This window comes from Benincasa hispida, chromosome 8 (genome assembly GCF_027475165.1).
Source record: "Benincasa hispida cultivar pf3 chromosome 8, pf3_genome.v1.1, whole genome shotgun sequence".
NCBI classification, from domain to species: Eukaryota; Viridiplantae; Streptophyta; class Magnoliopsida; order Cucurbitales; family Cucurbitaceae; genus Benincasa; species Benincasa hispida.
Window position 1 is genome coordinate 24,507,885 of NC_143485.1, and position 64,528 is coordinate 24,572,412.

General features: G+C 33.8%; 4 protein-coding genes, 1 long non-coding RNA gene and 1 other non-coding gene across 9 annotated transcripts; 2 read left to right on the forward strand and 4 right to left on the reverse strand.

Moving 5' to 3' along the window:
• The first annotated feature begins 12,627 nt into the window (after nucleotides 1–12,627).
• LOC120083985 (zinc finger protein MAGPIE-like) lies at nucleotides 12,628–13,562 on the forward strand. Its single transcript, XM_090316738.1, has 2 exons — nucleotides 12,628–12,758; nucleotides 12,842–13,562. The coding sequence occupies exons 1-2, from the start codon at nucleotides 12,628–12,630 to the stop codon at nucleotides 13,560–13,562; spliced, it is 852 nt and encodes a 283-aa protein (XP_090172864.1).
• A 460-nt stretch (nucleotides 13,563–14,022) lies between these two features.
• LOC120082430 (uncharacterized) lies at nucleotides 14,023–18,289 on the reverse strand. The gene is made up of 6 exons (XR_005483173.2): nucleotides 16,122–18,289; nucleotides 15,464–15,891; nucleotides 15,168–15,337; nucleotides 14,718–14,931; nucleotides 14,533–14,637; nucleotides 14,023–14,455 (listed from the first exon to the last, which is right to left on the reverse strand). It is a non-coding gene; the product is annotated as an uncharacterized LOC120082430 (long non-coding RNA).
• A 934-nt stretch (nucleotides 18,290–19,223) lies between these two features.
• Nucleotides 19,224–24,384, forward strand: LOC120082732 (Tetratricopeptide repeat (TPR)-like superfamily protein). 3 transcript variants are annotated; one of them, XM_039038011.2, is made up of 2 exons: nucleotides 19,224–19,780; nucleotides 22,025–24,384. In XM_039038011.2, exon 2 carries the CDS (start codon nucleotides 22,055–22,057, stop codon nucleotides 23,954–23,956), a length of 1,902 nt encoding a protein of 633 aa, XP_038893939.1. In that variant the 5' UTR covers nucleotides 19,224–19,780; nucleotides 22,025–22,054; the 3' UTR covers nucleotides 23,957–24,384. The 3 variants fall into 3 exon arrangements, with proteins under 3 accessions (XP_038893939.1, XP_038893938.1, XP_038893940.1); XM_039038010.2 differs by having other exon boundaries at nucleotides 19,229–19,780; nucleotides 21,761–24,384; XM_039038012.2 differs by having other exon boundaries at nucleotides 19,269–19,780; nucleotides 22,035–24,384.
• A 1,094-nt stretch (nucleotides 24,385–25,478) lies between these two features.
• On the reverse strand, nucleotides 25,479–30,959 carry LOC120082733 (ras-related protein RABB1c). 2 transcript variants are annotated; one of them, XM_039038013.2, is made up of 7 exons: nucleotides 30,605–30,959; nucleotides 30,210–30,349; nucleotides 29,390–29,472; nucleotides 27,354–27,380; nucleotides 26,641–26,845; nucleotides 26,416–26,484; nucleotides 25,479–25,825 (listed from the first exon to the last, which is right to left on the reverse strand). In XM_039038013.2, the coding sequence occupies exons 1-7, from the start codon at nucleotides 30,648–30,650 to the stop codon at nucleotides 25,733–25,735; spliced, it is 663 nt and encodes a 220-aa protein (XP_038893941.1). In that variant the 5' UTR covers nucleotides 30,651–30,959; the 3' UTR covers nucleotides 25,479–25,732. The 2 variants fall into 2 exon arrangements, with proteins under 2 accessions (XP_038893941.1, XP_038893942.1); XM_039038014.2 differs by lacking the exon at nucleotides 27,354–27,380.
• Nucleotides 30,960–48,769: 17,810 nt separating this feature from the next.
• Nucleotides 48,770–48,841, reverse strand: TRNAT-CGU (transfer RNA threonine (anticodon CGU)). The gene has a single exon. It is a non-coding gene; the product is annotated as a tRNA-Thr (tRNA).
• Nucleotides 48,842–50,919: 2,078 nt separating this feature from the next.
• Nucleotides 50,920–57,575, reverse strand: LOC120082575 (tRNA (guanine(9)-N1)-methyltransferase-like protein). The gene is made up of 3 exons (XM_039037811.2): nucleotides 56,818–57,575; nucleotides 53,442–53,801; nucleotides 50,920–51,394 (listed from the first exon to the last, which is right to left on the reverse strand). The coding sequence occupies exons 1-3, from the start codon at nucleotides 57,235–57,237 to the stop codon at nucleotides 51,161–51,163; spliced, it is 1,014 nt and encodes a 337-aa protein (XP_038893739.1). The 5' UTR covers nucleotides 57,238–57,575; the 3' UTR covers nucleotides 50,920–51,160.
• Nucleotides 57,576–64,528: the final 6,953 nt, after the last annotated feature.

A 64,528-nucleotide genomic window follows, 5' to 3' on the forward strand; every position in this document is an offset into this window, starting at 1 on the left:
GCATCAATGAAATTGGAATATCAGAAACTTGGCTCTGATACTAATTGAAGGAACTCTTAAACAAGAGTACCTATGATCGAAAACAGATCTTTCCGATTTCATTGTGACAGAATTACCACACATACATTATAACATACAGATATGCATTGTAAACACTAATTACTGGCATGCTTTAACAAATTAAATACAAAAGACCAAGAGACTTATCAGTTGAAGACAATCTTCATAAGAACTCGGTCCAACGCGAACGAACTCCTCTCGTTCTTACTCGTCCAACAAGCAGTCGTCTAGCAACCCCACGATCGTCTACACAATTAACAGTGCATAAACAAACAGCAACTGAGGACGATACCACCACTCGAAGCCCTCGATATTCTCGGAGTGAGAATCCAAAGGGTGGACTTTGATGGAATTGGTAGAGGGGAGGAGGAAAAATGATCGTGTAAAAAAAACAAGCAAGTGAGAGAAAGGGATGACTATCGTATAGACGGGTGCTTGTCATTTAGGTTTAACTAAGCGATCGTCTATCAAATGGTAAGCGATCGTTTAGATCCACTAGGCGCGCTAAGCGAAAATGTAGTAAACGTAAGTGATCGTTTAGAAATTGCGGGCGATCGTTTAGTACGCGGGTGTGCGATCATTTAGGAAGATGGGCGCTATCGTATAGGCTCTCAAAGCTAAGCGATCGTATACTTTCACACCATGAACGATTTTTCGGATCTCTTGCAAAAAAAAAAAAATGAAAACTATTTTCATTTTTATTCTTCAGTTACAAGAACTGAATCAAACTTTCCATCTTCGCACGAATCCAGAGAAAATCTCGGCCAATTATCACATAACTGCCCAGTTAATTAATTAATTAATATAATCATATTATATTCTTAACCTATAGTTTAATATCATATATCAACTATAGTGCTTTCTTCTTTACTTGATATAAATCATATTTATATCCAATTTCCTCTAAAATAATGTATCTCATACATTTAATCAATCATATCACATATAATTAACGAGTTCAATTATATCACCCTCTTGTCAATTTGAACATTTCAAACTGACTAAAAAATTGATTCTCAACTTTTATCCAAGCTACCAAGGGGACCTTATGGACCTAGGCTCGAAGCTACATGCAAAATAGCATGTCCTCATAGAGTTGTAAGGAAACTTAGCTCTCATAAGCAATGGTCTAGCAATTAACTACAAACATTTTATGAATGATTCTGCTAAACCATTTTATATACAAATATGAGCTATAGGATGTTCAACAAGTATCCCAATTTACACACAATAATTATCAAAAGCTTGGATGTAAATTCCTCGATATTATCAAGACGAATGGTCTTAATTGTATAATCAGGAAATTGTGCTCTTAACTTAATTATTTGAGCAAGTAATTTTACAAATGCAAGATTTCGACTTGATAATAAGCACACGTGTGACCATCTACTAGATGTGTCTAATAATACCATAAAATATCTAAATGTTCACTTGGTGGGTTAATAGGTCCACATATATCACCATGAATTCGTTCTAAAAATGCAGATGATTCGATCCCCACTTTGATTGGTGATGGTCTAATGATTAATTTGCCTTAAGAGCAAGCATCACATGATAATTCATTAGATTGAAGAATCTTCTGGCTCTTCAATGGATGTCTATTTGAATTCTCAATAATTCTTCTCATCATTATAGACCCTAGATGATCTAATTTGTGATGCCAAATTGTAAATATGTCTAGATTCATGAATTTCAGGTTCATTGTTGCATATGTTTCAATTACTCATATACGAGTATAACATATTCTGGAAGATAAAGCATGAAACTCTCCTAGTATAAATTTTTTCATATGAGACAGTAGATATGATATAAAGATACTCCATGTTATTCTTTTTACCAGTATCGGTTACCATTATAATGTATATATGTAAAACTTAGTGGATTGCTCTTTGGTTGACTAGAGTGAAGGAAACCAGAGATGTGAATTTCCATGAGTAGCGGAATGATTGTTCCAAATTAACGCAATTACAATCAAGAAACGGAAACATACAGGCTATGCACAAAATGAAATTACAGCATGCTTTACATAAGATCAAGGGAAAGCAACATACCTTTGATGACTCATCTTCAAACACTCTCAATCACGAACGCTCTATCAATCAGCAAGACTGCAACACACGAACGCTCGTACACCATGACTGCAACACAACACGATCACAGTGACCACAAACACAATGATCTCCAAGACCACGAACACAGCGAATGACCTCCAAAAAACCTCGAATTATGTCGAGTTAAGTATGACACCACTACAATGGCTACCTTGGTATTCTCGGTGTGAGAATCTAGAAGTGTGGCCTCTATGTGGACTTGGTTAGAGGAAGAGACCAGAGGAAGAACGATCGTAGAAACGATTGAGCAAGTGGGAGATGACAAAATCTATCATATAGACAATGCCCAATTGTTTAACAAATACTATGTGATCGTTTAACAAAAGCTCTGCGATCGTTTAGCTAAAGCCCAGCTGAGTGAACTATCGTATAGTTTCACTCCACGATTGTTTAGTCTCTCTTCAACTATCGTTTAGTGAATCTAATCCACTTGACAACATCTGCGTGAGATCTTTCTGAGAATGGTAATTCTCATAACCACTATTAAAATTAGGAAAATATTTTTCCTTTTTATCTCACAGTTACCACGATACCACCAATAACCTCCCACTCAATTGGTTATTAGAGAAAAAGAGATAATTATCTAATAATTAATATTATTATAAATATATATGATAACCAACTTACCATACTATATTTATAACCTATAGTTTTAATATTTCATCTCATGAAACATATAAACCATAGTTCTTTTTTCTATTTCATGGTACTTAATGTAAATCTCATTTACATTAATCCTCCACTTGATGTAGTCATACATCACACCAATTATATCATATAAAAACGAATTACCTCTTGTCAATTTGAACATTTCAAATCAAAACCAAGAACTAATTCTCAACTTGAATCTAATGAGCTACCAAGAGGATCTTACAAACCTGTAGCTCGAAGCTCCAACTGTATGTGAATAACTAACTAAATTCTTTAGTCACGGGATCCACCATTCGTTAACTGTCGAGCACTTCACTAAAGAATGATAGCTGAACTTTCCTTACTACAGAGATATTATGTATCCATATCAACTAATCAATAGTGCGATAATCCATCACAGATCGCTCATAAGTACAACTGGGCCAATAGCCATTATGCCCATGTAGTTACATCTAACTCCTTAAGTACCACTGATCCCTCTAATGAACATAAGTCATAGTCCTACTATGACTGAGTCCTCTCTTTCAAAGCGAAGTTGTGGCCACTATGTTCAAGCCCCGGAATCAGCCCTTAAGGGAGCAATCTATCAACTTACCCCTACTTCAGGGAAAGAGTGGATTCCATCTTGTGTAACTGAGTTCTCAGCTCCCAAATTAGACAAGTCCCCAAAAAGGTAGGCATGTTGAGTTGACAATCTGGCCACTCTCACCCATATTAATCAAAGGACTGCCCTCAAAGGCAGAAGTTCCCAAAACACTCAGGATTGAGATCATGTCACCTATGGTCGTTTAGGTGAGATGTAAGTCTCCAGTATCAATTGCGTTATATACAGAGACTAGTCATCTCGTGGTCTGATCTTATACAAACTCTTTGTATAGGACGCCTCCACTCGCATGTCTCCACATGAATGGTCAAGATCTACCATCTGTAGTAGTTCATAACACTTGCAAACCTCTACAAAGCGGGTCGTATTCGTAGTGTCACCAGGATAAGGTATCACTCCTTAATTCTTATATTACAGACCTATTTAGGTTATCACTTAAGGCATGATCCACTTGTATATCTCATATACATGCTTAAGTTTACATACAATAACCATGGAGTTTTGTTTATTGGATATGAGTAAATGCCAGATAAAATAAATCTTATTTTATTCATAATAATGTATATAGATTATAAACTACGAGACTCCGGGAGAATTAGGATATCATCCCAACATAGAGAACAATGTATTGTCAATTATAAATTTTTCTAGGAAAAATCATATTTTCTTTTCCAAACTTTTTAATTAAGTTTGTAGAACTTGATATTGTATTGAATCTTGCTTCCAGCATTGTCAGTTTGGAAAAATATTTTCTACTTGTAAGTATTGTATGTGCAGTTACACAGTCTGCTAGACATAGATGCTCTTTACTTGTTTTTTAGTCACCCAACATATGAAAATGATCCAGGTTTCTTCATGAAAAGAAAGTAATTACATTAAGAAACACAACATTTGGAATATACAAAGGTTAACATCTAATAAGAGGGGAAAACATGGAGATGAATAATAAAACAATGTTAAGTCTAAATATTTTCAAAGTCAAAGGAAACACTTGATGTTCCATCAATTATGCTGATTTTTCTCTTCAGGAGATTCAAAGAAGTTTACCACATCCAAATTTGTCATATGGGATGGGTCAAATATGTCATTATCTTAGTATGTAAAATTTACTTCCAAAATTTTCTCTTTTTCCTTCAGGGATGCTTGATAGAGATCAACTAAGTGTTTTCGACAGGTACATAACAATACTCAGTCATTATGCATCAGAAGCATTTATTTTCACACTTTTTGAACTCTTATCTTATGGAGCTTTTCCTTTATGATCATCATTTTGTGTGGTTCTTTTGAAATTTGAATGATTAGAACAACCACCACAAAAATAATAATTATTTCTTCCTCTGCCACGATCATGACCACGACTAAGATCATGATTATTATTAAAATTTACAGCATTCACTTCATAGAATGGTGTTGTCCCAGTTGGTCGAGATTCATGATTTTTCATTAATAACTCGTTATTTTGTTCGGCCACGAGAAGACACAAAATTAGTTCAGAATATTGTTTGAAACCTTTCTCTTGATATTCTGTTGCAGAAGCATATTCGAGACATGAATTATAGAAAATGTCATCCCTAACATATCAATATCAGTAATTTTCTTTCCAGATTACAACATTTTCGAACCGATTTTAAATAACACGGAGTTGTAATCACTTACTGATTTGAAATTTTATAACCTCAAGTGCATCCACTCATAACCAGCTTAAGAAAGAATAACTGTTTTTTGATGATCATACCTCTCATTCAAATTTTTCCACAAGATACGAGGATCTTTTATTGTAAGATACTCAATTTTCAATCCCTTCTGGAGATGACGATGAAGAAAAATCATAGCTTTTACTTTATCCTGACTGGATGTCGTATTTCATTCTTTATTATTCTCTCCAAGATTCATAGCATCTAGGTAGATTTCAGCATCAAGTACCAATGACAAATAATTACTGTTATTAATATCAAGGGTGACAAATTCTAATTTTTTGAGATTTTTCATGACAAAACTATTATTAGAAATTTGATAGATAATAAATATGCAAAATAACATTAAATTTATCAATTATAACGAAGAGGGAAAAATCGACATACCTTTAGGACCTTCCTTTAATGAGGAAAATAATAGGAGCTCGTGCTGATAACGTGTTGTGAATTTGAGGAGCACAACAACACACAACGAGAACAAGGATATGGAGAAAATATAATATATAATGAAATAAATAAATATTAAAATAAATAAATAACAAAAAGTAAATAAAATAACAAAGAAAGGATTTCTCCACTTTCTCTAATCTTTTTAAATTGATCACCAATATGTATGTGTCTTTCAAAACCCACTAAATACTACCATTTATAGACAATTTGGCAAATAGAAAGAGGATTATATGGACACTAATAATGTGTAATCTTGAGACACATGGACAATACACGAGGTAATGAATTAGTGACACATGGTCAATGGACACTAATAATAAGCATCTACATTACCTTATTTAACATATTTATAATATAAATCATTTAGTGACGTGTCAAATAACGAATAGAGATATTATATACTATCGTAGCGCTAGAAATTTTCCCATTTGACAGGCTATAGTTATAATCATATATTAAGTTTTGACTTTCATGTCTTTAAGATATATTTCATCATGACTTTTCCTATGGCTACATCACCAATTCTTTTTAGTGCATTTTTGGAATGATTTTGAAATTGTTGAAATCACTTTTGTTAGGTTCGAAAATCACTTTGAAACTACTCAAAATTAATTTAATATTTAGTGTTCGTTTGGATTGACTTTTTAAATATTTATAAACACTTTTTTTTCATCTATAAACACTTATTTAAAAACTTGAAAAGTCAATCCAAACACGTTCTTAATTTTACACCCTAAATGCAATTTTTATACCATCAAAATTGGTTTTAAAAGATTAAAAATATGTTTTAGAATGATTTTAAAATGATAAAAATCATTTTAACTCTTTAAAAATTAAAACATCCCTCAGATGAATTGTTCTTCTTAGAATAGGAATCAACCATGGATATATGACATGATGAATCATCGATACCCAAAATGTTGTCAAAATCTCCAAGATTTCAAAACAGATTTAGACAAGCGTTTGATCAATAACCATGAATAGTTTTGAGAACAGAAAACATAGGAATGAATTTAAAATCTAATTTTTTTTTTCTGTATAGGTAATTAAGATTAAAATATAATTTTGAAAGAAGATAATAGACTTTTTTTTTAAGACAATTAAATTTTCAAATCCAAATCAGAAATTTAGCTGAGATTTCACATTTAAGTTTAAAATTAGATCACAAACTATTCCATTTAGGTTTAATTTTGAAATTAAAAGCTAAGGAATCAGCTTTGTGCTTTGTAGGGGCAAAATTGGAAAAACGATTGGAATGGTATGACATGTTGATTTCACGTGCGTCTAATTTTGAGCAATTTAGTCATTTTTTCATTTTGTTTTTTTAAATAAGTTTTCCGTTAGGCTGTTTTTAAGTATAATAAAATGAAGGATCAAGTTCGAAAGTATTGTGAATTTTCAAATTATCGATGAAAATGAGGTACATCGGAAAGAATTTTTAAAAATAGAGGGGGAATGGAAAGTATTGACAAAAATATGGTAATTTTGGTATGAAGAAAAATCGTGTACGGGGTACACGATTAACATTTAATCCAGTTAGCACCACGTCGGCTCAGTTGGTGGACCGGTCGAAGAAAGACTCGTAGACTGGGTCCACAAATTTTTTTCTTTTCACTAGAAGAAATTCGGCCTTTAATGTCGGTTTAAAACCGACATTAAAGGTAGTGTTATTAAAGGCCTTTAATGTCGGTTTTAAACCGACATTAAAGGCCTTCAGTAACATCAATATTGCAGCCTTCAATGTTGGTTGCAACCGACATTGAAAGTCTCAATATTGAAAGTCTTGCAACTGACATTAAAGGTCTTTAGTGATTAAAGGTGAATGTCGGTTGTAACCGACATTAAAGCCTGTTTTTTTTCTTAACCGACATTGGAGCCCGAATCTATCCGTTTTTTTTTTAAATTTCGTTGTCGAATCAATTTTTTTGGTCAAATAAGTTAAAAACGACATTATATATCTTGTGTTGGGTCAGGAAATGTCCGTCATTGTTTTATATTAAATAGTATAAAAAAATTGCATAGTGAGCCCATCAATATTTGTCTTCCACCTATGAATTTATCCATAAACAAGAATCACAATACCAAAACCAGACTTTCATAGAATACTTACACCAAAGCCATCATTTCTCTCATTCACAAATATCTAGTACTAGTTCCATGAATAAACCAGAATCACCATAAATACAGCTTTCAATGATAAATAGATCATGTTTTCCACCTATGAATTTATCCACAAACAAGAATCACAATACTAGAACCAGACTTTCATAGATTACTTACACCAAGCCAACCAGAACCAGACTTTCAAAGAATACTTACACCAAGCTATCATTTCTCTCATTCACAAATATTTAGTACTAATTCCATGAATAAACCAGAATCACAATACCATAAATACAGCTTTCAATGATAAACAGATCATGTTTTCCACCTATGAATTTATCCACAAACAAGAATCACAATACCAAAACTAGACTTTCATAGAATACTTACACCAAAGCCATCATTTCTCTCATTCACAAATATCAAGTAGTTCTAATTCCATGAATAAACAAGAATCACAATACCAGAATACAACTTCCAATAATAAACAGATCATGTATTCCACCTATGAATTTATCCACAAATTCATTCTAAGCTAGCAATTACATTCTATTGAGACAAAAAAAAAAAAAAAAAAAAGAATTACATCCTTACACAAATCGGCCAACAAAACTTGCCCATTGGGTTCGAATTACGTCGATCTCTCCTTGTGTATATGCATCTTTTGCATTGAACTACAAAAAGGAAAAAAAATAAACTCAACATAAGTTTACGTCCATTTATTAAATTAAGGCTAGCACTATATAAAAAATAAATAATTTACGTACGAGGCTAGTAATGGGAGTAGTAGGATTATGCACTATTTCGTGTATATACTTTTGCACATAGTACCCGCATCCTACAGAATCTAATTGATGAGGGCACTGTATATAAAGTTTGAAAACAATTATTAAATTGTTATAAAGAAGTCGAATGAACATAAATTGTTAAAAAATGAATACAAATTTACCTTTACAAGTTTCCATTTTGGAGAAGACCGATAGTGTTGGAGATCATGTTTGGCTTACCATATTTTCAATCCACTAAATAGTTTAAAAACATTATTTAAACATAAATACTTCAATTAAGAGCTAAGAAAGTTCAATTACACTTACATATTTATAACTCCATGAAAATCCTCTTGAACCTTGTTTCGAAGAGAATCCAAAACATAAACACAATTTTCTTGTAGATTGATTACAATCAATATCCAATGACAACTATAATAAACAACAATTTTGAAATATTAGTACGTGTATAATGCAAATTAGCCACAACATAAACACAATTTACTTACCCTGTGTTATATGAAATGAGGACTATTTGGTCTAAATTAGCCAATTCTAGTTGATTGGCTAAATTTCTGGATCGGATATCTTGAGACTTCACGTATGGCGATATTCTTGCTTGATCAATTATAAAAAACTTCTTCGTAATATCACGACCACATTCATCCTAAAGATACCTAAACAAAGTAAAAGTTATTATTTATCAACATGAAACAAAGTATACATGAGTGATCCACAGTTGGATAAGGTCCATTAGCTATCCATCTCAAAGAAAGCGATATGGAATTTTTGGATACTTCGAGAGCTAGTGTAACCTACGATATATTTCATAATATTTTAGTAGTTGACATTTAATTATACATCAAATAGTAGGTCTCTAGAGATTACCCGTGTGGACAACCACCAACTGAATGTACGATTATGCTCTTCTTGAAGCCACTTTCTACTTTTATTTTTACCATAATTGAGCTTAGACAAAATATCCATATGTTGCCTATTATAAGTGACAAAGTTAGTAGATTATTGAATAATCAAGTAATCTAAAACAAGAATAAGATGAAGATCTACATACTCGACGTAAGGAAACGCATCATTTATATTTTGAAGGACATAAAGATGAGCTTGATCTAACTCATCCTTACTCGATCTGATAAAAGAAACAGCTGACAATGCTCTATCAATGTTTGAATTTGCTTTCTTTGTTGATGAGTTTAGCCTAATAGAATTAATATCACGAATTCAGAACAAAACTCTATAGTCTCTTCAACAATATAATTTTCTCTAACACATCCTTCTGGTCGATTTCTATTTCGTACATAAGTTTTTTCAACAATATAATTTTCTCTAACACATCCTTCTGGTCGATTTCTATTTCGTACATAAGTTTTCAACACTTTCATGTATCGTTCAAAAGGATACATCTACTCAAATAAACAGGTCCACAAAACTCAACTTCTCTTACGAGATGCACTACAAGGTGTACCATTATTGTGAAGAATGATGGAGGAAAATACTTCTCTAAGAGGCATAGAGTGACAACGATATCCTCTTGCATACCCTTTAACTGAGATGAATCGATCACCTTGCAACATATAGCATTAAATAAGAAGCATAGGCGAGTAATTGCAAGGTAATTGCAAGTCATGTTTGGGTAAAATATCACGAATAGCTACCGGTAATAATTGTTGCATAAGAACGTGATGGTCATGCGACTTAAGTCCGTAAAGTTTCAAATCTGTGAGCAACACTAAACTTTGAAGGTTCGATGAATAGCCTTCAAGTACTTTAATTTCTGATAGTAGCTTACAAAAGCTCAATTTCTCAGCTCGTGTTAATTTATAACATGCGGGAGGTAAAAATAATTTTTTCTCTCCTACTTGAGGGGGTAACTCTGATCTAATGTTCAATTCTACCAAATCTAATCGAGTCTTTATTCCATCTTTTGTTTTACTAGGAATATCAAGCAATGTGCCAATAAGATCTGTACATACATTCTTTTCAATGTACATCACGCCTAAACAATGCCGCATGTCAAGATACTTCCAATATTCTAACTCGAAAAGAATAGATTTTTTCTTCCAATAAGTTGAAGTGTTTGATACTTACTTGTTTCTACAAGAATCTCTTCCCCACTCAATGGTTCTGGACCAAATTCTATTTCTTGTGCGCCATTAAAAGCTTTCTTTTGTTTCCTATATGGATTATGGTAGGGTAGAAACTTGCGATGCACGAGATATGCCATCCTCTTCCCTTTTGGTAAATAAGTGGATGAAGTATTCTCTCCACAAATTGGACATACATGATATCCTTTAACCGTAAAACCACATAAGTTACCATACGCAGGAAAACCATTAATGGTCCATAATAAAATGGCTTTAAGCATGAAACGTTGTTCTTCATATGCACCGTAACACTCAACCCCATCATTTCAAAGTTTTTTCAAGTCATCTACTAACGGAGCTAAATAAACATCTATGTCATTTCCCGGTTGTTTAAGACTAGATATTAGTGCAGTCAACATAAAAAAATTTCACTTCATGCACAACCATGGAGGTAGATTGTACGTCACTAACATCACTAGCCAACAACTATATCTACTACTCAGATCTCCATGTAGATTTACCCCATCTGTCAAAAGAGCAAGACGAAGATTTCTAGGTTCTGACCCAAACTCTGGCCACAAATTGTCTATTTTTTTCCACGATAGGGCATCTTTGGGATGTTTTAATAAACCATCTATTTCTTTTTTTTTTAGCATGTCACGTCAATAAACTTGTTGTCTCTTTACTTCGAAACATTCTTTCAAATCTTGGAATTGGGGGGAAATACCACATGACTTTTGCTGGGATATTCTTAGCCTTTTCGTTTAAATTTTTTTGAAGCTTCCATCTTGATGTACCACAAATGGGGCATACATTTGCATTAGAGAGTTCTTTTCTAAACAAGCAACAATCATTTCTACATGCATGAATCTTCTCGTACTTCATTCCAAGAGTACCCAACATCTTTTTTGCTTCATAAGTAGAAGTTGGAATTTCATTAGGACTAGGTAATATGTCATGAATTAATTCCAACAACTCAGTGAAACTTTTATCGCTCCATCCAAATTTAACTTTTAAATTATATAATTTTACCAATGTAGATATTTTGGGAAAAGTTTTACAATTTGGGTACAATGATTTCTTCGCATCATCTAATAATTCTTCAAAATTATCGAATTTTCCACTAAAATAATTATTGTATGCAGCCTCAAACATTCCAATTGTGTCATCAACATCAACATCATCCTCATCAGCTTCGTCTCTTTCACTCGTAGACATATTTTCATTGTTTCTCTTAATCGGTAATGATTCACCATGAAAAAGTCTGATAACTTTGATCTATACCATTAAAAAATAAGTGTTCTCTTATTTTGTTCACATCTAGAGTCTTTGCATTAACACACTTCAAACATAGACAACTCATGACATTCGGTATATTTGAATGTTGTAGACCATTTTTAATAAACTTCTCGACCCCTAAACCATACTCAGTTGATATTCTATTCATTTTCATCCATGACTTATCCATGATTGTAAAATATGCAACTTAATCTACAAAAAAAATAAATAAATAAATAAAAAATAACAAGGGAAAATTTAAAAGCATAAAATTATGATTGAAAAAACTTCAACAAATTTAGAACAACTAGACTTTTAAGATAAGCATCTTATAAATATTTCCTTGTCTTTGTTATTAATGTTGTTATGAAGTCCTTTTTGTGTTGGGTGCACCTTATCCACTTGTCAACCTTCTTAAAACACATCTAATGCAATCTTCCTATCTTCCTTCCAAATCTTCAAGAATCAAAATTTAGCCTTACACGTCAAACTTGAACCTAACAAATGAAAAACTTCACTCAACACCACATAACAACTGACAGTGAATTCTAAGCTAAAGCCAATGGGAGGTAACGACTCTAAACGGTAACATATGGAGATGACAAGCATGAACCATTAACCACGTTACGTATAAATTAGAGTTTACAAGAAAAATGAAGAAAACAAGACATGAGATCTCACAAGATGTTACAATAAAATTGCTCTAATCATGATGATAGTATACTTTATTGCTCTCACCTCTCCATTCCAGTGAAAAATAACGCTATAAGGTAGCTACAATTAAAAATGAAGAACAAAAGGATGTGAATGCAACAAAAGAAGAAATGGAAGTGTGAGAAATGTTCAAAGAGATACGCTGTGCAATCTGATTGGAAAGCACACTCCAAAACTTGTGGCACTAGAGAATACAAATGTGATTGTGGAACTCTATTTTCAAGGTATATATATAAATATAACTCTAATAATTAGATGTAAATAATTAATTATGTTTTAATTAGTATGGAAATTGTGTGAAACACAGGAGAGAGAGCTTCATAACTCACAGGGCATTTTGCGATGCATTAGCAGAAGAAACAGCAAGAGTAAAAGCAGGAACAACAGTAAGCAATAATTTCAACTATAATTTAATGGGTGGAGGGTGCATAGAAGATGAAACAGGGTTATTCACGGGCCAACACTTTGGTTCAATTTTGAAGCCAATTTCAGTGAAGGAAGCAACAATGACAATAAGAAGTAATGTTCAAATGATTGGGGGGCCGATGATGATGTACGTTGAAGATGGAGTTTGGGGAAACCAATTACAAATGGGTGATTATTATATTAATCATAATCAAAATCAAGGGTTAATGATGAATAATGAAGGAGGAGTTTCTTTATTATACAGCCATCAATTACAGCAAATGAATCAAAACCAGATGGGAAATATGTCAGCTACAGCTTTGTTGCAGAAAGCTGCTGAAATTGGGCCAACTTGTACCACTACTACCACCACTAGATCAGCCCCATCACTACTACAACTACAACAGGGGTTTTTGTTTACTAATGGGAGTGAGTTTTGTAATTCTTCTAGTACTACAAGTAGACCAATTATTGTTGTTGAGAATGAGAATAATGGGAATGGGAATGAGATGTACACTGCAAAACGGCGTAACGGCGTATTTGAACTGATGCAAGATAACAATATTCAACCTAAATCAGCGGACTTGCAGCATTGTGGCTTGTGGATATTGCAAGGAAGGTAGAATAAAGGAGGCCATGAATGGATAACGCCATACAGATTTTAAACAACATATGTGAATATGGAGTTTCTCCTAATTTGAAGACATTTGAGACTATAATATGGGGATATGGAGAGGCAAAACAACCATGGAAAGCAGAAGAAATGCTTCAAATGCTTCAAATAAAAGGGCTCACCTGAAATCAGATACACAACCCACGCGACCAGCTCCGGACAACCAACGATAGCCCATCTGAAATCGGACAACGCCAAGCTCACCTGAAACCTGAAGAAAACCCGACCTGAAGGCAAACGGCCAACAAGCAGCTACTGAGAGAGGAGAGAGTTTGTTTGGGTAGGTGAGATGCCGATCCTATAACATATATTTGAGAGATCTATTGAGAGAGGAGAGAGTTTGTTCGGTTGAGTTTTGGTAAAGTGGGAGAGTTGAGAGAAATGAAATTTAGGGCCCGAGAGAGGGAAAATGAAAATTTTGATAAAATAAAAAAATGACATTATACTAAAGAATATTTACAATTAGTTCTTTAATTTGAAAATAGAAGTTTACATGAAATTTAAAGACGACCCCCTGGCCCTTACCCCACATGGGGGTTGTCTTCGTGTGCCTCTAAATTAGCTTCAGCCCGTTGTCGTTGTTGTCTGCGACGAATATGTCTTCGATCAGTGTCAGCAACATTGAGTCGTCTTGTTTGTTGAAGACAAGTCTAGTAGCCTAAAGTAAGGAATTGTTATAGCAAGCATGAGCGGCCCTTTCGCGACTCAAACAGCCGGTACGCTTTCCGGCTCGGAACGACCGACAATACTTTCTATGTTGACCAATGTTTGGTGACACATTGAACCCAACTCTGGTAAATTTTGTTGTACTGGATATTGTTGTACATCTCCGATAAAATTATTCTGTATGATGAAAAAAATAAATATTAAACAATGTTCATATCATATATTTGGAAAATGTCTGATTTTAAATCTCTTACCATGCAGTAATAGTAAGCGTCGTCAGATGTGATAAATCGCCTTGTGATTAAATCGTACCAGGGAAAGTAGTCATCTGATATAACTGGTCCATTTGTTATTTCTCCCTGTACACAACAATCATGTTATCCATGCTAGTAGGATATATATTCCGCATGAATTCGACGCTAGTCTTAGTCATGCTTACCTCTCAAATCAATCTGGTATAGTGTTGGGAGTGTAAAACACAACGAAGGTATCGTTTGTAGCAGACCGAACTGTCTCAACACACGATCTAGATGATGTCATTCTACTATATGGAAGCATATATGAGGGCTAACGGTCAACCAGATGTCTTCACCATCACGACGGTAATCAGGTAGTGATGACCAAATATCTTGTGTGTATGACGTCCAATTAATCTGATAAAAAAAAGAAGATAATTAAACACCCAAAATGTTTTAAATATTCATTTATATATACATTTGTTACCTGATTGTTCATCAGTTTGTCAAATATTTTTCGGTATACTAGCAACATATTTTCTGACTGTGCAGAGGCAGCTAATACACCACTCCATTTAAAATTATAAAAAATACAATTAATTTATATTCTTACATAAAATGATAAAGAAATAAATATATAAATGAAATAATACCTGACACTAAGTGGACGATGACCTGGGGCCTGTAACTGGACTGGTGCTATAATTGGAAATCTACCATAAGCCCATACTTGTAGTAGTATCAATGGCCCCGCTATTTCCAATACTTGTGCATTGGTAGCCCGACAAAGTTCTCTATAAAGCCATGCAAGACAGGCACCACCCTACAGTACGTACCGACATGCTCGAAATCAGACAGTAGCGGAAGAAACATGAGATGTACTAAAGTATTCGACTTGTCAGGGAACAAAAATCCTTCAATAAGCTGCATAATATATGCTCGTGCATACCTACGTATGCTGATGTTATCGATATCGGGAGGTAATTCTGAAAACTAGGATGTCAACCACGAGATACTCAATCTCGAGCCTTTCAGATCATCTGATAGAATGCCTAAGCCATCACAAACATTTGTCCAATCATATTGTAATGAACCTGTCAATGGTTCTCTGTCCACTCGTAACCAAAGCTAAATGACAATATCCTACAATGTAATTGTACATTCCTCACAAGGCAGGTGAAATGTGTAGGTTTCTAGTCTCCAACACTCAACTAAAGCAGTAATGAGGTGCCAATCAAATTGGATAAATCCAATCTGTGCAACCCCAAGAAAACCTACCTGTTCAACGTAGGGAATAATATGTTGATCAAATGAGATAGTATGTTGTGCAGATGCCTCCCTTCTCCGACAACTGAAAACTATGGTAGAAGAACTATCCTGTATCGATTGTGAACGATGCGTATTTTGTTGATATAGTTGTACAGGATTAGAAGGACCAGACTCCATTACTTAAAAAGTTCAAATTATATCATATAAAAAAATCTATTTCCTAAGAATGAATTAGATAAGATAAATTAATTACATAAAAGTTACAACTACATAAAAAATATAAGTACATAAAAGATATAATTACATAAAAAATACAAGTACATAAAAAATTTAATGACCTGAAGAGGAAGCACCTCATGTCCGTTGTGGATGAGTACGTCTATTATGTCATTCTCTCTTGCAAATTGTATATCGAACTTTTTGACTTGCCTCTCTCCAATCCATTTCATTATGAATGTACGGACTTTTTGGCCGACTCTGTTCTCTTAGTAAGTCCGCATTTGGACGAACTTCTGTAAATGATAATTCTGGCCAATAATCTGGGTGTTCTATTGGATGGAAGCGACTTTCATGACATTGCTTGAAATGGGACAATTTATAGCAGTTATCAATAAAAGGTATATATGTCAAACGGATGTAATTACAAATTGCAAGTATATGAGAACATGGAATCTTGAATGACTGCCACTTAATACAGAAACAAGTTCCTTCTTTCAAGCTCAAAACTTGTGTGTGTTGTCCTTTATAGGGAGAAATCATACGTACGCCAGCTTGTACTTCAAAATTTTAAGTTTTCTTGTCAATAGATGTCACTGTGTGTGCATATGCTCGTTTTTCCCACCTCTTAAGTTTTATTAGGGCATATTCTGTATACATGTCCCCACGGTTGGGTGCTTCACTAATCTCTTGTCTTCGATGTTCAAAATACAGTATTGTGCGATAAAATGTTAGCCTAACCAAAGAAGTAATTGGTAACATTCTAGCACCTTTGAAAACACCATTCATGTATTCAACTACATTGCTTGTCATCCACCCATAGCAATACCCCGTCATGTGATTGAGTCCATTTTTCCAAGTCAATATCAGAAAAATATTCAAGGCATTCAGGGTTCAATTGTTGTGCCTTTGGTGTTGATTTCCTACCTTAAACACCAAATCTTTTAATTGCTTTGATTTATATTTCGTATTGAAATTAATGGTAACATAGCGAAGACAATATTGATGGTACGCTCTAGGTTCACTCCAACCAATTTCCTCATTATTAATTGCAGTAAGAATGCTCTTATGTCTAATAAAGCAAATACCATCTCTTTGGGTAACATATTCACATAATGTCCACAAAAACCATGACCAACTGGACAAATTTTCACCTTCAACAATAGCAAAAGCAAGGGAAAATATATGTCTGTTTGCATCAATAGATAAGGTGGTCAATAATTTCCCCTTATACTTCTCGTAGAGATGAGTTCCATCGATATTGACTTAATGGTCTACAATATTTGAACCCTTCTCTTGTAAGACCAAAGGACCATAAAACTCAACCAAAAATAGTCGTACCTAGCATATAGATGGAAGGAAATACCAATCTGATTGTGTTCCTGGATTGTAATGAACAATAACACTCAACCAATACGAAAGCTCTGAGTATGATTTCTCCCAAACATCAAACACAACAATCAACGCTTTTCTCTTGGCTTGCCACACCTGTCTATAATTAACATTTTAGTTATATTGTTTTTTAATTTCTTTTTGGAATAGGGCCACAGGTACTCATAAAATTTTGGATTTCGATACTCATAAAATTTGAATCAAACTGTGAATAATCCAATGTCAATTATGAAAACAAACATGATTGTTCCCCTTCAAGCTTGGTGATTTTGAACATCCTATGAGTTTTATGTTGACATGCCCGTAACCTTCGATCACAACCATCCTTCCACTATTTGCATCTCACATACCAAATATCTTAATTTGATTCCACTACAATAATCTCATAGTGTTTTGTCACATAGTATTTTTTTACAGCAAGTTGTAAATCTTCTTTAGTATTAAATAACATTCATTTATGTATTAAACTAGAATTATCTACACATATATTCCTTTCCTCCAAAGTTGATCCTTGTTCACATATTGAATTAGTAATTTTTCAATCTATTTGGATGAACATATCCGACGATACCAATTCAAGATCATGTTCCCCAATTCTATCGTTTCCAAATAATTCATCAAGTTAAACATCAATATCACTGTCTCCATCATTTCCAGGTTCAAGAATGACTAAATCTTCAGGACGCATCAACATATTTATTATGATTTTTTCATATGTGATAGTTGACAAAAAAATACGTTAATATGACAAAAAAAGAATATTTCTTCCTTTTTAAGAAATCCAACAAAAAATATGTTAATACGACAAAAACAAAATCAACCAAATGTAAGATCCATAAACTGTGCATTTAAATCAGTCCAAATAAAAACAAATAGTATATCCATGAATCATACATTTAAATAAGCTCAAATGAAAACAAAATGATATATGTATATAAAGAAATTTTCATTTTTATAAACAAATACATATATTTTCTTAAATCAACCCAACAAATAGCCAACAAAATCATCAAAAAAAAAAAAAAAAAAAATAGCCCAACAAAATCAGCCACACAAAATCCAATTTCTAAGTTCAATATATTAGATCTAAAGATTATACATTTAAATCAACCCAAATCTAAGATCCATAAAATATACATTTAAATCAGCCAAAATGCAAACAAAATGATATATATATGAAGCAATCTTCATTTTTATATATATAAAAAAAACATATATTTAAAAAAATAAAGAAAAAACTTTACCTAAGGTGGGCATGACAGAGATTGGAGACAATATGTGGTAGATCGATTCATGGCGACAGCAACAAGAAAGGAGAAAAAGATAATCGTGAAGACGGCGGACGACGGTGAATTTGGCGATTGGCGGCAATGGAGAGGAAGAAATGAGAAAAAGGTCTTAGATGGGGGAAGAAGAAGGGACTGCGGTGTTTAAGGGACCACTAAGTCGTGTACCCAGTACAGGGTTGGTCAACGTTGCATGACTACCACATTCGCATGCCAGATCACACGGACTCGTGTATCGGGTACACCATTAAAACACCTATTTTTGTCAATATTATCCACCCAATCCTATGTTTGTTAATAAATATTAAAATAACATTATTAAAAAAATCTAAAATGAATCAAAATATTTAAAAATTTAATAAAATTGTATATATATATATGTATCCATAATAGATGATAAGTCTATTACTATATAAACGGTGATATTTTTACCATATAAACGATGATATTTTGTTATATTTAAAATTTTTTAAAAAAAATTATCATTTAAGACAATTTCAATTTATTATTTGGTTAAAGTTTATGCACTGTAATTTCCTAAAATAGAAAATAGAGGTCACATTAAAGAAAGAAAAAAGAGTGAGAGAGAAAGGAGGGAAAATACTCTAGCCTCCATTTTCTTCTCCTCCCTTACAGCCGCCGACCAACTTCCCCCAGCGTTAAAGACCTCTTCGCCGGCGACCACAGACCGCGAGCGACAGCCGGCGAGCCTCCGACAGTGACGACGTGTGGGCACAGCGCAAGCATTACCGTTCTTCGGTAACCTCAGACCACGCGCGAACGTCAAGCCTTGATGACCCAACTCTGCGCGACCTCACCCACGAACAGCAGCGAAGACCATAGACGTGCTCTTGCACGTTTCCTTGCTCTACGATCGACGGCGGTGGTTCGGGGTCGAAGAAATCCACTGATTTAACTTGCGACGCGAGCGCCACTCCGAACGCCTTTGCCCAGACCTTTGCTGTGTTTCTCTCCGTTTCGATGAGTTTCGGCGTTGACCCACACTCCATTTGGCCTCAAATCAGTTTTCTCACAACCAAAAGCAAGTTTGGACGTTTTCAAACAACAACCAGCAAGATTCGGAGCCTTTTCAGTATGATTTGGTAAGAATCATTGCTTTAATTTTCTTTTCATTTTGGATTTAATTGGTCGAATGGAACTCATCTGTTGTTGTGTTTGAGTCAATTTCGAAGTATTTCGATTAAGGTTCTATCAGCGTTAGCACCTGAACCTTTTTAAACTCGATTGAAGTATGTTAGACTAGTTTCTCTTTTGAAATAGCATATGTTAGATTAGTTTCTAACCTGAGGGAAACCTTCTGTAGTAGTTTTAGACTATTTCAGAGTGACCGGTTAAGTTTGGAAAAGTTCTACGAATAACCCAAAATTTGGGCCAAAATAGCAAATGACCCCAAAAGAAATGACAAATGACCTTATGCTAACACTACGTTTGGGTGAGATTACCCAAACAAACTCGGATACATGAAAAAGCCATCTCGCTCTCTCTTCCATTTCTTACTCACAAATCACTCTCGCTCTCTCCCGCGCGCTCTCTCTCTCTTATTTTTCTCACTCACAGATCACTCTCCTCTCACAGTTAAAGTTGGTGTGTGGTTTTTCACCCAAGTTGGTCACGCTAGAGAAGAAGAAGAAAAGAGAAAAAAAGAAGAAACAGTTTCACCTAAGTTACTCGCCGGATAAGATGAGGAAGAAGAAGAAAAGAAGAAGAGAGAAGGAAAAAAGTTGCTCACTGGAGAAGAAAAGGAAGAAGAGAAGAAAAGAAGAAGCTTGTCGGAGAATAAGAGGGAGAAGAGGAAAAGAAATTGATAATTTCATACATGCATGATGTCTGCAGAAGGTCAATTAGCAATAGTTTTTAAAAGTGGAGCATTTTTCATTTTGGACCTCTAAAGTGGGTCAACAGTGTAATTTTCCTGTTAAGTTTTTATGGTTGATTTTTGAGTAAGGATGTACCTCTTGAACATTCCCACTTTCGATCAAGGTTTTTGAATTGAGTTCTAAATGTCTTGATTGTTTAAACTTCGAGGAAGTTGACATATGTCCAAGAAAGTGGAATTTTGATTGAGAATTGTAGGATTTTGAGCTAAGTAGTTTTCAAATATCATCCACAATATAAATTTTGATAAAGATTTGTTTTGACTATTGTGATTTGATAAATGTTTAAAAGTATGTTTTATGTGATTTGAGGATCGATTGAAACTGAAAATGTTTTGTATATTTTTACTTAATTTTGTCAAATTTAGCATGTCACTGTTTTGACTGGTAGCTGGAACTATTTCAACTGATTTCAAATTGAAAGTATTTCTATCGTGATTTTGGTTACTCCTGAAAAGAATGATTTGATTTGATGGACTCTTGTGCTCAAATTTCTATTTAAAACTATATGTTTTGTTTCAAATGTTTATAAAATTTTGATTGAGTCGATAGAACTATTTGGATATGCCAAGTTTTTGTTTCTGGGATTGTATGCTTATTTTGAAGTTGCTAAATGTGGATTTGACGGTATATGATCGGTTTGAAACTTATTTATTGGAAGGCACTTATTAGTGATTTGGCGTTCCTTTGAAATGTAGATTTGTGTGTGTTGCACTCACATGACCTCATACTTAAGTAATTGATTGTTGTTTTGGTCGATTGCTAATTGACATATTTGACTAAATGAATGACTGGTGTTACCTTGGTAACCACATATGCTAGGCTACTTCAACTATGCATCTTTCCCATTTGATAGCTTTGTATTTGAAAGTATTGAAAGATTTTATTTTATAAAGGGTATGAAAGTTTATTTATTAAAGGTATTGAAAGTTTATTAGACTGTTTTTGTTTTGTTGAAAGACTATTTGAAAGTTTTAGCTCAGAAACCTTTAGTTTGGCAAGCTTATTTGATTGAAAGATTTTGATTTTGAAGCTACCGTTTGTAACAAAGCTTTAGATGAAGCTTTGCAAAGATCTATATTTTGTTTGTTTATGAAAGTTTCGAAAGAAAATGAATTTCAAACTTGATATGAGAGTTGCTTATTTATTATTTTTGTACTCATTTCTGTTTTTCCAAAATACTTTCAGATGAAGTATCAAGTGATAGTTCTGAGAGAAGGGGAGTTTGGCTTTCTGGTGCAGGACATCAAATGATGTTTATCTTAGGATTTGATAGTTTGACTTAGAAATTGTTTTTAATAAGTTGCTTCTGCTGGTTTGTGTAAGTTGTAAAAGTTTATAATGGTTATGTTCCCACATTGTTATTTTAAAAGTTGTATTGGAAAATACGGGCCATTACAACTTTTTCATCCTAAACTCAAACCATTAAGATTTTTCCCCATTGCTGCAAAGTATGGCACAGGTTTGACTCCTTGTGCCTTCATGGAGTCGGGTACGGCAGAAAGCCAAGATTGGAACCCCACTGTCGCCCCTTTCAATGGCATTCTCCAAGATGAAGACCTTCTTCGCAAGACCCACATTTCTTCTTCTTTTACTTCCACTAATTCTACTGGGCTCTATGTTCTGGACCTCATCAACCGTGGCTCTTTAGAACCCGAACGAACACTTTACTGTAAAATGCTAAACAAATGCACCTACTTGCGCAAACTCAAGCAGGGCAGAGCCATTCACGCCCACATCCAGGGTTCCACGTTTGAGAATGATCTGGTACTTCTGAATTGTATCTTAAACATGTATGCGAAATGTGGCAGTCTTGAGGAAGCACAGAACCTGTTTGATAAAATGCCTATAAGAGACATGGTTAGTTGGACTGTTCTGATCAGTGGCTATTCTCAAAGTGGGCGAGCGTCTGAAGCTCTTGCTTGGTTCCCCAAGATGCTTCACCTGGGCTTCCAACCCAATGAGTTCACCTTGTCTAGCCTGTTGAAGGCTTCTGGAGCTGGCCCTAGTGATGACAATGGCAGGCAACTTCATGCATTCTCCCTCAAATATGGCTATGATATGAATGTTCACGTGGGAAGTTCATTACTCGATATGTATGCTAGGTGGGGGCATATGCGAGAAGCCACAGTGATTTTTAACAGCCTGGCTGCGAAAAATGTGGTGTCTTGGAATGCTCTGATTGCTGGTTATGCTCGGAAGGGTGAAGGAGAGCATGTGATGAGGTTGTTTTGGCAGATGCTAAGACAGGATTTTGAACCTACACATTTTACATACTCTAGTGTTTTTATTGCTTGTGCGAGTTCTGGATCTTTGGAGCAAGGCAAATGGGTTCATGCCCATGTAATAAAATCTGGTGGACAGCCCATTGCTTACATTGGAAACACTCTCATTGACATGTATGCTAAATCAGGCAGCATCAAGGATGCAAAGAAGGTCTTCCAGAGGTTGGTTAAACAGGATATAGTTTCGTGGAACTCGATTATATCTGGATATGCGCATCACGGATTGGGAGTTGAAGCTTTACAGCTATTTGAGGAGATGCTGAGGGCCAAAGTTCAACCTAATGAAATTACTTTTCTTTCTGTTCTCACCGCTTGTAGCCATTCTGGGCTTCTGGATGATGGGCGATATTATTTTGAACTGATGAAAAAATACGAGATAGAGCCACAGGTTGCACATCATGTGACAGTTGTTGACCTTTTAGGTCGAGCGGGACGACTTCATGAAGCCAACAAGTTCATAGAGGAAATGCCTATTGAACCTACTGCAGCTGTCTGGGGAGCCTTGCTTGGTGCTTGCAGGATGCATAAGAATATGGATTTGGGTGTTTATGCTGCTGAACGGGTTTTCGAGCTTGACCCTCATGACTCTGGTCCTCATGTACTGTTGTCTAATATTTATGCTTCTGCTGGTAGATTGAATGATGCAGCAAATGTAAGGAAGATGATGAAAGAGAGTGGGGTAAAGAAAGAACCCGCCTGTAGTTGGGTTGAAATTGAGAATGAAGTCCATATGTTTGTGGCAAATGATGATTCCCATCCAATGAGAGAAGAAATCCGTAGGATGTGGGAGAAAATAAGTGGGAAAATTAAAGAGATCGGTTATGTGCCAGACACAAGCCATGTGCTTTTCTTCATGGACCAGCAGGATAGAGAAGTAAAGCTACAATACCATAGTGAGAAGTTAGCATTAGCATTTTCAGTCTTGAAAACTCCTCCTGGATTAACCATTAGGATTAAGAAGAACATTAGAATATGTGGTGACTGCCATTCTGCATTCAAGTTTGCTTCAAAAGTCTTGGGAAGGGAAATCATTGTAAGAGACACCAATAGATTTCACCATTTTCTTCATGGCTTGTGTTCTTGCAGGGATTATTGGTAGCCTATAAGTTCTTCAGTACTAAGATCTGTCAGTTTATATCCTCAAGAAGTGTTCTAATAAAGATTTGAGACGTTCAGATATACCTTTCAAAGGCTTGAGTTCAAACTTACCAAGAAGAAGCCCAAGACTCAAAGGCTGGTAAAAGGAAGGTACTCTTATCTAACTTCAAATTTTGAACTCACATTTTTGTCATTTTATAATGGTAGATGCTACAAGAATACAATAGAAGGAATTTCAAATAAACAAAAATATCAACAATTGATTGGTGATGTTAAATTAAGAACCAAGCACTTATACTGTATGGGGGAAATTGTATAGTAGCCTGGTTCATTTTGTAGCTTCCAATTGGAACCTTTTACGGTTATATTGATTATTGTTTCTTTGTAAATACTTACTTAGCCATAAAGTGAATATTTTTTTAGTCTCTAGTTTGTTTTGAGTTTGGATGATGCCTTGTCTCTGTTCTCCTATGAAAAAGGAATGGGTAGCTATTCAAATTCTAGTGCTTTCTTGTATTACTTTTAGATTGTCTTTTACAAGTGATTGAGCCAACTAAGATTATTACGTATCTGCTTTATCAGACTAATTTTTTGATTTCTACCTGCTGCATCCACACTATTTCCATACTTGGAACAGCAACATGGTTAAAAAAAGAGTTTGGAATCCACATTATTTTTAAAGGACCAAAATGCATTTCAGATAACTTGTTAGAAAAACATTTACTTCTCTTAAACTCTCTGGAGGGATGAGCTTAGTGAAGGAGCAATGCTGAATTGTTCAAGTAAAGAATTGACAGTCTTGATTTTGTAATTTTGACTTTTCTCAAATCATTTTGCTAATTGGGTCTTTAATTTTCTTGGGTCTCCATAACCATTTGAACATTGCTTTACTTTGTTGTGTTTCAAAAACGAAGTTTTTAAAATGTGATTTTATTTTACTTTTTTATTTTAATTTGGTTAAGGATTCAAATTTTTAGTTAAAGAAAGATGAAAACAATGGTAAAAAAGTTGTAGGAAGACCTCACTTTTCAACCACAAAAAAACTAAAGCCCTACCCTTTTATTTATTATTTTTGAAAAGTGTATTTGTTTTATCATATTTTCTTTACCATCTTCAATTTTGTCAAAGAAACATTGAAATTTTAAACTTATTTGAAATCGAAAATCATACTTGAAAGAAATAGAATTTCAAAAATAGAAAACCGAAAAGAGAACGGCATCTTGACTTTTTCTAAGCTATCTCAGGCTCCTCTTTTGTACCTCTGTATTTTCATCAACCCAAGTCTGATTTCTCAGTTAAAAAAAATAAATAAATAAAATAAAATAAAACCCAATTCTTGATGTCAAAAAGAATGTTGTGCAAAGCCTTGATATGACAAAAAGAAAAGCATTCTTTCTTCAGAACTTTTAAGCTAAACTTGGATGGATTTAAGATAAAGAAATCAATATGTGAGTTTGTTCATCTTGCTGGATATATAAAACGTCAGGTACAAATTATATACTAACCAATAAAAGTGAATGCAGTTTTGTCACAAATAACATGCACCAATATGAATTTACCTTTACAATAAAATATGATCGAGTTAACTTGTTGAAAAGAAGAAAAAAAGCATAACACATCAAATGAGATTATACAAATACCTGATAAAACTATTATGGGTTTACCTTTTTTCCCTTCTTTTTCGAGGGGGAGGGGGAGGGGGAGTTTTCTGACACTCATAATTAACAAAGGAATTTAGCGAGAACATCAAAGCTTGAACTAGATCGAGTGGCAAGATTTAACTGCAACAACCCCCAGATTGAGCTGTAGTACCATCTCTGCCTCCTGATGGCCCTGGGATTCCACCATATCCAACTTTTATCCCATATGACTGCAGATAAGATGGATTTACATTATTCTCGTCACTATTCATCCCTCGTTTAGAAAAACTAATAAAAAATTCTTACAATCGAAGCTAAAATCTAAATTCTGTCATTTAAACAGCTGAATGAATTTTGACTAAATAGTGAAGTAACCAGTTCGGTTAGCATGGTCCCTGCACAAGGATGACATGCACAAATCGAGAAATGACTAAATAGTGAAGCCAAAAGTTCAATTAACAAAAGTAAAACTGAAACCCCCTACAAAGATGAATCTCAGATCAACCTATGAGACTCAATTCAATAGAAAAAACTCAGAAACACAAAACAGAAGTAATATACCCGCAGCCTTCCGCGAGAGTTATCTCTCTCCCAAAGTCCCAGAATAGAAATTCTCCCCAAAATGTTCCACACCCTCCAAGGTGCCCAACTCCTCTTTATATAACCAAACCATCACTAGCTAACCCATAATACCCCTTACTAATATCATATTAATATTATCTGTCCCTAACTAGAACTCTCATGCAAGAGGAAATGCGATGGTAAAACTAAAATACTTCCATAAACATTTAGCAGCATGAAGTAAAAGTATACTGCATACCTCATTAGATACATCAAACACTCCATCCTGGATCTTCTTATATATGGTTGCAGCAGTTTTAATGAATGCCTGTTAAAAATTATTGATCATCACAAAAATTGCGGGACAGAGAATTGTTTACAATATATCAAAAAGATGAATGTTATATCTTATGTCATGTTCTTCGTTTAGAGATGAACATCCAATTTAAATTTTGTGAAAGGCAATTTACGTCTATTGTATCACCTCCTCAACATTTTGAGCAGTTTTAGCAGAGGCCTCCATAAAAATTAAGCCATGCTCCTTTGCAAATTGCTCCCCTTCCTCAGTGCTGACCGCCCTTCGGTGTGCAAGATCACACTTGTTACCTATCAGCATTATTGTCATGTTTGCATTAGCATGTTGTCTTGCATCTTCAAGCCAGCTAGCCAAGTGATTAAAAGTCTCCCTCCTGAAAAACATGATAGCCACAAAACTCAAATATACTCATTCACTAAAGAAATTTAAAGCATGATGATGAGTGACTGACCGGATTATTTTAACAACTACTGTCATGCTTAAGTTATCGTGCTACAAACTAACAACTATAAGACTACTAGATTTCCTCATGACTGAGCACCTACAAATATACGGTCATGCATCAGTTATCCGGTTACCCCTCTCATATAAACCATAATTAACCCAAGAAATGTCAAACATTCATATTAAACTTTGTTGAAAATTTTACTAGATTTCCTCGAGACTGAGGGATTGGCAGATTTCAAATTATCTATTTACTGTTTTGGCAATCACAATGCTCCCCGCCTCTCCACCATGCCCAAAGCTACAAATGAGCAAAATGCAAAAAGATTCCCTCCTCTCTGCATAAGCGGCCTTAATACTCCCCTCTAACAAACATTCACAACGTATAACTAACCAAAGAATCAAACACACACGCCCGCCAATCCTCACGTACTTACATCACTTGTTCCCCCTTCTTCCCTTTCCTACATGAATAGATTTGGGTGATTTAGAGTCTGTAAAACACTAAGAGTTTTGTGAGAATCAAGGCTAAATGTATTCCATTCACTAAAAAAATGTGTATATATATATACATAGAAGCGTACAAAGAGAGAGTAAAAAGATCATAAAGGAAAACAAGACTGATATATTTACAATAACATAACCATACTAATAAGCACACTTTAATACTTCACCTAAAGTTGGAACAAATATATTAATCATGCTCAACTTGTTAAAAAGATAATTTATGTGTGCTCCATGTAATGCTTTAGTGAAGATATCTACTAATCTCTTTTCATTCTCCACATATCTAGTGGATGTCAAATCTGATTGTATTCTCACTTCATAAAATGACAATCAATTTCAATGTGTTTCATTCGCTCATGAAATACTTGATTAACTACGATATGAAGACTTGTTTGATCACCACACCACAATTTAGTCGGTGTTATGCGGCGGCAATGGAAATAGGTGTAGGCCACACAGTGTCACAAACTCAAGTTGAAATACAAACGGGACGAGTCCTAAACTTCAAAATCTAAAGGTTCAAAAGTCCCCTGGTTAACAAAAAACTCTATATGACTTATCGCTCCTATACCATGTAAAATACTAAAGGGTTTGAGAGAATCAAAATAATGTATTCTATTCATTAAAGAGATATATATACATGTGTACAAGGGTAACATACAAATTCTCAGGTGAATTATATTTCATCTTCAAGATAACTGTTTAAGGATCAATAATGAATTGCAAAAGGAATAGGAGTATCCTCTCCTGGTTTCTGAAATATCTTTCTAACAATAATCCCGCATACTAAAGGCCCACTTGGAGGATGAAGTTCAAAAGTCCCCCTCACTTATTCACTAGAAAATTGGTGTCAGCTGAAGGTTCATTAAATCAGGAATGAATTGCATACTACCAAAACAATGAATTTATGTACCAATAAAGCAGCAAATTGAAGCCTAGCTAACCAACTAACTCCAGTGGCTAAAACTTTAACAGCCTTAACCAGCCAGGTTAACAACTTAACATAGCAACGATCACAACCCAATGTCTACACAAGACAACAACTCTGATACCGAAAGACTTAGAAATCTTCCAACAACTCTTATACCAATCTTGGTTATGCATGTAGCCTCAGAGAATTGAACTTTGTTTAATCAGGAATGAAGTGCATACAACCACTTGATAGGGACAAGACCCTCAAACTATCTCCACAATGATATGATATTGTCCACTTTGGGCATAAACCCTCATGGTTTTGTTTTTGGTTTCACCCCCAAAAGGCCTCATACCAATGGAGATAGTCATCCTCACTTATATACCCATGATCCTCCTCTTATCTAACCAATGTGGGACTTTGGTCGCATTCCCAGCAATTCTCCCCTCGAACAAAGGACCACCGAGCCTCCCTTCAAACAGTCATTCATCCGTCTAACTCATATCTAGGCTAACTCCTTTTCACCGAGCATACCACGGATCACACCATGACTACTTCCAAGGCTCTACTATACATCTTTGTTCGACAACGAGGGTTCTACCGAGCATGGTTAATTCAGGAGCATGGCTCTGATACCACTTGATAAGGACAAGACCCTCAAACTATCTCCACGATGGTATGATATTGTCCACTTTGGACATAAACCCTCATGGCTTTGTTTTTTGTTTCACCCCGAAAGGCCTCATACCAATGGAGATAGTCATCTTCACTTATATACCCATGATCCTCCTCTTATCTAACCAATGTGGGACTTTGGTCGCATTCCCAACAATACAACCTAAACTATGAATATTTCTTACTGAAGCGTAACCAACAGACTAATTCCAACTGCTAAAACTTAACAACCTTGATCAGCTTGGTTAAACACACCATCAGTGACAAACCATAGGCTGCATAAGGCATCAAATACAAATAACTAAAGTACAAAATCATTCGTACGTCAAAACTCAAAAGTGGTATTAAGTTAGAAGGGAAACCAAGAGGTAACAAGACCTCGTGATGTCATAGACAAGCAATGCACCAGCAGCCCCTCTATAGTAGGACCTCGTAATAGACCTGAAGGATTCTTGACCAGCCTGTAATATTTTTGGGAAAGTTCAGAATTAGAAAAACTTGATGAAATTCATATAAAATGGAAGGACAAATCTAAATCGAAAGCGTACAAGGGATGAAATTTGTACCAGTACCACTATTGATTAAAATATGTATAACCAAAAATGAGCAATACAGAACGTTGGATCAATAAAGATCATCATTACACACAGAACAAAACGTAATTTTGAATAATTGCCATTATGCTGAGTTATACATGTCTGCTCTATGTTTAAGCAGAGCACTTACGCTAAGAGCACGTATAAGTGTTGCACAATAAATTGGAGATAGTTTTCTTTTAGATTCAAACTTAGAGCACGTATAAGTGTTGCATAATAAATTGGAGAGAGTTTTCTTTTTGATTCAAAGCCATGTTACGATGATAAAATAAATCTCTAAACATCAATATACGTCACACAGTAGTATGGGCTCTATAGAGTAAGAATGAACGGAGGCTTCCTGGTTCTATCAGCTATTCTTTGCGCCTTTTATTTGAACTAAGATTTAAGCTTATAGCAGCAGATCACCCGCTTGTCTCTAGTACAATTGCAGATGATTTTCCTTTAAATGGATCCAAGATAAGGTGAAATACTATACTAATCCATAAACCAGAATAGAATTCATTCAATTCAATAGACAAGTGCACAGTTAAATATCTAGAGACTTGAAACCAGAAATTCCGAAGAAAATTACAAAGAAAGAATGAAGAGACATAACTAACCGTATCCCAAATTTGCAACTTGATTGGTTTGTTGTCGATGGTGATCATCCTCGCACCAAATTCTACACCAATAGTCAAGTCATGAACAGGCTGGAATCTCTTATCGGTAAACTGGAGAAGAAGACATGATTTTCCAACTCCTGGAGAATACAACACACAATTCAGTTCCAATCCCCGCAATCAATCGACAAAGAGCAAACAGCATCCAAATTCAAAGCTCAAACGCAGTAATTCCCAAATTAAAGAAGGAAGAAACCAAACAGAAAAGCATTCACATCATCAAATCAGACAAACAGATCGATCACGTTGATTAAGCACAAATAAAGCCATAATCTCAGCGACCCAATTGAGGAATCAGATCGAAAACGAAAAAACATGTATATACCAAGGCGTACCAGTATCACCAATGATGATGTACTTGAAAAGGTAGGCGTATGACATTCCGGTGGGACAAAGGAGATCGGGCAGGAGAGAAAATGGAAGAATTAGCGAATACAAAAGGGAATTAAGCGTCGCGGAGGATCGGCGGAAGACAAAAAGGGGGAAATGTTGAGAAACGGTAAAGAGGGAGTTTCAATTGCAGAGGTCCAACGAGGCAAGGCAAAGGGACGCCACTGCGTGTTGGATTGAATTGCGATCTCTGACTTTGAGCTGGCAATTCCTTCCTATTAATATACAGAACTTTTTTATTCGCCACTTGATCTCTTTCATCAGACCCTTCTACACTCAACTTTCTGATTTTCTTCCCTTGAAAAAAAAAAGAAAGAAAAAAGAAAAAACTTATATGATTTCCAACGGATCTTCTAGTTTTGACTTGTACAGTTCATTTTACCCCAATTTAATTAACAACCGTTGCATTATATAAAATATATATTTTTTCTCTCACAATATATAGATCAAGGAAAGGAAATTGAACTTAAGATCTCGAGATTATTGTACATACTTTATGATAGTTGAACTACACTTATTTTAACAAAAAGTTCATATATAGAATTTTTAAAACAAAATATTAATTGTCAGAGCGTGGTTCTCATGGAGCGTTTGTCCATTAATTGTCAGAGCTATTTGTGTGGTCTGCTCGCCGACTATTCAGGTCTGTTCGTGGATCTTGTCGTGAAAGGGTCTTGGAGGCATGTGGTTGTAGGGTTGATTGGAAATGTTATGCATTTGTTGATTAGTTTGGGTGGCTAGTAGGCTTCACTCTTTAGGTAAGAAGAGTTTTTGTCTTTCTAAGAGATTTTTGGTGTCGATTGGGACGTTGAGTATGTAAGAGTTAAACAACATGCAGTGGAAGTATCAATGATCCATAAGCTTTCTAATTCACTAATTTTAGCAAAAACTAAAGCATTCTTTTCTAAAAAAAGGTGGGTTTTCTGAACATACCTTTGATGAACTCTCCAAGAAAACGTATATTCAACTGCTGTCTTCACTTGTTATCAATGTGAACCACCTCAAAGTCTTTCCTGCTATGCTCTTGGAGCTTTAGGCAGAGTTGTGGGACTCAAGAACAGCTTGAAGATGTGAAAAAACTAGATAAATTCACAGCAGCCCGACTGAAGAAGACAACTTCTTCTTCAGAAAAATCTCTCGAAATTCTGTATTATCCTTCACTCCAACAACTCCGCTCTTCTTTATATATAATAGATGAACATGCAAAGAGATGGAATGCATGGCTTGCAACTCATGTTTGAAAAATTAAAGTAGAGAAGATAATGTTTTTTGTGTGAGCATAAAGATAATGATAATGGAAAAAACCCATTTTTCATTTTTGTGCAACATGCAAACGAATTTCCATTCTTTTTTTTTTTTAACCAAAAATGATTTTAAATCATTTAATTCAAAATTTGATTTTTTTAAAATTAATTTAAAATTAATTAATCTAATATCAAATATTAAATTAATTTTTACACAATAATCATTTTTATATATTTAAATATTTATTCGCTTGTTCCGTTTAATTTGAACGTTTCAAATTAATTTCTCAAGCTCCCCTAAAGCTTATCCATTTACGAGCTAGTAGGGGGACCTACAGAGCATGGGCTCCAACGATTCGAGGTTAATCGGTTAAACTCATTAGTCCGATTTAACCTCCATTCGTTAACTAATGGGACACTCCACTATAGCCCATAGTTGAACTCCCCTCACTGTAGATATATTATGTCCATCTAATAATCATAATCAGTAAGTCGATCCTTCACAAGTTGTTCGTAATCACAGCTAAGTCAAAAATACCGTTTTACCCTTGTGACTACATCTTGTTCCTTAAGTTCCTACTGATCCTCTAATGAACAGTTCTGATTTATAATCTCTATGAAACAAATCCTTTCTCTATCATGAGAAGGTGGGCCCCGATTGTTCAAGACCTGGAGTCAGTACTTGAGAACAACCTATCTGCTAACCCTAAATAGGGTAGGAGTAAATTCCATCTTGCAAGGCTATATCCCCAGCTATTCATTCAGTCTTATCCCCAAAATGGTAAGCTTATTGAGCAGTGTTGTTGGACTACTCTCACCATTTGCAAATCAAAGAATAATTCTGAACAAACAAGAGTTCATAGTTAGCTCAAGATTAAGATCGAGTTAACTTAGGTTATATAATAAATGAAATAGTCAGTTTTAACAGTAAACGGACGTTATAAAAAAAAGTGACTATTTTCGTGGTCTAGTCTATATGCAAACTCATTGCATAGGATGCCCATATTCTCATGTCTCAACATGAACGATTTGTAGATCACATCGTTTGTAGCACCTTACAAATTCTTGTAACAATTATAGAGTGGGCCACATCCAATAGTGTTACCAGGATGAGATACTCAAATTCATCCATATACTTATTAGACCATTTAGGCTATATACTGTCAACTTGATCCTGTTTATGTCACTACATAAAGTTACAACATTCAAACTATAGCCAAGGATACGTTTATTGGATTTTCATAATAAGATGCAAAATCAACATGTCATTATTATTGATAAGATAGAATGTTTAACACAAACTGTGAGTTCTAAGACATTCCCAACAGAGTAGAGACTGGAAAGAGGACTTGTTTCCTCCATTCGCATTTGTTTTTCCTCTGGTGTTTGTTAAGATGGGAGGGGAGGGGAGGGGAGGGGGGGATGGGGGGTTAATAGCTCTAAAAAAGAGTTTTTATTCCTAACTTAATTCGAGCTCGTTATTGGATTTTACGTGTTTATTTTTCTATTTTGTTGGTATCGAGCAACCAAAAGGTAGAATTGGGGATTTAAAGCTAATCAGAGTTAATTTGGAGTTAATTCGAGCATCCGGGATTCAAAGGAGTTGAAAAAACCAAAATGGCCTTGACCAGCGTCGCAACGCTCAAATCATAAGAAGCCCCAACACTCGTCCGCCGCTATAAGACAATAGCCTTGTTGCAACGGGCAGCGTTGTGATGCTCCAGGTTTGGCACAACGCCAGCATTGCAACATTTTCCTGACGCTGATGGCTTTGAGTCGAGCATTGCAACGTTGTTTCTAGCGTTGCAATGCTGCGATGATTTCTATAAATACTCCTCCTCAGCCCTAGGTCAAAGTATGCTGGACTCAGAATGCCAATTTGATGGAGACCGAAGTTAGATTTCATCTTTCTTCCTTTTCCTTCAATTTTTAGTATTTTTAGTTTAGTTTATTTATTTTTGGATTATGGATGTGTTTTGGTTTGTATCCCATTAGTTTGTCTATGAATCGATGAGGTAATCTTTTGTTTAGTTCTTAGATAAAGCGTTCTTTTATTTTGATGAGTTTTCTCTTAAATTTTGTGCTTTAAATTAGAATTATGTTAATCTTGTTTAATTTAGACTTACTTTTATGTGTTGGATTGATGCCTCTATCATGATCGCATGTCTTAGCTAGTTAAATTCAAGCTCGCATGCATATTTGTAATTGTCCATGCTTTGAATTTACCCTTGTAGCACAGATTATATGAGTATACTTAGGTTTATAGGCCGACCTTGAATCTTTGCATCACACGTTTAATCTAGATTTAAAGAATAAATTGATTATTTGAACATGGCTTTCCTGACACTTAATTAACATAGTTGAATCATTGTCCTTAATGCATATATTTCTAGTTCTTTATGGCCGTCGAGGACCCAATTGCATCTAGAAGCATGTAAGTTAGTTAGAACACGATCTTTCCAACCTTAATTACGAATTAGGATGCTCGATTGGTTTAGATTAATTGATTTCGGCCTTTGTAGAGATTAATTAATTCGCATCTATTGGGTACCTATGCATACATAGTTCGAATACATGATATTTTGGCTGAAAACAATTATTTGATTTACATTGAATGACTACTTGATCCGAGAACTAGATGAATCCATTATCGTTCCGTATATCCCTTGCATTTTCCTTTTCGTGCATGTTTTCAATTTTAAAACAAAAAACCAAACCCCCGTTTTTACTGTTTTTCTACGGTCAAATCTAACTAAAAAAGAAATTAATTCTTCGTTTCTCTGTGGTTCGACCCTGCACTTACCACTGTCACTACGTTTTAGTAGTAATAGGAGTAATTCGGTGATTTCACAAATTTTCTTGTGATTAGACTCGAAGCTTATTAACGACGTAAGTTTCGGGCCTATTGGGGGGGTTACCATTGAGGAAGATGTGGGTCTTAGTAATGCTTCGGTGTTGAGAGAGGTCCAACTAGAAACCATGTCCCTCTCAAGCTAGTGAGAGGGTAGGGCCCCATTGTTCAAGTCCCAGAGTCAGCACGAGAACCTTTTATAAATGAAAATACATAAATTAAATAGATACATAGGACATTAATAATATAAATGAATCTGAATTTTCAAATTCATTATGACTTTTGTTAGGTTTTATGTCCTAAAACTCGTGGTTTGTAAACAATGGAACTTATTCTGAAAATTCAATAAAGGTGTTATTGAATAGATTTATTGCTTGATAATCCAATAAACCTGAAAGTCCCTTGACTATTGGATAAGTACTTGAACTTTATGTGGGGACATAAAGGTGGATCAGGTTCGAGTAAATAGTCAAAATGATCTATAGTTTATGAATACAGTTGGGTACCTTATTCTGGTAACATTATTGGATGTGGTCCGCTCTGTAGTTATAGAAGTTGTAAAGTGCTACGAACGAAGTGATACTAATTCATTCATGTTGGGACATGAGAAGTGAGGGTGTCTTTGTGCAGAAGGGTTTGTACAAGATCAGACCACGAAATTAGTCACTTTTACTTTATAACGTTGTTTACTGTTTAAGACTCACTATTTCAAAGTGATGACCTAGGTAACTTGACCTTAATCCTGAGCTAACTATGAACTCCTATTTATTTGGAATTATCCTTAGATTTGCATAGGTGAGGGTTGGCTCAACAGCGCCAGCTCAATAAACCTCCCATTTCCTGGGTAAGACTAGATAGATAGTTGGGAATATAGGGTACAAGACATAATTCACTCCTACCCACTTTAGGGACAATAGAGAGGTTGTTTCCTTAAATGCTGATTCTGGGTCTTGAACAAGGGGCCTCGCCCTCTCATTGGCCCGAGAAGGACTCGGTTTTGTTGATCAGATCACAAAACAATTGTTCATTAGGAGATTACTGGGACTTAAGGAATAAGAGGTAATTTTGGGGGTAAAATAAAGATTGACCCAACCATTATTACGAACAACATGTGAAAGGTTGACTTACTAATCATGGTTATACGAATGAATATAACATATTTACAGTGAGGGGAGTTAAACTATGGGCTTCAGTGGAGTGACCCATTAGTTAATGAATGGGGGTTATATCGGTCTAATGAGTTTAACCGATTAATCTCGGATCGTTGGAGTCCATGATCTGTAGGTCCAAAAGGTCCCCCCCTACTAGCTCGAAAATGGATTAGATATAGAGTAGCGTGATAAGTTAATTTGAAACGTTCAAATTAGAATCAAACGGAATTGGAGAATATATATTTAAATATGATTTAAATATATGAATATGAATTTGTGTAAAAATTAATTTAATATTAGATATTAAATTAATTAGAATTATTTAAATTGTTTAAATAATTGTTTATTAATTTTATTAGAAAATTAATTTATGAAATTAATTTGTAAAATTAATAAATTTTGATTTTAGAAATAAAATATGATTTTAAAATCAATTTTGGATTTTGGAAATAGAAAAATACAAAATGAAAAATTAGATTTTTCATCTTCATCTTCAACTAGCTCACAAAGAACTCACTTCTTCAACCTTCATTTACTCCAAGCTTGAGCTGCATCCCATGCAGCAAATCTGTTTACATAATTGTCTTCAATATATTGAAGAGATTGGAGTGAAGTTGAAGGAAGGCAACTGAATGAATTTTTCTGAAAAATTCAGGTAGAAAAAGATGTTCTTCATTTTGGGTTGTTGCAGTGAGCTTTCTCCAAATTCCCTTTGATTCCAGCTTATTTTGAGTTCTACAACTCAATCTAGAGCACCAAGAGAATAGTAAGGAAGATCTTGTGGTGGTCTACACAAAGATTTGGAGGATTTAACAATTGAAAATCAAGATTTCAACGGTTCTTCAAAGGTATGTCTTGAAACCCATTAAACTCTGTTTGAGCATGTTTTCTTTTCTGCCAAATTAATGAATTAGAGTGCTTATCGATCCTCGTCGCTTTCGCTACGTGCTGCTACCAGTCCAACAACTTTTGAGTAACCAAATGACTCTTAAAGCTTCAATGATTGCCACTCTTCATCATTGGCTGGAAACTTATCTTCAAAGCAAGCATTTAATCCTTCTAGAAGTCTTTTAGCTCTAGCTCATCAGTGATACTTGTGACATAATGATTGCTTCATGATTGGGTTGACTTCGAGTGATCTTCCATTGAAATTTCAATATGAGTTTCATTTATGCTGGTTTGAACTTATTAAGCTTCATTTTCATCTCTAGAACCTCATCATCTCCTTCATTGGTCAGCTCTTTATGATTGCCATTTATTTTCTTATCCTTCTCTCATTCTTCGAGAAGATTCAACCTCGATCCTTAAGGATCTCTTTACGATGTAATGTTCTAGTCACTTTTTTTAAGCTCTCAGATTACACATTTTTCTCATGGTATGTGAAACTTGGATTTCAATTTCCTTAATTAAGCAGGTAATTGAGAGAATTAACTAAGTATAAGTTAAATCCTATGTTGAAGAGAAAGAAAATTTCTAAGTGTTGAAATTTGGCTAAGTATGAAGTAAAAAAGAAACCATGCGTGTGGTGTTAGGAAACATTAAACACATGAGATGAGGCTAAGTTTGTATAGGTTAAAAGGAGTTAAGCATTAAAACCAAGGACAACCATGCGTTGAGCTTGTGAGGTTTGGACGCATATTGGCCAAAGCGTTGGCAAGAGGCATTGCCCAAAGGTTGCTCATGTGTTGAGGCTACGTGAGCGAGAGCGAGAGAGCTAGACATTGAGCGTAAGGTGCTGGGCAGGCAATTGTGTAGCTACAAGCGACGCTAAACGATAGCACTACACGATAGGCAATGGCATTACACGATCAACATAAGAGCTAGACGATAGCACTGGATGATAGCGCTAAGCGATGAGCTTGGGCGCTAAACGATAAGCGTAGACGCTAGACGATGCGTTGGGCGCGAGTGCTGGGCGATAGACGTGAGCGCTACATGATAGGCGAAGCACTAGATGATGGGTGTTACGCGATAGACGCGGACGCAAGACGATGGCGTTACACGATAAGCGGACACGCTAGATGATGAGCGACAGCAAGATCGTTAACAGTGAGAGATCACTAGACGATGGAGCTATATGATGGGCAAAGGCGCTAGACAATTGGCAACAGCGAGAGGGCTGGATGTTAAGCGACAACGAGAGATTAACTAAACGATGGAGTTGGGCGATGAAGTGTAAGAGCTATACGATGGACTATACGATGGGCCAAGTGTTTATGCGGTGCTGAGGCTTGCGTTATGCAAGGCTGATGAATTCACCCGGATAAGTGGCTGAACCGAGAGGAGGTTGAGCTTGAGTTAGTAGGAGGTGGACGAATAGAGTTTCATATAAAGAAGTTTTATTCATGAGGAAGACAACTCAAACTTCATGCAAGCAGGTGAGTGGCATGGAAGTAGGTGAATGGCAAGGAAGTAGGTGGTGGCAAATCTTGGTGCAAACACTCCAAAAGTTGTTAAAGTAGGAGGTGTCTTGCACTATAAGCCTTAAGAAATGAGAAGGATTAGTTCCTTTGGCCTATAAATACCACCACAAGGTGTCTCTTCAGTTCATAAACCGAAATCCTCTTGAAAAACATTAGAAAGAGTGTTTTAGAGCGATTCAGAGGTTGCGATCGCAAAACCATGCGATCGTATGTGCTCGCGAGAATTTGCCCAAGTAGGTGGTCGTAGAAAGACGACGCATCAAGGTGAAAGCATAATAAATCATGATGGACGAAAAGTTGATGATGGTCGAATCCAAATTTAGTTAACAAGCCGTTAACAACACACTGTAGTAAGTACATTCAACTTTTCGGTGACCATTAATCGGCGCATCAGATAGAAGATTTAATGACCTCCCATCATTGCAATCATTAGAAAGAAAAGCTTCTTCACCTTGAGCTCTATAAATACCGAAGGCCACCATCGTTAAAGGAGTTCGCCACACATAGAAGATAGATCATATACAAATAAATAGCCATGAGTTTGTAGTTATTCTTATACTTAGAAGGCGGAGGCGAGTGAAGAGAAGAAGACGTCGAAAGGACATTCCCGGACAGCTCGAAAGACTGTCGGAAAGCGCTATAAAAGAAGAGAGGACCGACACTTGCGAAAACAAGGATATTCTTCTAGACATAGTGGAGTAAAAAGTCAGTGTAAAAGCCACAAGAAGCAAGACATTGCTACCGGGCTTCTAATCCCTACTTTCTATTGTTGTTTTGTATTCTGACTTTATTTATAAAATGGAATTCTCATCTCAACATCATTCAATCTCTTCACATTTCGCATGAGTAGCTAAATTTTCGAATAGGTTGAGAAGTACTTAGCTAGCATGACCTAAGATCTTCACTTTATGCGATCATCTTGTTTTATGTATGCGTCATTTACCCTTTAGAGATACTTGAGAGAGTAGTCTAAAGAAAGAACCTCGACTTGAGAGAGTCAGGTTAGAATCTAGGGTTGAGAGAGTCGAATTAGAACCGCATAAGCATGAGATAGAAACTTAGACATAAGTTCTGTTTGTTATTACACATCTCATGCACCCTAGAAATAGGATATGATAGTATGCGGTCACCTTGTGTATGTATGTATCATTCATCATCGCATAGACATAGAGGCTTAGACATAAGTCCTATCGACATTATCGTATACATCGCATGCATCCTAGAAATAGGAACTATGGCATTGGCATTGAGAGATAACATGTTGTTATATGTGTGTAGCATGATCGCATAACTTGAACGCAATCTTAGGAAGTGTTAGCTAAATCCCTTCTCAACCCGTTCATCGCATACTCAGTATAACTTTCGATTTCATCAACTCTTTGCTCAAATCCGTCACATAGATTTATACTAAACAAAACACCAATCAACTTTTTTTTTTTTTTTTTTGCCAACGTAAAGGAATCAATTTTACTGACGCATAGTAACTCAGTAGTCCCTGTGTTCAACCCTAGACTTACCAGGAAACCTAGTGAGATTTATACTTGAGTTTCACTAGGAAAACTTGCATGTGCAACGTATAACTCATCACCACAATTTCATACCATTATTTCATCACATTTACAACACATCACCAGACGTGTCTACGATCCTTCAGAAAATTTTGTTTGAAAAGCAAAAGGATCCAAGTATGTTTTCTCTCCCTTGTGTTATTGGAAAAAAGAAAATTGATAAGGCATGCTAGATCTTGGTGCATCCATAAATGTTATGTCATTTTCAATATACCAGGAATTGAAATTAAAAAACCTGACTGAAACTGGAGTTATGACTCAATTAGCTGATAGCTCTTTTATTCACCCTTTAGGAGTCGTAGAGGATGTCCTAGTTCAGGTTAATGATTTGTTTTTCCCTGCTATTTTTATATTCTTAAGATGGAAGAGCCCACATCTATTTCATCTGCATCAATCTTGCTTGGTGATAAGCGTCTGCGAAGCTTGTTGGATGCAAAGCTAGAGGCCCTTCTAGGATCCTTGCAAACACTCACAAAGAAAGCTACTTAGATTGAACTGAGAATCTATGATGGTCACTCTTAGATCCTAAGACAATTCACTCCAGAATTAGCTTGATCAAAGCTAATCCAATTAATTGATTTAAATATCAAATCTAAAACAAGATTTGAAAGAAAAAGACAACACCAAAGGGTTGAATAAGCACAAGCTTTTTACTATCGATAATCTGCATTTTGAAGAACATTACAAACCATTTTATAGGCCAAATGGTCGTGGATAGACTAAGAAACTCAAAAGTCATTCAAATATAATTAATTGCAAATTGTAGAAAATAACACCTAGAAACTTGAAACTTAATTGTATACTAAATTAAAAGTCAAAATGCAAAACTAGGAATGTAGAAAGTCTTCAAATTGTCTTAAATATCTCCTTTAGAAGGCAGCAAAGTAGATATACACGTTTGACAAGGTTTGACATCACATTTTCCCATGTCGTGCACACTTGACCACCGTGTCATCTTCATGTCATTCTCTTCTTGACTCATTGGGCTAACATTATATTAAACTTTGGGCTCAAAATTATTTGTCGGTTCTTGTGAATTTGCTAGTTTTTGAAGATGTAGTGTGAATGCCTCTTGAATCTTCTTTGCCTTGCTTCTTGTAGGTCCTTTAAGTACATGCAATGGTTCAATGGTTGAATTCACATCATCCCCCCTTTCTTTCAAAGGATTTGTCCTCAAATCAAGGTCTTCATTCTCTACATCAAAATGAGTCAAATCAACCACATTGAAAGTAGAACTTACGTTGTGCTCACCACGGAGATCCAATTTGTAGGCATTATCATTGATCCGCTCTATCACTTGAAATAGACCATCTCCTCTTGGTTGAAGTTTAGACATCCTTTGATCTGGAAACCTTTCCTTTCATAGATGAACTCAAACCCAATCACTGGGTTTAAAAATCATTTTTTTTTCTCCCTTGGTTCTTGCTATTGACAAGCTGTTGATTCTTCTTTTCAATCCTTTCTTTGACTTCTTTGTGCAAATTTTTTATGTATTCTGCTCTTGAAATAGATGCATCACTAATAAACATATTAGGTGGCAAGGGTGATAAATCTAATGGAGTTAATGGATTAAAGCCATACACAACCTCAAAAGGTGAATAATGAGTGGTGCTATGTATTGCTCTATTGTAAGCAAACTCTACAAAAGGTAGAGTATCCTCCCAAGACTTGAGATTTTTAGACATTAATGACCTAAGCAAAGTTCCCAATGTTCTATTAATCATCTTAGTTTACTCATTGGTTTGTGGGTGACAAGTTGTTGAAAACAAAAGCTTAGTTCCCAATTTACCCCACAAAACTTTCCAAAAATGACTTAAAAATTTTGCATCTCTATCACTAACAATGGTCTTAGGAATTCCATGTAATCTAACCACTTCCCTAAAGAATAGATTAGCTATGTTAGTAGCATCATATGTTTTATTATATGGTATGAAATGTGCCATTTTACTAAATCTATCAACTACTATAAAAATGCTATCATGATGTCTCCTAGTCTTTGGTGGTCCTAAAACAAAATCCATGCTAATGTCAACCCAAGGTTCACTAGAAACATCTAAAGGTGTGTAAAGACCATGTGGTTGTATCTTAGACTTAGCCTCCTTACATTTGAAACATTGTTTGCATACTTTATTCACATCCTTTCTCATTTTCAACCAATAAAAATGTTCAGTCAACATGTTATATGTTTTAAATTCCCAAAATGCCCCATTAATCCTCCCCCATGAGCTTCCTTCACAAGCAACTCTCGAATGGAACACTTAGGAATACAAAGTTTTCCTTTCCTAAAAAGCGTTTCATCAAACACGCACGTTTTTCCCATCTAAACATTGAATATACACATCATGAAATTCAGATGTCTCTACTTTGTACAAATCAATCATGTGTTTAAAACCAAGAATTTTTGTACTAAGGAAAGAAAACAATGCATACCTTTTTGATAATGCATCAACCACCACATTATCCTTACCTTTCTTATAATGAATGACATATGGAAATGTCTCAATAAACTCTACTCATTTAGCATGCCTCTTGTTCAACTTCGTTTGACTTTTGAAGTGCTTCAAGCTTTCATGATCCGTGTGGATGACAAACTCTTTTGGCCACAAGTAATGTTGTCAAACTTGCAAAGCCCTTATAAGTGCATGTAATTCCTTATCATATGTGGGGTAGCTAAGTTATGCTCCATTTAGCTTCTTACTAAAGAACATGATTGACCTCTTTTCTTGCATCAAAACAACTCCAATCCCTATCCCACTTGCATCACATTCAATTTCAAAAGATTAGTCAAAGTTAGGTAAAGAAAGACAAGGTGCATTAGACAATTTATCTTTCAGTTCATTGAATGCATTTTCTTGCTTTTCTTTCCATTCAAATTTCACATTCTTTTTAATAAGTTCATTCAATGGTGAGGCTATGCTACTGAAATCCTTAATAAACCTCCTATAAAAACTAGCCAAACCATGAAAAGATCTCACCTCGGTTGCATTGGTGGGTGTTGGCCACTCTCGAATAGCCTTGACCTTTTCTTCATCAACTTTCACCCCATCCTTTCCAACAATGAATTCTAAAAAATTGACTTGGTCTAGACAAAAACTACACTTTTTGAAATTGGCATAAAGCTTTTCTTCTCTAAATTTAAGCATAATTGTCTTGACATACAAAATATGTTCATTCAAATTTTTAGAGTAAACAATTTATAAGATATCTCTACTTTGTTTTTTATTGATATTATTATTAAGAAACGCAAGTCTCCACATCTACAATTAGTTGAAATGTTCTCTCTTTTCGAATATTAGAAGAAACCCACATCTCGTGTTCTTTTCTTTTAAGATTTGTAACCATTAATCAATTAAGAAAGTAAAGAAAATACAATGACATAATCATACAAATAACCAAAAATATTTGCTAGAAAATGAAAGTTTACTTACCTTATAAATCTATTCAGTGGAAAATGAGGTCTGACTTACTTTCTAAACTTTAAGACTTTTACTCTTTTACTCAAGTCATATCTATATGAATATTCCAAAATGGACAACGTGCATAGAGATTTGGCCTCTAAATGTCTTGCTTTCACACCCCTTTTGGTGAAAACTCATATATCTGTCTTTGACACCTTCAAACTCTCGTTCATCGCTCTCATTCCAACACCACTTATCGATAAAAAATCACAGATTCAATTTGTGAAAAAATCAAGCAACTTCTCTCTGCCAACAAACACACGTGTTCCGACAAAAAACCCACACTCTAACGACCTCTCTAATCCCTTTCGGATGAAAGTATGGCCGACCAACTCTCATTGCAATAGCAACTGGCAAAAAGAAAAAAGAAAGGTATTTTGATAATCTTGACCGATGATGATGGAAGAAAAAGGCCAAAATTAAGTTTAAAAAAGTGGGACAAATTTTATTTTGGATTTTTTTTTTTTTTTTGGCTTCTATAATTCTTTTATGGATATTTTGCCCAAATGAAAATATAGTATATGGTTTAAATCTTCATGCTCCAATTATACCAAAAAAATAAAAAATAAAAAAAGATACACGTGGTATCTACAACTTTCTAAAATTAATTGATGATTTGTAAGATAAACAATCAATAACTAATGCACCAATTTATGATCAATAACCTAAAATAAAATATCATCTCATACCTTTGATGATCAATTGCATCCCTTAACCAATAATTGCATCAATTTAAATATTTAATTTTTATAAGTTTACTAATTTATACTCTCCATCACATTTGATTTAGATAAATATCGTATAATAAGACTTTTAGTTTTATCAATTAAATCCCTTAACCTTCACAAGTAAATTGATTTTAGACTCTCGATCAATTAAGATTTCATTTGAAAATCATCCGTGCATAAATTTTGATCATCTATTTTGTTAATATGACATTTGAAGAAGTCTACACACATGTAAGAATTGATGCATAGACGATTTTTAAAGATAATCTTAAATAATGGGTCTATATTGATTTATTTATGAAAATTTTGGAGTTTAATTGATTCAATAAGTTTTACACGATATTAGTCAATTGAAATCTAAGGAGAATGTAAATTGATACATTACAAAAGTTTAAAGTTTAAATTGATACATTTATTAATTTATGATTTAAATTGATATAATAAAAAAAATATGGATATAAATGGATATTGTTCCTTATTATTATTAAATTACTTTAATTTAGGGCACTCCATGGATACTACCCCTTTATAATTTTACCAAAAAAAATAATGAAATTAAAAAAAAATAAAAAAATAAAAAACAAAGAGAGAGATCCTAATCTAGCCTTAAAAAACCAACATGTTAGGGAAAAAAGTTGAAAAATTGTATTGGGTAGCAAAATGTATTTGTGTATTTATAACCATTATCCCAGATTCTCATTGCTTTTCTAAATTGCGGCTCTAGCGTGGCAAGCGGCGGGAAGACGATCGACGGCTGAGATTGAATCTACATCATCAATTATGCGCCGACGCTCCACTTAAGTTTTAGTTTCAATTTTGAAACTATAGTTTTTAGTCTTGGGTCTATTCAAATCTCCTAATTATTGATGTTATTATTGGTGCTTATGATATTAAATATGTGACAATTTAATGTTTCAATGAATTATATGTATTAAGGCTTAAATAAGAAAAATGTTTATATAGTTGAGAATAAAAATTGAAGAAATGATTAAGAATTTTATTCCATTGGTGGTTGATTTGTGAAATTAAAAAAAAAAACAAAAAAAAAACTAAAGATTCACTTGAAACTAATTATGAATTATGAGGAGAGGAATGAGGAACAGTTTTAAGTTATTGGTACTAAATTCAAAACCTAAAGATTCATTTATATAATCGTTTTAACCTAAAATAAACTATTACTTTATTTATTTATTAGTAAATTGATGCATCAATTTGTAATATATATCCTTGGCAGCTCTGTGATAATCCTAAGAATATAGATTTTTGGAACCTCGTCATTGAGAGAATTGAAAACAAATTTGCATCATGGAAATATAAATATAGATCAAAGGTTGGTCTAAACAATAAATATCCTCGTTATTCTTTGACTAGCCAAAAATTGTTTATGGTCAAAGAAGCTCATTCTCTAAGCAATGACTACTACAATAAATTTGGTCTTTAATGCTAGTTGGAAAAAACTAAAAACGGATATACCATATTAGTTAAAAAGAAGAAGAAGAAGAAAAAAGTGGATCTTTAATATCGGTTTAAAACCCACATTATAGGTAAACCCTGTTTTAGGTTAAGGTGTATATATATGTAAAAGTTTGTGTGGGTTAAAAAAAATGGTTAAGCATACAGAACAAACCCCTTTAAGCCATTTTCTTCTTAGCGTGCAGGACGTGCCAACCTCCAGTCGCCGGCATGAAGAACTGTGAGGTTCGAAGTGAAAGCACGAACGTATCCCAAATTCAATTTTCACGGTGAATTAAAATTACAAAAGAGATAATTATGCATTCTAAGTCATACAACCCTTGAAGCCAAATAACTCTTCACAAAATCCTCTCGATCGGTCAGGAACCCTTCGATCTTCTTGGAGTATGGTCGCCAATAAGGAAATCCAATTCAATCTTGAACTAACCAATAGAGAAAACCTCCATATTCTTCTTAGGGTGAGAAATCGAGCAAGAATGGTGGCCTTTGCTCTTAAAAGAGATAATTATGCATTCTAAGTCATACAACCCTTGAAGCCAAATAACTCTTCACAAAATCCTCTCGATCGGTCAGGAACCCTTCGATCTTCTTGGAGTATGGTCGCCAATAAGGAAATCCAATTCAATCTTGAACTAACCAATAGAGAAAACCTCCATATTCTTCTTAGGGTGAGAAATCGAGCAAGAATGGTGGGCTTTGCTCTTAAATTTGGCAGAGGGAAAGGAAACATGAGAGGAGATTTTATTTTGTTCTCTAGAGAGAGTAACTGGGAGAGTAGTAGATCGATCGAAAGCACACACATACAGACCTTCTGTGTATTTTTTGGTAGGGTCAAGATGAAGATCCACACCAACCACACATAAATTAAGAGAGAAAATAGGGGAGGGACGTTATTTAATAACACCCTCCCTTTAATTTAAATTCAAATTAAAACTAAATTTTAATTTAGATAATAATATAATAACTAATTTATTATATAACTATAAGTTACATCAAATATAACACATAACCTATAGTTTATATTTCTCTCAATAATTTATGGTATTTAATATAGATCAAATTTATATTAAATTTAATTATATGAATGTAATAAATATAATCAATATTTGAATCATAATATTTATTTCCTCTCAAATAAACTTTATATTATAATGTATTAAATACATTATATTAATTATATCATATAATTAATTTATAATAATTATATCATATATAATTAATTCACTCAAGTAATTTGAACAATTCAAATTAATCCAAAATTAATTGAATTCTCAATTATCCCAATTAAGCTACAGAGGGGACCTAATGGACTTATAGTTTAAAGCTCCAATGATACTCGATTATTTAATTAAACTCTTTTAATTAAATTAATCAACTTCCATTAACTGCTAGTCACTTCACTAAAGACCTACAGCTACACTCGTTGCACTACAAATATATTTTTGTGTCCATTTGATATGACCAATCAACAGTGCAATGACCCTCCACAAATTGCTCGTAAGTACAACTAGGCAAAAATTATCGCTTTGCCCATGTTGTTACATCTAACTCTTTAAGTACCATTGATTCCTCTAATGAACAATAAGTCATAATCCACCTATCACAAAAGCCCATCTCGGGCCAAGAGAGTGTGTGATGTCACATTGTCCCAGAATCAGCCCTTAAGAGAGCAATTTATCTACTTACGTTAACGGTAGGGAAAAGTGATTTCCTCCTTGTGTCACTGTGTTCCTAGTTCTCCAATTAGACGAATCCCAAAATTGTAGGCTTATTGAGTCGCTAAACTGGCCACTCTCACCCATGTAAATCAATGGATCGCCTTCATAGGCTCATTCACAACTCACTAAAGATTCAAGTCATGTCACCTATGGTCATATTGATGAAATGTAAGTCTCTTCTATCAATAGTGTTATGTAGTAAGACTATTCATTTCGTGATTCTGTCTTATACAAACTTTTTTGTATAGAACATCCCCACTCACATGTCTCCACAAGAATAATTAGGATCAGATCATTTTGTAAAACTTTACAACAATTGTAACTTCTGCAATGCGGGTCGTATTCGTAGTGTCACCAAGATAAGGTACTCAGCTTATCTATCTACTACAGATCGTTCAAGTTATCACTTAAATACGATCCACTTGTGTGTCTCCATATACACTTTTAAGTTATACAAGATAACCTTGGATATTTGTTTATTAGTTTTTTGGGTTAATGCTACTAAATATCTAATAAAATGTCTTAGATTTTATTAAATAAATAAATTGTTTATACAATACAATTACAAACTATATGACCCATGAGATTTAGGGCATCAACCCCAACATGGTATTCATCACTTATCGTTCGTCGTTTGCCTGTCGCAGCCAGTCATCGTTAGTCGTCAAGGTTTGCCACACTGTCGTTCATCGAACCATCCCTCCTCCCCTTCTCATTGTCCTTCTCCACTGTGGCTATCATTCCCCTTCACAATTGTGGCTCAACAATAGATTTGGATGAAAGTCGACTATGGTTGCGTTGGACGAATGACGATGATGGATTGAGTACCAGTGGGGAGCACGAGGCAGAGGAATGGATCTATAATCGAGGCGGAGCGGGAAAGTGGGATGGGGCAGGAAATATAATCATCTTCCTCGTTTAGCCAACAGGAAAAAATATTTTCCTGTTCCCTCCCTCCTCCATTTCCTGTCTAATCGAAGATTCCCCACCTCATTTGGGGTGAGGTCTCAGTCCTACGGGTTAAATGGATATTTCTACTTGTAGCGTTCATTATCACCATTTGGTTTTCTTTTCTCAATTTCTTACTCTTAAGTCTGTTCTTTCATACTTCTGCTATATCTACAAAATTAATTAGTATGGCTTGTTTTTGTGTAAAGATAATAAGGCTTTAATTGAGTTTTATTTTTCGTGTTTTCTTATCTTTAAAACTACTTATGAGAGGATTGAACTCTCACATTTCGCTTACGGAGTAAATGTACTCTACCACTATATTTTGTGAAAGTCATTGTTGATAACTTAAAAAATAAATAATAATAGTAAAAAATAAAATAAATAAAATAAAATCCTTTTTAATGGGTAGCATAGTTTTTCATAGAATGAGTAGTTTTCTATCTTCTTTCATAAAGTATGTAATTTTGCTGATGTGCATTGGAGCCTTTGTTGGTAAGAACTTAAGAAAGAATTTATTTATATTTAAGTAGTAATACAAAAATAAAAGCTCCCAGCGAGGATCGAACTCGCGACCTTTCGCTTACGAAGCGAACGCACTACCACTATGCTATGGAAGCAACTGTTGGTAAGTAACGAATCAAATTATTAAAAAAATTTAACACAAATAAACAAATAACTAATAAGTCAATCAATGTAGAGACATTAGATTTTCATTCTAAAACTATGAATTCATCGCTTTCACATGTACATAAATTTTCTTTAAATATATGCATTAACATAGTATTAGAGATAAATACTGAAATCAAATTGATAGCATAACTTTTTCATTAAAGTGGGCAGTTTTCTATCTTCTCTTAGTCTTTTATTTTTGTAATTTATTTAAAAGAGTTATGTCATAAATCTTTTATTTAAATATTATTTTAGTCCATATACTTTCGACTTTAGTTCATTTTGATATATATAATTTTAAAATATTCAATTTAGTCTATATACTTTGAATTTTGATTCAATTTCGTCTATGTATTTTCAAAACATTTTGTTTTATGCTTCTACTTTTGAAAAGAGATTATCATGGTCCCTATTTGCAAAATATTAACATATAATATAGGGAAAATCAGATAAAAATGAAAAAAAACCCCGAAATAGTTACTTTTAAAGGTAAATGGACCAAATTAGTATTTAAACTTTTTATCAAAAGAATGAATATGAGAGATGATAAGGAAATAAATGCCGATAATAGGAATTGGAGCATTTAATGCTTACTTCCAAGCTAAGGTTCCTATTCATGGTGAAGAATTGCAACTATTCATGCATTAAAAGGCGCCTTTTCATCCAGAGTCATTATGAATCTTAAAATTCAGATTTCATCCACATGTTTAATGAATTATGTACCAATGCAATTTCATATATTTATATTTATGAGGTAGTTGAAAGGGTATCAAATGAATTTAGTCAATTAGATGAAAGGATGTGATCTTTCATACTGTTATTTTTATTAATTTAAATATTGTTGTAATCTCCACATTTTGTAACAGGACTTTAATTTTGAATAAAATTTTCTTAGAGTTTGATCTCTCACTTTATGCTTTCTTTATATTCTAGTGTTTAGAATGCACGTTTTAGGACTTTTAATTTATTTTGATCAATTAGATTGTGGAGAGTTCAAAATCTTGAAGTGAGGAACAAGTTCTTCTTTCTTCTTGATCTTTGATCAATCTTCCAAGCCAAATTTGTTTTAACTTTTTTGGAATTGTTATCATTTTGTTAATTGGGGTTATTTTTATTACAGCTGTGAGGGTTGAGTTCTCATATGTGATTGAGGTAGTTCCCTTCACCAAGAGATGAGAGAGAACAATACCCATTCAACATTACATATATTGTATTTTATTGCATAAAAATTATTGTTGTTATTTAACCAATTTTGGTAAAAATTTAACTTCAAGAGACTAAATTTAAGATTTTTTGCAAGTATAGGGACTAAAATTAGACAATTATAAGTATGTGAACGAGAAAAAAAAAACTTGAAAGTATAAGGACTAAAATTAAAAATTGAAAGTATATGAACAAAAATTGAAGAAAAAAACTTCAAAGTATAGGGACCAAAATAGTATTTTAACTTCTTTTTTTTTTTAAGTTCTAAAGTTGAAGTAAGAAGATTCGAACATTTAACCTCCTACTCAAAAATATATTTCCTAGTTCGTCAAGCTATCCTCAGATAGATCGAAGTTCATATCTAAATTAATTTCAATTGTTTTAATCTATTTATTTATTATTGATAGTTACATTAATATAAATACTAAAATTAATTAGAATATTTTTCAATTAAATCTTACTTTTTCTTGAGCAAAAGAAAAACCTATAAAACAAACCAATATTCAACTCCTAAATATTATTCATTCAAACACAAACATTTATTATCTAAATCCCATATATTTAAATTCTAAGTATTTAACTTTCAAGTGTTATCCATATTCGTATCTGCCACCCAAGCAGGCATAAAACATTTTGAAAAAATGTGGCCCTTGTTTTTTGTTTTTTTTTTTTTTTTTTCTCGATAATATGTGAGTAGATCAAACTTCAAATTTCAAAGTTACAATACAAATTCATGTCAGTTAAGTTATATTAACGTTGGTTCTTACCAATTATAATCCATTTGTTAGAGTGATCACAAAGACCAAAACAGCTCGAGCAGAAATACCGCCAAGAAAAACGTGTATAGTTAGGATTTATTTGTTTGTTTGTTTTCATCAGTAAAGAAGTAGTCTCTTCAACTAAATTTTTACAAAATTTATCTTCCCTTTCAATCTATGTTGTATGTATTATAAACTAGTCGACAATGAAAAAATCAGAATCCTTTAACTCAGAAAGAAGCCTACCAAAAAATATAAGATACTTAGAATAGAATCTCTGACTTGATTCACAATTGGTCAAAGCCATTACAAAGTATCGTCACTGGAAGATACTTCATCACACTTGGTCTTCTTCATCTCGTGTTCGTCATCTCCGTCTCCATCTCCATCTCCATTTTCTTCCTCATCTACTGGATGGTCACTGTTAGAATCAGCTCCACATCTTTTTCTTTGAGGAACAACCTGAAAGAAAGAAGCCTTCCAGTCTCTTGTTTCCAAATACTTGAGTAGAATCTCTATGACTTGATTCACAGTAAGGACCTGGAAATGACATGGAAAAAGTCCAAAATATTGTAAGAGAACAATTACTAAATTATAAGAAGTCAATTTGTAATCTAGTAGGTAGGTAATCTCAAAGGCCTAAGCTCATTTGGTTTTTGCCAAAAATAAAGCCTAATTGATCCACTTACCCCTACAAAATTTGGTTAGGAAGATTTTTTTTGTAATCGCTGTTGCAGGTTGATGCCTCATCTCCTATTTGTTATTCATCACATTATTCTATATCACAATATTGTCTCAGTTTCTATCCAGAAAAATAAGTTGGATCGTGGCGCTTTACCAAGGTAACTTGAAGATAGTAAAATGAGGCTTAAGTGGGTATGGCGCTCTTTTATAGAGCCTAATGCTTTGTCGCACATGGTAATCACCAAATGACCTAAAAATTTAAGCTAATGAGTGAGGTAAATTTAATTTCATATCATCTAACACTTCCCTCACTTACGGTCTTGAAATATGAAGAAGGTCCCACAAGTGGAAATCAATATTAATTGAAGAGGAAACAGCATTGCAAGGGCTTAAACACAAGAACTCCCTAGACCACCTGCTCTGATACCATCTTAATTCACTAATTGACCTAGAAGCGTAAGTTGATGGGTGAAATAAATTTAATTTTAAATCATCTAGCACTTATTATGAGCAAATATGCTCTATACCTGTTTGAGTGCGTCTCAAATTGTAGGGTTTAAGTCTCTAATTTTCTTTTTCTTTTTAATTATTATAAATAAATATTTTTTTAAAAAAAAACTTGTTAGAAACCAAAGTAGTATAAGATGTCTTTGTCCCACATTGATTAGAATGGGATGACCAATGTGGTACTTAAGTGGTTTGGCTCTACCTCCTCAATAGCTAGCAGGGGGTGTGGTTCTCCAAGGTGCTTAAGTAACAATGGTATTAGAGCCGGTTGTTGACATTCTGAAGTGGAATCGGTGGAGAGTTCTAACCAGGTGTGGGCGAGTGAGGTACCATCGGAGTAGCCATCGAGACGTCGACTTTCCGAAAATGGGTATTGTTAGGAACCAAAGTAGTATGGGATGACTCAAATACTTGTCTTTGAGAGGATTGTGTTGGGTGGGATCATCGGAGATGAGCATCTTTGCATCATGACTCAGTTTTGCCTTTCTTTGAGAAATTTCAATTCCATTTGGGTTTTCATCGTCCTTCAAATAAGGAGACAACAGAGGTGTCAGCCCGCTTCAGGAGCTTTCCATATCCCCCTTTTCCATTCTTCTGTCTTTGGAAGGCTGAGATCTCAAAGAAGGTCAAATTCATTGCTCAGCCAGTCGCACATGGATAAGTTGATACTTAGGATAGCATCCAAAGATATTCTTTCCTTTTGTTAGTACTGGATTGGTGCATTTGTGTAAAGCATCTTGAGGATCTCAACCATATTCTTTGGAGTAGTTGGTTCATGCAATCAATTTGGATTCGCTTTTTGGTGTCATTTGCTATCTATTTAGAACCGACCATGGATTTTGTTCTATGATGGAGAAGGTTCTTTTGCCCCCATGGGGTATTTGGTCAAAGAGGAATGGTAGAATTTTAAAAGGGGTTAAAAGATTTTGGAAAGAGATTTGGGAAGTTGCTAAATTCATCGTCTCTTTGCCATCACAAGGGTTCTTTTAATTGTCAGTTAGGTCTTATTCTATTTGATTTGAGTCCTATTTTGTAGCTTTATTAGGGCTCCCTTTTGAGGTGTTCTTTTCCTAATATGCCTTGTACGTTCTTTCATTTTTCTATAAAAATAAGAAGTTATAAGGATTGGAGCTCACTTGAATTCTTAATCTGCCATTTTTATAAGTTTAGGATGACAGGATTTAGAGCCCATGAATGCGCCTCCTGATCCTTAGGATGTTTGTCTCTTTATTGTATATCGTAGGTATTGTTTTGTTCTTTCATTATCTTAATTAAATTTTTAGTTTCCTTTTCACAAAAAAGTAGTAATAATAAAATAAAAATTTTAATTTAAATTCAAATTTAGGGTCCATGAAATGCGGATAAAAATGATTAGCATGTAAAGACCAAGGTATACCTGAGAGCTAGACATCTTCAAGTAACTTCCTATTGGAAGTTTTGCGGTTTGAATTCCCTGTTCATGTGCTTTCTTCATGGTAATCCCTTTCCATCTGTTACGATCGACTAACCCACCAATGATATAAATTTTCTTTGGATCAAGGTCATCGAGCACAGTTTCGGCATCTGCTGTGAGATATACCAAATTTTCCTTCTGGTCTTGCAAAGCATCTATATATGATCTATGTTCCTTCTCAATGATCCATTTATCAAATCCTGGAAGCCTTTGCAGTTGGGTCTCCATTTCTCCATTACACCCAGTCAACCAGAGATGACCAGGAGAAGGACATCTTCCATTCACCGCATAACAATACATTATCTGCAGGTTTTTACCCAATAAAGATACTCAGAAACTATGCTGTTTTCAGGAGATCATCAAATCATTTCTTGCTAAATTAATTGAGAATTAACAAACAAAATAAAGAACGCTGCATGAGGATAAAACGTTAAAGTTCTCAATACAGTAGTCAGAAGTGAATCGTTTGAATGTTGAAAAAGATCCTATTTGACATCACAAATAGAAAGCAGTGTCCTGACCATAACTAAATGTGAAGACAACAAAAAATCAGCTATAGAATGCTGTGGCATAGGGATAATGTAGTATTTCAAAAATGTCATGGCATGATAACTAACTAATGTAGAAAAAGTCTACTCAATAAAACATGTCATGCTTTGCAGTTGTTATCTCTCCCAAAAAAAAAAAAAAATATTGCATCTTAGTCTATTCTAATTAAATAGAGCTCATCCCAGACCTTAGTAGAAGTACCGAGTATTTAGGTGCGATATAAAGTCATCGTCTCCCATTAGTAAACTTGTACAATCGTATGATTCAGAGCTAAATTCAAACCTACAAATTTATGTTTTTATTAAACAAGTAGAAAGTTTAGATTTTGGAAAAAGAGTGATCCTATGATGCTAACTCTTATTCTTTATTCTCTCGTCTCCATCCTCCCATGGTTCTCCATGGTTTTGAGTTTTGAGTCTTTTGACAGGGTGAGATTAGTCAAGCATTTGATTGATTTAAGAGTGAGGCGGCTAGTAGGTGTGGGAAGGTATCCATTATCCAAGGCTGTCAGAATGAGGAAGCAATAGTTCCTTTCACTCTGTCAACCATGTGTATCCATATAATGGTTGAGTGATCGTTACAAGGCTACGGCTATAGGTTCAGTGCAATCTAATACCAAATTATTCTAAGAATATTGATCGATAACTATTTGGTTGAGTGGAGAATATCTCTGAAGGATGCTTTAGCTGAAAATTTCAAAAAATATATATATATATGGCAATAGAAAAATGCACCCATTATTCCTGCAGGAGGAGGGAAGGTTGGGAACCCTTCCACGATACCATAAAGGGTACCCAAGGACAATGGTGCAGACGGCAAGTCCCAAACCATTTGGTTCAGTTAGAGCACGTGAAGGAAGATCACAATATCAATAGGGATGGAGTACATATAAAAATCTCAGACATCAATCTTGGAAATATGTGACATTAATAGACCAGGGGATAAGTAATTCAACATCAAGGATTAACACTTCCCAAGAGGTCACATTTTCAAATCCACTGGTGAGCTTACTAAGGAAAATCATTTGTCTGCAAATTTTGGGTCTTGGTGAGTGGACTTTATTTTTTTTGAAAAAAAAAAAAGACATCAAGGATGAATACGAACAAATGCATTTACATTCACTCGCTCTCATTTAGTGTGAATTATACCCTCTCTTTAGCTCCTATAACCTTACTTCTTTTATTGCCCAATGGAAGTGTTTTCTGTAATTCCGTTGTTACATAATTTGCCTTCTTTTGTATAAGTACACACATAGACTTCTAATGTTGGAAATGAAGGATAAGGATCCCATGGTAGAAGCTCAGGCTACTCCTCCTTGTGGGAGATAGATCAAAAGAATAAAGCTTGGCTACAACATGGCCAGTGGGATATCCTACTAACCTTCTAATGTAGATCATTATTATTGGTCTCTTTCAATTCCATTTAATAGATAAGTGGACTCCACTAACATTTTTGAGCAAGCACCATGTTAGAAAGTCAGTAGAGTATCTTACCGACTACAACTGGTGTCTAGTGCCGTAGGCAAAGCAATTATTTTTAAGATCAAAATATACAATATCCCACTTAATATATGATCTATAGACACCTTTCATTCATCGTCAAAATATGTGGGGAATTTATCCAACACACTAAGGAAATTTTGAGGAAGCTTCACTTGGTTGAATGCATATCAAAGACAAAAAAATTTAACCAATTACCAACTAAAACCATTATGTACAAAACTGGAGATGAGCATAATACATATAACTTTCTGAAAACTATTTAACTAATATTTATCTTCCAAGAGCTTGTTATGGTATTTGGTTATACATAAAGGGCGGGGAAAAGGAGGGAAAGTTTCTTTAAAAGATTGTGCACAAGAGATTCTTTGAAGTTTCATAGGTTTGTAGCAAGAAATTTTGAATACTTTTCAAATGAAGGATTGCAATTCTATATGTACTCCAACTGAGTCTGGCTTGGAACTAAATAAAGACCGTGGAGGAAAGGAGAAAGAAGGTGAACAACATACTTTATAACCAAACTGTGGGTAGTTTGATGCATTTAATCTGCAACACACAAGATTTAGGGAGAATCTAACGTATCTGCATCTTTTTTGGATACTGAAAGGACCCTTTATTGCTTGCAAGAGACCAAAAATGATGGGTTGTTCTACAAAAGTGGGAAAGAAAAATAAAGAAAAATGAATTTCGGTAGTAATTATGTGGGAGATTGAAATGATAGGAGGAGCACTTCAAGTCATGAGTTTGTGTTGATCTCAGGCAGCATTTGATGGTCTTCCTAGAAACATCCAATTGTCACTTTATCAACTACTAAAGCAAGAGTCGAGTCTGCCAAGGCTAGCCTTTTCAAACTATTTGACTAAGAAACTACATTTCAATCACCTCCCAAGTCTATGGTCTTCCAAGAAAACAACCAGTTTTCCCTCTGATAGATTGGCCTAGTGTTATATAAAGGGCATGAGTATTGATAAGGGTTAAGAGGAATGAGTTTCCATGGTAGCTACCAACTTAAGATTTAATTAAGAGTTTCTTTGACACCTAAATGTAGATTGTCCCATGAGATTAGTCACATATATATATATATATATATTTAAAAAAATGAAAACCCTTCTTAAGGAACATCATAGAAGAAGCCCTTCATTCCATTTCCATCTACTAGAAACATCTAACAAACCTCTTAAACAGACAGCATTTTAAAAGTCAATAAAACTACTCAGTACTCGCACCACAAACAATTAATCAACCAATTGAAATGAGTAACAAGAAAAAACCTGCTGAACAAGACTGTGAATCTCCGAAGGGGTCATGAGGTGAGAAAATTCAAGGTCGATGACAATATTTTGGCCACAATCTTTGGCTCTGTTAAGCCTCTCAATCTTCTTCTCCCTCTCCTCTGACCTCTTCCCCATCCTCTCCTTCCTCAGACTTCTCCGAGACTCGATCAGCTTGGATCTCTCCTCCTCCGTAACACTCGCCAGTGTGTCCTCCCATTCCTTCCGTTTGCGCTCAATATCTTTCTTCTTCTGCTCTTTAGCCTGAAGTTTCTTCTCCGCTTTCTTCGCTTCGTATCGTTGTTGCTTCAGTAGCTTCTTCTTCGCATTCTTGGAAAGGGGCGGTTCTGGAGGATTGAAGGCGAAAGGGGAAGGAGGAGGATCCATTTTAGCGCTCTGGTCCTCTTCTACGGCCTCCATTGTTGGCTTCGAGATATCAGTACACTAGGGTAAACTGCAATTGCCTCAACTGATGAACAAAAGATATTTGACAGTTTGGAACTTTGAAACTGAAACCATCCTTGTAAGGTTTTTTTTTAAAAAAAAAAAAAATTCAAAATGAGGGTTTTTGAGAGAAAAAAAAAATTAGGAAGTCCGAAGTTAATATGTTGAGTTTGGAAGTTTCCTTTTCAAGTTCAAAGTTGTAATATTAAATTTTTCTATACATTTACAAAAATAGAAAAAGAGATAAATATGAAATTACTTATAAATGTACATATCTATTGAGGTTAAGTTATTTAACACTAATTTATAAAGTTGGTGATCTAAACATCTTATGCACGTTATATAATATGTATTTTTAAAAAATTGGTGTGTGTGGATAGATATGAAAAATCGGCATAATTGTTTTCTAACTCTTCAATATCACACATATTTTTTTAAAAAAAAGTATATTCAATTGGGATGTTAAGCTAAAACCTTTGCATAGATTTTATAATGGTACATATAGCCGTTGTAATTAAGGTAAATAATTTTTTTTGTTTTATACAGATAACAAAAGTACAATATACTTTCACATTAATGAAATGTATGAGTGTTGTAATATGTACCAAAAAAGGACATTAAGTGGTTCTTCGTTTTCCAAGCATTTTAGAATCCTATGGAGTGGGCATCTAGATTACCGTATTTGTTTTGCGATATTGTAAAATGTCTTGACATCTAGAGATTTTCAAACATTCTATGATGTCCTTACAAATAAAGCATCTCAAGAATTTTGGATGTCATAAATATGGATTTTTCAAATACACATATATCACTATTCATTGCATCACATAATTAAAATAAATAGTCATTTTTTTGTCATATAGTGGAATTTAAATTCAAATTAATATTTATTTTATAAAAGAGTATTAAATTCTGTTGTATTATCCTGTTGAGAAAAATAACGTATAAAATAACAATATAAATGGTATTAATTTAAAAATAAATTCAAATGGAAAAAAATTAATATGATATATAAGTTCAATTATATTTAAATTGTAAATTAATAAACAATCGTAGTGACATTCTTGAAAATATTTAAATTTAAAACTTTATCAAATATAATTCTTATAAAACAAATACAATTATCAAAATATTCTAGGATGTCTGCAGATTCCTACAAAACAAATACGGTTATCTAAAGATATTGGACATTTATAATTTTGTGTATCTATAACGGCAGGCATCTAGATATTCTGGTTATCTACGTTCCCAAAAAACAAACCGTCACTTAGGGGTTTAGGACTTTTATGACATCCTGTATCAAATGGTAGGTTATGGTTTATTATGCATGCATGTTAGTGTTGGGAATGCGATTAAAGTCTCACATTTACCAGATAAGAGGATGATAATGATATATGAAAAATGACAACTATCACCAATGATGCGAGGTCTTTTGAGTGAAACCAAAACTAAAATCATGATCTTTTTATATTGAAATGGATAATATCATACCATCATGAAGTATTTGAGGTTTTTTGTCCCTAACAAGTGATGGTAAAGTGGCGTCAGACCCCAACTCAACTATGTTTGCAAAATCCTCGGGTGCCGAACAAATAAGTGGAGAGCCTTATAAGATGCAATCATGCTGGTATCCACCCATGGTAAAATGATTTTCGCTAAATCATTTGTATTTAAACATTTTTTTATAAATTTATTTAAAATAAGAATATAAATGTGTCTGGTTAAAATTGTTTTTATACACGAGTTTGTTTGAGTAGACTATGTTTTGAGTATTTCTATTAATGTTAAATTAATATATGAGATGATTAATTTTGTATTTAAAAACATTTTCACTAGTAACTTTTTATATATATATATATATATGATCAACTAAGCTTGACAAGTTAGAGTTGGTTGTCTGAGACAATACGTGGAGTTGGTGGTCTGAATCGGTCATTGGAGGTGATCATCGAAGTTGGCCACCAAAGGTGGTAGTCTGTAGAGTTGGGCGTTTGGAGATGGTTGCTAGAGACAATTTGTTTGAAATAGGCTTCATACAGAGGTGGTCGTCGAAGTTTGGTCATCAAGGTGGTCGTCGAAACATGTATCTGAAGTGAATCGATAGTAGTCACCAATGATGGCTATTATCGGAGTTAGACGTCGGAGGCAGTCACTGGAATTGATCACACTAAGGTGGTCGTCAAAAATAACTAGTCATCAAATGTGGTCGTCGAAGCATGTTGTTGGCGTTGATTGACGCAGGAGTTGGTCGTTGGAGTGGCAACTGGGTGGAGTCATTGGGAACATTGGATATAGGAACAAGAAGTAGTGGAAGACGGAATTGGATGTTTCAGAGTGATTTTGTCATTTCCAATAAAAAATATATATATACTTAAGAAAAAGTTTTCCTCAATGTTTGCATAGACGTTTTATGGTGATTTGTCATTTTCAAAATTATTTTGAAACACGTTTTAATCATCTAGAATCAATTTTGATAATATGAAAATTACATCTAAAAATGTAAAATTAAAATTATATTAATTTTTAGTGATAGATGAGTATTTCATACCTATAAAAAAATGATAAAAATAATCTTGACCATTTTAAAATCACTCCCCAAGTGTCAAACATACACTAAACCTTACTTAAATTTTACCTTCACTCACACATACTCGAACTAACATATTGTTATGGTTAAAAATCAAGATTCTTAAACTCACGTATTCGACAACCATAGACTTCAATCAAATAATATTTTTTCCTCTGAAAAAATAACTTCAATAAAAGAAAATTATGCATAAGAAATAACTTTCAAATTCAAATTATTAGAGTTATAACTCTTTAGTTTAGCTTTTTCTCTAATAGATATAGAGTTTTTTTTTTCCTGACAATATATGAATGAAAAAATTGAACTTACTCGAAGTTGATAGTACATAATTCATGCTAGTTGAGTTATGCTAACGTTGATAATTCACAATATACGTAAAATTATAATTTTATTAATTAATCAACACAATTATATATCTAATAAATTCCCAAAAAGAAAAATCGAAGGTCTATTCTCTTCTTTATTAGTTTCAATGAGTTGAACTAACTACCGAAGAGGAGAGACTAATAATTTAATAAATAAATAAATAATAAAAAAAAAAAACTGGGAAACAGAAATTACATAGACGGCCAAGTTATGTTCTAACTTTATTCCAATATCTAAGAATAAGACTAAAGTCCACAATTAAATTAGTATGCACTTTAATTTTATCTTAGTTTTTATATGATTAAATATATAATGATTGAATTCCTCCGGAGCTACATAAATGTTGAAGTGCATTGAAATTGACGTTGAATATATCAATCGAAATAATTAATACCATAAATTTCGTTTTTTTTTTTCTTATATCGAAGTTGGTTTGGGTTAGATTTATAGTTTGTTATCTAAGTTAAAAGATGGTGAATTTTAGAGTTATTTGGAAATCTTATAATAAAGTAGCCCATAACTTTAAAGTCCATGAAATTTTTGCTTTCTAAGTCAACTTTTTGGACAAAGAAACACTTTTTTTTTTTTTTTTTCGATTGAACTATATTTAAAGGTTACACGTATTTTTTAAAATAGAAAAATAAGAAAAATTATTTATACAAAATAATAAAATTTTAATATTCTTTTACAAAGATTAATAGAAGTTTAGTCGTATTTATTAATGATAAAAACTGATTGAATTATTGATAAATATTGATTTGTATCAGTGTTTTTTTTTTTTACTATTTCTGTAAATAGCTTGATATTTTTTATATATGTGGAATTTTTCTTGGATTATTTGGCTTTTGACATTTTTTGTTGAATTCTATTTGCCTTTTCCCTCAAAATATATTGAAAATATACTTTATAACTACACAATCTTAATTTTAGTCATTCAAAGTTAATTGTTAGATAATAATAATAATTGTCATGTAGGATAAAAAAAACAATATGTGAATATGTTTTCGAGTGTTACGATAAAATGTTAATCGATAGTAATTGTTTTTTTTTAAGTTCAACAATAAACTAATAATGAATACTAAATTTAAAGTTTTTTAAAAGTACCGTGACTGAAATCAAACAATGAAAATCACATAAATTAAAATTGAATAAAATTCAAAGTACAAGAACCAGCATGATGGCCAACATATTTTAAATATTGAAATTACATTTTAAATGGTAAAATGCACTTTTAATCATTAAGATTTAAAATTGACGTTTGTTTGGTCCCTTAAATTTCAAAATGAACACTTTAGTCCTAGAAATTTGAGAAATAGTTCTAAATGGTCATGGAGAGACCGTTAATTGATTAACGAAAAAATGGTGTGGCAGTTAAAAGATGAGTTAGCTAGCAGACATAACAAATTTTATTAATTTAATATGTAATTGAAATGATGTGGCATCCATCTCCTTTCCCTCTCCTCCATTCTCTCCTTCAACATCTCCTCTCATTGCCACCAAAGAACACCATTTTTTATTCTATGTTCGCTCACGAAAGAAAAATAAAAAACACAAGGGATGAGAAAATCATAAAGTAGAGCAAGAAGGAAGCATTATTTGTAGTCGTGGCCGCACCAAGCGAGTGAACGAAATGGGTCGACAATTAAATTGAAATATGTTACATCATTTTTTCATTAGTCAACTACTGGTCTGAGAAGTCTCAACAATCATTTAGAACTATTTTTCAAATCTTAAAAACAAGAGAGATGATCTATTATTTTACTGTAAGATGTCATGTCAATATTTAAAATAATAATAAGAGATTGTTGTGTATATATATATTCCTTTTAAATTATAAATAAAATCATACTTACTTTTATTTTAACTTAGTCAAATTTAGTTCTTTAGTCTCACGTTAAGTCCAATTTTGTAACGACTCGAGTTCAAGAGGGGTACATGAATAAACCGATATCATATCCGAATGAGAGGAATCATGAGGACATGAAAGTATGGTTAAGAGAGACTTAAAATAATTTAAAGTTACTACCCATACCAATAAGGTGCATCTTTCTTTTCGGTAGCTCGATCATAAAAACTCCAAATTTAAGCGTGCTTAGCTTGAAGCAATCCTACGTTGGGTGACCTCCTGAGAAATTTCCTAGGATACATGTGAGTGAGGACAAAGCATGTTTAAAAGTAAGGATGACGTAGCTAGGTCACAGGGGATGCAGGAAAATGCTGGAATGAGAGGGATCCTGAGGACATTAAAATATGGGAGGCAAGTGAGGATGACGTAGCCAGGTTGCAGGGGATGTGGGGAAATGCCAGAATGAAAGGGATCATGAGGACATGAATTTCATGGTTTTCTGCTTCTCACGGTTTATGCTAGCATGTTGATTAGTAATACATGTTTAGGTTAAGTATGACATAGTAATTATTTGTTGCATTGCAATGAAGTCTAGTTAGCAATCTTATGTGCCAAATAATTAGATAAAAATATACTATGCACGAAATACCTAAATTAAGCCGTTGTGCTATGCAACTTGGATGTATAGTATGACAAGTATGCTTTTTCCTAGGCCGTAAGAGACAAAACTAATTCATTTTTATGGTATTTATAAGAGGCAATTACTTTGTAAATATTACATGTGGAATTGACGATTATGGTATGGAGTATTTATACATAGCATGACATCAAATCAATGATATAAGTACACGTGTAAGGTTAAGTAAACAAATGCAACTAAGTTTAGTTAGTTCTTCTCATAATGTATGTACTATGATAGGATATGCAAACATGTTGTATGTGATCGATGTGATCGAGTATGGAGGTTCCTTATGATATGAACCACTTACAAAATATTTCTATACTAGCTCTCCTAGTTTTATGTTTTTTAGGTAGTCACGTAGACGATGACAAGTTTATCGATTATTGTCTTGATAGCAAAGAGGAGAAGTCATGAGACAACTTTCCAAAATTTTAGTTTAATTAAATTAGAGCCACATAACGAGTTTTATGTTACTTGGTTTTACATATTATTATTTTATGTTTTTCGATGCTAAACTTGAAGTTAAAATTTTAGACATAGTTTTAATAGAAGCATGATATATATATATATATATTAAAGAAGTTATGTTTTATGAGGAATGATCTCGCTTGAAGTTGATTAAATACATGTAAAAACATTGGGTCATTGAATATACTATTTATTTGTTTCATTAATACACCACGAATTTTGGAAAGAAAAAAAAAAAACACTTCATAAACGTAACTTCATTAAAAGATGAATAAATTTAAGTTTTATCCCGCATAAATTAAACTTCCAATTTTTTAAAGAGGTATTGTAATTAAAGTGTGGGGTGGAGGAATCGAACCTCAAACCGTGAGGTTGATAGTATGAACATTAATATTTTATTTAATATATATATATATTTTTTTTTTGTTGTAAAAATAGAATAAAAAATGACAACATAGAAAGTTTCCTCTTGTAGTGATTTTTTTTTCTCTCAAAAGTATCATAATACAAATACCATATTAGTTAAGTTATGCTCGTTTTGGCTTGTAATGAATTTTATATGTATTTTCATATAGTAGAGATTTTCATCCTCAACCTCTTTGAGTAAACAAATAAAAACTCAAGACATCGTTTGGTAACATTTGTTTGTGTCTTTTTTTGTTTATGTTTTTGAAAATTAAGCCTATAGACACTTTTTACACATAAAATTTTCTTTCTTCATTATTTGTTTTTATCAATGGTTTAAAAAGTTGAGTCAAATTTTGAAAATTTAAAAAAGTAGCTTTTAGGCCACATTTGATAACTATTCTATTTTTGAAAATTAAGTCTATGGATATTACTTCCACATCCAAATTTCTTTATTTATTATCAACTTTTCACCGAGTAAAGTTTTCAAAAAGTAGTCTTTGTTTTTTAAATTTGGCTAAAAATTCAACCATCGTACTTAAGAAAGATGTATATCATTATAAGAAATATGAATGAAATAAACTTAATTTTCAAAAAACAAAAACAAAAAACAAATGATTACCATACGAGGCATAAATTACCATTTTTTTTATCAATGTACTTAGAAACTTATTCACAAATAGAATGTTAAATCACCCTTTTGATCTAATGTACTTGAAACTTATTTGCAAATAAAATGTTAAATTACCCTTTTAATCTAATGTACTTGAAACTTATTTATTTTAGTGTTTTTATTTAAAAAAGTACGAGAATTAGGACATCTCACACCGAATGAGGACTTTTTTTTTTATGTTTTATTTTTAAGATTTGTTGAGAGTAGAAAGAATTCAAATATTTAAAAATTCAATGATTA

Excerpts from the sequence above, each read along its gene's own strand:
- LOC120083985 (XM_090316738.1), top strand. The coding sequence starts at position 12,628 with ATGCAACAAAAGAAGAAATGGAAGTGTGAGAAATGTTCAAAGAGATAC. Across the intron at positions 12,759-12,841 it reads TGTGGAACTCTATTTTCAAG|GAGAGAGAGCTTCATAACTC; the intron begins GTATATATATAA and ends TGTGAAACACAG.
- LOC120082732 (XM_039038010.2), top strand. The coding sequence starts at position 21,914 with ATGGTTATGTTCCCACATTGTTATTTTAAAAGTTGTATTGGAAAATAC.
- LOC120082733 (XM_039038013.2), bottom strand. The coding sequence starts at position 30,650 with ATGTCATACGCCTACCTTTTCAAGTACATCATCATTGGTGATACTG. Across the intron at positions 26,846-27,353 it reads AAGAAGGGGGAACAAGTGAT|GAGGGAGACTTTTAATCACT; the intron begins GTAAGTACGTGA and ends CATGTTTTTCAG. Across the intron at positions 25,826-26,415 it reads TGTTTGATGTATCTAATGAG|TCATATGGGATAAAAGTTGG; the intron begins GTATGCAGTATA and ends TCTTATCTGCAG.
- LOC120082575 (XM_039037811.2), bottom strand. The coding sequence starts at position 57,237 with ATGGAGGCCGTAGAAGAGGACCAGAGCGCTAAAATGGATCCTCCTCCT. Across the intron at positions 53,802-56,817 it reads TTCACAGTCTTGTTCAGCAG|ATAATGTATTGTTATGCGGT; the intron begins GTTTTTTCTTGT and ends AAAAACCTGCAG. Across the intron at positions 51,395-53,441 it reads TGAAGATGTCTAGCTCTCAG|GTCCTTACTGTGAATCAAGT; the intron begins GTATACCTTGGT and ends TGTCATTTCCAG.